This window comes from Telopea speciosissima, chromosome 8 (genome assembly GCF_018873765.1).
Source record: "Telopea speciosissima isolate NSW1024214 ecotype Mountain lineage chromosome 8, Tspe_v1, whole genome shotgun sequence".
In the NCBI taxonomy this organism is placed as follows: Eukaryota; Viridiplantae; Streptophyta; class Magnoliopsida; order Proteales; family Proteaceae; genus Telopea; species Telopea speciosissima.
In genome coordinates this window covers 33,356,743-33,428,831 of record NC_057923.1, presented here as the reverse complement: position 1 = coordinate 33,428,831, position 72,089 = coordinate 33,356,743, and the positions used below count along the sequence as shown (strand labels likewise).

Below are 72,089 nucleotides of genomic sequence, written 5' to 3'. Positions count from 1 at the left end.
TAATTGATTATTATGTGAGGGTATAAAAGGAATTTACTAATTAATTAATTGTTTATTTAATTTATTGGATATGGTGCAATTTATTATTTATCCATAAAAAATATAAAATAAATAATTAATACTATTCCCTATTAGATTCAGCTTCTTCACCAATTAGAAGCCCATTAGGTTTAAACAGGTTCGAGTCAAAGAGAAGAGAGAGAAATAGACTTTCACTGGGATTTTTTTCCAAATAGGGCTTTAGAAGCCTTGTCTATTTAAATATTAAAAAACGTGGAGGGGGGGCACCACGTTTTCAGCCTTGGGCGATTTTGGGTGCTCCCCCGATTTTGGCTCTCTCTCTCTCTCTCTCTCTGTCTTGATCTCTTCTCTCTCTCATTCTTCTTGCTCTCTAGTTTTTGAGAGTTAGGATTTTGGAAACCCAGGATTGCTCTTGAAGATTTGAAGAAGAAGATCTGGTTTTGACTTGGAGAACCTTGGCTGCACCATTGGAGGTTCAGATCTATTTACCTGGTGTGCTCGTTGGAGGAAGAACCACTGTCTATTAGAGGAGCAACACTTGAGGCTCATCAGGTTAGCAAATTTCTGTTAATTCCTCTTATTTTAATTATATGATAATCATGGTTATGAAAGAAACCTGAATCAATCTCTTTCCGTTGCGCATTCGGAGAATGGGATGGATCCCTCTTTCCATGGGATGGAAACGAGATGAATTTTCTCTCTCTTAGGAATCCCATAATTTTTGTGGGACAAGAAAGAGAAGCATTGGGTAATGATTTATTATACCATACCCTAATTGGCTTATACTAGGGTTCCCATGGGCGACCATGGGTGTTGCATCGAGAAATCTCCACTAAGAATCCTCCTAGGTTCGAACCTTCACAGAAGAGCAACATCAGAGAGCCGATTTTCACCAGTGGGGGACTCTCTGATGCCTAAGTCAGATCTCTATGAGCAACAATTGAGAATAGTGAAGATGTCTATGTAAGAGGTTATACCTAAGTATATATAATGTTAGTCATGAGCCAGGCAGTCTTTTAGAGAGTCCCGGTATAGCAGCTTCTATTCTTTGTGAGAATATTTCTGAAAGGATTTTTTTTGGGGCGCTATCTGCCCTTTCCTCTTTATTTTAATAGTTTCCATGTACGGATTTCTCGGACATAAGAAAAGTTTGTTTTGCTTCGGATTTTGGGCCACAACGTCTTATTGACGTGGCGTGCTCCCATTGGACGGTTATATTTAGGTATAACAATGGGCAACCCTAAAATTAAAATAGGGCACCCATGGGCCTCCATGGGTTAACCCTGGAGGTGTAAAACCCTAATTGGTTTATAATTGGTTGCCCTAGGGTCACCATGGGAGACCATGGGCTAACCCAGATAAATTCAAGCATTGGTTTTAGCCATGATCAACATGGAGATGATTCCATGGACTACTATTTGACTAACATTTATTAATATGCCTAAGAGCATAATAAAAGTTGTTGTCATGCATGCTCAAAAAGGGCAAGAGATCTCTCTGGTCGTGTGGCACCTACACCACATCAACACGGGCAAATGAGAGTGTGTAGGAATATCTATTTGAATAGGACTTTTTATTTCACTAGGGGCTGAACGGTAAATTCATGTAATCCTATGTCTTAATGAAGGAACCACGTGACCATTTAATTAACGTTCTTTTTCCACCTAAAATATTATAAACATGGAGACCTCGTAGCATTTGAGTTTAGGTGTTCCCATGGGTTTTGTTGCATGTGAAAACCTCCGCCACCCGGTTCGCCCACGGATGAGCCTGCAAAAACCGAGTTAGCATAAGAGAGCCGGTGTGACTCCGACCAAGGGCTCTCCGACGCTCAAGTTAAGTCTCCAAAACAACAGCGATTCCACTTAGTGAAAAAAAGTGAGTCCGTGTTTGAGCTTTATACCTATTGTAAGTACCGTGGTCCTCGGGACGAGGGTTCCGCAGCCCTTATGGTATATGGCAACATAGGGTTTTGGGAGATGCATCTGTGGTGTGTGTGTATATGGATATGGATAATATTGATAAATAGGGGATTGGGATCATGCATTAAAATATGCTAATGTAATGTGAAGTCGCCACCTAGGGTTAGGGCCTAGGACTCATTAAGTGTAGCCCTATCCGTTGTGAGCGGAATTGAACTACATGACTCCATATGCTCCGACCAAAGGTTCGGGTAAGGGGTCAGGTTACGAGTGTAGGAAAGTGTTAGGCACCCACCTCGCCCCGCCGAAGCCGGTCTCTCTGTGTTAGATGCTACATAAGGACGAATGTTCTCTCTCTTTTATTACAGGGATGGGGGATATTATGAACTACATTCAGCTGCTATGAATTGAACTAAAGCATAATAAACTACATTACATATATGACAAATGCGGACTAAAATGATGAAATATGAAAGGACTACATTGAATCAACAAAAATGCAGTACTTATAACCTGTATGGTTGTATTCCCCTGGCTCAGTGGAGATAGACGAATGGACTGACGCCGATTCTTTCTCGGCAGAGTAACGACTCTTTCAAGTGATTTGGAGAGGGGTAAACAGACAGAATAACATCTGCAATAAAGGAGTTTTGATGGTTATCCATGCACAGACGGGATAACAATGCCAAGCAAAAGCGCTCTATACTAGGAGGGACAATCGAAGGATCTGTCCGCCACAAGAAAACTTCAAGCACTCACACTCTCATGAGAGAAAGAGGGGAAATGAGGGTGAAAGGGAGGAAAAGAGGCTAGGAATCACTTGGGGAGGGTCTCTCCACCCAATCTTCCTTGGGAAATGTGGGAGGGGACCCTCCTATTTATAGGGAGGGACCCCTTCTCTCTCCTGGTCGGATAAGTCCTCCACGGCGCCGTGGGGGACTTTTCCACGGCGCCGTGGGTGACGTCAATGAGCTGATGTCACACCCCCTCATGGCGCCGTGGAAATCAGGTACAAATCCCCATGGTGCTGTGGGAAGGCGTCCACGGTGCCATGGGAGCGCAGTGCCATTTTTCCTTGTTTTTGGGCCTAAAATGGGCCATTTTGTGCTCAGCATGGTTCTTGGTCTTATAGGTCAGGTATCTTGGGTCTAAAAAGAGGGAGAGTGCATCGTCCATCGTCCATGTCCCGTTGTCATCATCGCCAATTAGGGGGTGACAAAAAATTAGCGTCTACAGTTTGCCCCTCTTTGGCCGAGGCCTGTGCCAACAGCCGAAGGGTAAGGACAAAAGACCGACTAATTTTGTCACCAAGAGCATGTACTGCTGACGCTTTGCTCAAAGGCGACAGAGTTGCTAAAAACAGGCGGTTAATCACGATGAAATCTTTTGATAATCCTCAAAACAAAAACTCGGAAGAACCAAATCTTTATCTTGTGAGCATTGCTCAAACAATTTTTGAGGGTGATAAGGCACCGCTCGACCAAAGATCTAGATAAGGCACCACTCGGCCCACAAGATCGAATATGAGGGACTCCACTGGGATAGAATTTTGAGGGTGATAAGACACCTCTCAACCGAAGATCTAAATAAGGCACCACTCGGCCCGAAGATCAAATTTGAGGGTGATAAGGCACCACTCAACCGAAAGTCAAACTTGGATGTTTATAAGGTGCTACTCGACCGAAACCATCAAGTTTGGAGGGTGATAAGGCACCACTCGACCGAAGATCTAGATAAGGCACCACTCGGCCCGAAGATCAAATTTGAGGGTGATAAGGCACCACTCAATCGAAAGTCAAACTTGGATGGTTATAAGGTGCCACTCGACCGAAACCATCAAGTTTGGAGGGTGATAAGGCACCACTCGATCGAAAGTCAAACTTGGATGGTTATAAGGTGCCACTCGATCGAAACCATCAAGTTTGGAGGGTGATAAGGCACCACTCGACCGAAGATCAAATTTGAGGGTGATAAAGCACCACTCAACCGAAAGTCAAACTTGGATGGTTATAAGGTGCCACTCGACCGAAACCATCAAGTTTAGAGGGTGATAAGGCACCACTCGACCGAAAGTCAAACTTGGATGGTTATAAGGTGCCACTCGACCGAAACCATCAAGTTTGGAGGGTGATAAGGCACCACTCGACCGAAGCATTCAGTATTGAGGGATTTCACTGGGGATTTTTTTTTTAATTTTCTTTTTCTTCTTTATTTTATTTTATTTTTTTATTTTATTTATTTACTTCTCCTTTTCTTTTTTTTTTCTTTTCTTCCCCCCCCTTTTTTTTTTTTCTTTCTTTCTTTATGTTCTTTCTTCTCTCTTTTTTTTTTCTTTTCTTCCCCCCCCCCCTTTTTTTTTTTCTTTTCTTTTTTTCTTGGTCCACGGCGCCGTGTGGGGGTCTGCACGGCCCCGTGTATGGGCAGCACAGTGCTTGCATGGCCCCGCGTGCACGGCTCCGTGCCAGACTTCACGGCTCCGCGGGCAAACCTCCACGGCGCGGTGGGCCGCTGTCCCACGGGACCGTGGAGAATTCCACGGCGCCGTGGGCACGATGGAGAGTTTATAAATAAAGGGCTCCCTCCCTCATTTCTTCACTCTCATTTCTGTTGCGAAGCTCTGCTGTTTTTGATTTTTGACTTCACTCCCTTTTTATTCACTCACATCATGTCTTTCAACCGACGAGGACGCTAATCTCACCGGGAGCCACTACTCGGTACTACCGCTCGCGATGCACGAGCTGCATGGTATCCTTCAGAGGTTACCTTAGCCGATACTGCCCGCCCTGGTTGCTGCTCTATATGGGGCCAGGTCAGTACTCTTACTCTTTCCCTTTCAATTTATGCATTTTATTTATTTAGCTTCATACCTCACCGCATAGGTTCGAGGTAACGTCCTTAGATTCTGCCCTAAGCACTTAATGGCACGCAAATCTAGGTAACACCTCTAGATACCATCCTAGGCACCTAGTGGCACGCAAATCAAAGCGAGGCCATCAGACACTACCTTAAGTGTTTTTTGGCATGCAAATCTAGGTAACACCTCTAGATATCCTCCTAGGCACCTAGTGGCACGCAAATCAAAGCAAGGCCATCAGACACCACCCTAAGTGTATTCTGGCATGCAAATCGAGGTAACGCCTCTAGATACCATCCTAGGCACCTAATGGCACGTAAATCAAAGCAATGCCGTTAAACACTACCCTAAGTGTCTTTTGGCACGCAAACCTAGGTAACACCTCTAGATACCCTCCTAGGCACCTAGTGGCATGTAAATCAAAGCGATGCCATGCAACACTACCCTAAGTATCTTTTAGCACGCAAATCGAGGTAATGCCTCTTGATACCATCCTAGGCATCTAGTGGCACGCAAATCAAAGCGATGCCATCAAACACCACCCTAAGTGTCTTTTGGCACGTAAATCTAAGTAACACCTCTAGATACCATCCTAGGCACCTAGTGGCACACAAATCAAAGCAAGGCCATCAAACACTACCCTAAGTGTCTTTTGGCATGCAAATCTAGGTAACACCTCTAGATACCCTCCTAGGCACCTAGTGGCACATAAATCAAAGCAAGGCCATCAGACACCACCTTAAGTGTCTTTTGGCATGCAAATCTAGGTAATGCCTCTAGATACCCTCCTAGGGACCTAGTGACACGCAAATCAAAGCACGGCCATCAGACACCACCCCAAGTGTCTTTTGGCATGCAAATCTAGGTGATGCCTCTAGATACCCTCCTAGGCACCTAGTGGCACGTAAATCAAAGCGATGCCATTAAACACCACCCTAAGTATCTTTTGGCACGTAAATCTAAGTAACGCCTATAGATACCATCCTAGGCACCTAGTGGCACACAAATCAAAGCAAAGCCATCAAACACCACCCTAAGTGTCTTTTGGCATGCAAATCTAGGTAACGCCTTTAGATATCCTCCTAGGCACTTAGTGGCATGCAAATCAAAGCACGGCCATCAGACACCAACCTAAGTATCTTTTGGCATGCAAATCTAGGTGACGCCTCTAGATACCCTCCTAGGCACCTAGTGGCACGCAAATCAAAGTGATGTCATCAAACACTACCCTAAGTGTCTTTTGACATGTAAACCTAGGTAACACCTCTAGATACCCTCCTAGGCACCTAGTGGCACGTAAATCAAAGCGATGCCATCAAATACTACCCTAAGTATCTTTTGGCATGAAAATCGAGGTAACGTCTCTAGATACCATCCTAGGCATCTAGTGGCATGCAAATCAAAGCGATGCCATCAAACACCACCCTAAGTGTCTTTTGGCATGCAAATCTAGGTAACACCTCTAGATACCATCCTAGGCATCTAGTGGCACACAAATCAAAGCAAGGCCATCAAACACTACCCTAAGTGTCTTTTGGCATGCAAATCTAGGTAATATCTCTAGATACCCTCCTAGGCACCTAGTGGCACGTAAATCAAAGCAAGGCCATCAGACACCACCCTTAGTGTCTTTTGGCATGCAAATTTAGGTAATACCTCTAGATACCCTCCTAGGTACCTAGTGGCACGTAAATCAAAGCAAAGCCATCAGACACCACCCTCAGTGTCTTTTGGCATGCAAATCTAGGTAACGTCTTTAGATATCCTCCTAGACACCTAGTGGCACGTAAATCAAAGCGATGCCATCAAACACTACCCTAAGTGTCTTTTAGCATGCAAACCTAGGTAACACCTCTAGATACCACCCTAGGCACCTAGTGGCACACAAATCAAAGTAAGGCCATCAGACACTACCCTAAGTATCTTTTGGCATGCAAGTCGAGGTAATGCCTCTAGATACCATCCTAGGCACCTAGTGGCTCGCAAATCAAAGTAAGGCCATCATACACTATCCTAAGTGTCTTTTGGCATGCAAACCGAGGTAATGCCCCCTTTTTACAGTCTCTCCTTCTCTCTTTTTTTTTTTTTTTACTATTTATTTAATGGTTGTCCCAATTATTTTGGCTAACCATTTGCCTTGTTTTTCTTTGCAAGGTAGCCCCCTTCCTTCGCCCAAGAAGTATTGTGGGCTGGAGGCTATTTCAGAGTGGTGCCGCACACTCTGTCGGGCTATACAGTCGCAGGTGGTTTGGACTGGATTGGGACACATCGCCTCATCCCTAGCCCGCGAGTTGGACAGCCCGGCTGCGAGGGCTCTGATAGAGAGGTGGTGGCCGAGCACCCATACGTTTCACCTTCCCTTTGGTGAGGCGACGGTGACCCCCCTAGATTTCTACATGATCACGGGATTACCCTTTGGTGGGGTACGCGTGACACTGACTCTGGAGGAGAGGGTTATAGCCTCGACGGAGCCATCAGAGCGCCTGGAGTATTATAGGCAGTAGTTGGGGATTGCCGTTGCAGGGAGAGAGATCCCTGCGTCGGTCCTAAGGGGTACCTGGGATGAGAGGGTCGTTACAGACCAGTCGTCGTCCGTCCTTTAGGACCAGTAGGCTCGATGCTTCCTCCTCTTCTTGCTGTCGGAGGTGATCTTCAGCGATATGACGGGTACGATGACAGTCGATGCTGCATATGTTAGCTTCTTTGAGCACTTTGACGTGGCCGCAGGCTACGATTGGGGGGGTTCGACGTACCCCTACTTCCTAGATATGCTAGACTATCTGGTTGTGGGGTCGCCGAACCTGATCGGATGCTGCTACGTCCTATGGGTTAGTTCTCTCAACTTTGCCTTTCTCTCTTTCCCTTTTTTATTTTTATCTCATTCTTATTTATTTGAGCTCATTTATGATTATCTATTACAGACGTGGAGTTATGAGATCCTTTGGTTCCAGGTCCCCACTTTCAGACCTGGGGATGACCCCGGAACCACCTTTCCTCGGACTATGCGATGGCGTAAGTCCCATTTGCTCAGGAGTGGTCGCCATAAGGACCTTGGGTCCATTCGCTGCCTCCTGCACGAGCTGCAGCCTACCGAGGTAAATCTAAAGTGGTTGTTTATCTTATTTTATCTTTTCTTCTCTTTCTCCTTTTTTTTCTTGCGTTGATCCTGACTCTTACTTGACAGGCTTCTCTCCGCCCTTATTTGGGGGAGATGATTTTAGAGCTGGACTTATTTGACAGGGCCTCAGCTCTCTCCACTCACAAGGTCCTCTTTGAGGGCCCATGGGGGTTTGCCTTTTACTTGGGAGAGCGAGTGTCCCTGCAATGGTCTGAGGCTCGCTTGGTGCCCTACCCTCCTCTTGCTCGGGTCCATCAGCCAGCCTTGATGGATCGGGATGAGATCGAGCACTGGGGGGTTGGTGAACCTACGACTGGGCTGGTGCTAGCCGAGATGAACTATACTGACTTCCTTCTCCGAGAGACAATCTGCGTCCCCCTCACCCGCGAGGGACCTCAGGTAAGATTTTCTCCATCTTCCCCTCTTCTCCTCAGATTGTTAAGCTAACTTTTATCCTGATGTGTTTCTTTTCTTGACAGTTTTCAGGTCGCCCCATGATTCCAGGGGTCTATGGTGGTGGGAGCTCTTCTCGCGCCTCCCGAGTAGGGGAGGTGGAGTCAGGTGTTGGGCCTTCTAGAGAGGTTCCAGCCCTACGGATTCCTGGTCCAGATGACCACATTCCAGGGTATCATTCGTGGTTTATTCGCCACCACGAGCCTGGGATGGTTGAGGTCATCTTACCACCTCCTCGGGCTGCAGACACGGACCTAGGCCTCCCTCTTCCTTATGATGGGGTAAGCACATCCAACTTTCCTAACTTCATCCGTTATTTTTCAAATTCTTGACATCTTGGATGATTATCATGTTTAGGTGGATGCGAGCCGATACGCTAACATGAGGCGCATGATGGCGAGCATGGATGAGACGATCATCTCCCGTGTGGACGCGGGCCTTAGGATGGTAATGCTTCGTCTCTTTCCCCCCCCTCTCTTCATTTTTTTTATTTCATTTTATTATTATTATTATTTTTTATTCATGCTTATCTTTTGATTTTCCTCTCTCTCTCTTTCTTTTTTTGTTTTAGAGGGTTGAGCTTGACCATTGTCGGAGAGAGATTGAGAGACTCAAGCTTGCAAATGAGCAGCTGCAGCTCAACCTTACGCGGGCTGAGGTCTAGAGGGATGCCCTGATAGCATCCCAAAGCGGAGAGGGGGAAGGCTTAGATGTTGACGATTACTCCCCTGAGTCATGACCGCTCCTCTTTTTTTTTTTATTTGGAAGTATTGTTACAACTATGTACATTTACTCTCCTTCCCCTCTTCTTTTTTTTTGTTTTTACATTTTGGTATGGATACTGGTGCAATTTTTATGTACACTTTTCTCCTTCCTTTGTTTTTTTGTACACATAAATGAATTGTTTATGAATTCATTGGATATTTCTTTCTTTAAAATGCACATGAGACTCCATCCCTTTCCTTAGAAGCACAAATTCCATTGGTAAATGGTTTCATTACATGAGAATGGATAGAGCAATTGAGAAAGGACAAACAAACAAGTAAAGATAAGAATATCAAATTGATATCACTTATTTGTAACATTTTTTGGATAACAGAATCACCACTTCTTGTGTCACATCTCTGGAGTTCTAAAATTCTCCATCTTAGGTTGTTCCTGCCTCGGAGATACTAAGGAAGGGATATAAAAACTGGTGTGAGTTAAACCCATGAATCTCACATAATTGTACCTTATTGTTTCTGGTTTTTTTATCTTGGCCTTCATCCAAGGGCAGTTCCATTGGATTTCTTGGACATCTTTTTCTTCCAAATATTTCTTCCAGTCTTGCACCTTGTGGAATTTTGACTTCTCCCTTTTTATTTGATAATGCATAGGCCGGAGGTGAGGACACAGAATTGGTGTTACCAATTTTAGTTTTTCCATCAACCACATTTGGAACACTGTCGGAGATCCATGAAGGAAGTCTGTTCCGTATTTCTGAGACTGACTCATGGTATCAAACCCTTTGAATGTTTCTGCTAAAATGGTAGGAGCGATGTCGCATCCTTTTTCAATTTGCCTAACCACTTCTGCAATTATTGGAGACATGCCTTTTCCCAGAGATGCTAACAAGTACCTCCCAATCATACAGAATAAGTACGGCCACTTTCTGCTTCGGATCTGTCTTTCTTCTTCAAATCCATTGTTGTTGAAGATCTTCACAACTTTCAACGCATCCACCTTGTCATAATTGAGAACTTGCTTTAACTCCTTATTCATGGCAAAGAAATCTCCCAAATTTTTGAAAAGCCGTTCTTTCTTCATAGTTGGGAGGAACAACTTTCCTCGAGGGGGTGACATCATACAAGCCCGGAATTCTTCAATGGTCAGAGCAGGCCAGACTTTTTCGAAGTGAAACGCATGCAATTGGGGGTTCCAGCACTTCGACACTTCCCTTAGTAAGTCATGATGGAACTTGAAGCAACCGATTCTTCCCAATACTATCAGATGGTGATCCTCTAGAAGTGTAGGCTCGTCCACATTCATCCGGAGAGTTCACTGACGTAACTGTTCATCGAGTCCTTCTTTCTTTGGTCCCCTCATACTACCTGCATCAAGGATTGGGTTAGCATTTTACGACATAGAATAAATAAATCCTTTGTTAATAACCAGCTCTAGATGACTTTACTCCTAAGCTAGGTCAAGGAATAGAAGGCCAAATGGCGAGATTTACTCAAATGTGCAAGGGATGTCGGCTGGCGGAATTTATGGGAGGAAACCAATACAATGCCCTCTCTTTTTTTATTTTTTTTTAATTTTGAGGCCGTACCTGAATACATCGAGTTGCCTACATGTCCCTTTGGAGGAATCAGGTCGAACGTAGTTCAAATTGCTTCGCATATCTCAGACAAAATACTTCTTTAGCTGGTCCATATTGACCAGACCTCGAAGATCTTCTCCAACAAGATCAGAGAGTTGGACCTCCTGTCCTGGAAATATGATCTTAACTTTGTAGGGTCCACTCCAATTGGGTCGGAAGTTTCCTCTTGGGTCGTGGATTGGAGCTCGCTGCTCTCTAAGGACCAAATCTCCTTCTAAAATGCTTCGAGTGCGGACACCCTTATTGAATGCCCTAGCCATTCTTTGCTGATATTTCTTGAGATTGTCCATGACCTTCATCCTTTTCTCATCCAAGAGATTGAGCTCTTCATATCTGGGCCTCACCCATTTCCCTTCTGGCAATTGACTATCGAGTAAGACTCGAAGAGAAGGGACCTGAATTTCTACCGATAATATGGCTTCCGTCCCATATACCAGAGAATACGGGGTAGCTCCGGTAGAGGTTTGGATGGATGTCCGATATGCCCATAAGGCTAGTGGAAGTTTCTCTGCCCAGTCATTGTGTGTGTCTGTCATCTTTTGCAATATGACCTTCATATTTTTGTTGGCTGCTTCTACTGCTCCATTAGTCTGTGGCCAGTAAGTAGTAGACTTATGCCTCTTAATGCTAAATTGGTTACAGAGTTCTTCCACTTTTCCCCTAAAATGCAGGCCTTGATCTAAAATCAACTGTTGCGGCACGCCGAGTCTGCAGATGAGATTCTCTTTTATGAACTTTGCCACCTTGGCAGAAGTTAGAACTGCATAAGATTGAGCCTCCACCCATTTAATGAAATAGTCGATCACGACTAACACGAATTGATGTCCATTTGAAGTCTTTGGAGTTATTTTACCAACTACATCAATTCCCCAAATAGAAAATGGCCAAGGGACATTTAATGAGTGCAACTCTGTCGGAGGAATATGAAAGATGTTGGCAAATATCTGGCATTTACGACATCGCCTTACGAAGGCAGCACACTCAGCTTCCATAGTGACCCAATAGTATCCCATCCTGAGAATTTTCTTGGCCAGCATCGTTGCATTCATGTGTGGTCCACATATTCCTTGATGGATTTCTTCCATAATTATTTGAGCCTGATCCTCATCTACACATAATAGTTGGATACCGTCATAAGACCTCTTATACAACAAGTTTCCTTGGAGGATGAATTGAGTAGCATATTTTCGCAAATGCCTCTTCTCTCTTTCTGAAAACTCTTCAGGGTACCTCCTTTCCTTGATGTAGTCGACCACTGGAGCATACCAAGGCCTTCCATCCTCAGTGAGTGTATTGACTAGTTCTCCATATGCTGGGCGGGTCCTTCTTTCTATTAGGAAGGGTTGGATCTTGTCCCGGGTATCACATTCTACCATGGACGCCAAAGTGGCTAAAGCATCGGCAAACCGATTGCTATCCCTGGGTGGATACTCAAAAGAAACTTCCTTGAAGCATTGCTTCAGTTGTTCCAGATAAACTTGGTAGGGCTTCAGCTTCTCATCCTTAATCTTCCACTTTCCTTGTGTTTGACAGATCACAACGGAGGAATCTCCGTAAACTTTAATTTTGTCAACTCCTACAGACAGAGCCATTTCTAACCCAATAGTACAAGCTTCATACTATGCTATGTTATTGGTACAACTAAATTCCAATCTAAAGGCCATAGGCAAGTAAAAATCCTCTGGAGTTATCAATAATACCCCTGTGCCAAATCCTTTTTGATTGGCGGCTCCATCAAAGTACAATTGCCACCCTCTAGTTGGTTCGGCTTCTATGGAGTGCAAATCTTCATCTAGGAAGAGGTCCTTTGTTGCTCGGGAATCATCCTCTGAGGGAAATGCTGCTAGATGGTCAGAGATTGCCCACCCTTTCATAGACTTTTGACTGACATAAGTTATGTCGAATTCTGATAATAACAACAACCACCTAGCCATTCTCCCTGTCAATGCTGGTTTCTCGAAGAGGTACTTAATTGGATTCATTCGAGAGATCAACCTGATGGGATGTGATACCATGTAGTGCCTCAGGCGCTTAGTTACCCAAACTAGAGATGTACATGTCTTCTCTACTGGAGCATATCGAGTTTCATACTCGAGGAATTTTCTGCTTATATAGTAGATTTTGTGCTCTTCTCCATCCGCCTTACCAACTTGGGCCATCATTGATCCGACCGTTGTTTCTCCTACTGACAAATATAGGAGCAAAGGTTCACCGAACACTGGAGGGACAAGTATAGGAGGAGAAAGTAGATTCTCTTTGATTTTCATAAAGGCATCTTGACATTTCTCATTCCATTCTTTCGGTTCTTTCTTCCTTAGGAGTTTAAAGATAGGTTCACAAGTGGATGTCAACCGGGATAAGAATCTACTGATGTACTGGATGCGGCCCCGAAAACCCTCATACCTCTTTTTCTGTTTGGGGTGGTGGCATTTTCGTGATGGCTTTTATCTTGTCGGGGTCCACTTCTATCCCTCTTTCGCTGACAAGAAACCCTAGTAATTTTCCTGCTTTGGGCCCAAACACACACTTCTGAGGGTTCAGCCTTAGCTTGTATTCTTTGATTCTTTCAAAAAAATTTCTGAGAGCTGCAAAATGGTCTTGTCGGTCAACAGATTTGACTATCATATCATCGACATATACCTCTACTTCTTTGTGTATCATGTTGTGTAGGATAGTCGTGGCCGCTCTTTGATATGTTGCCCCAGCATTTTTCAACCCAAAAGGCATTACTTTGTAACAAAATGTGCCCCAGGGTGTGGTGAAGGCAGTTTTCTCCCTGTCCTTCAGGCACATACTAATTTGGTTATATCCTGAGAAACCATACATAAAGGACAGTAGAGCATGGTCTGCAGTGTTATCTACCAAAATGTCAATGTGGGGTAACGGAAAATCATCCTTCGGGCTGACCCTGTTTAGGTCACGGAAATCCACACACATTTTGACCTTCCCATCTTTCTTAGGGACTGGGACAAAATTGGATAACCATTGAGGGTACTGGGTTACTTGGAGAAATCCTGCATTCCATTGTTTGATGACTTCTTCCCTGATCTTCTCACTCCATTTCGGCCGCATCCTTCTTAACTTTTGTTTAACTGGGCGAGCCTTCGGATATGTTGGTAGTTCATGTTGCACAATCTTTGGATCGATGCCGGGCATATCCTTCTAGGACCAGGTGAAGACTTCCTCAAATTCCTTGAGGAGAGAGATCATTTGGGATGTTTCGTCATTATTGAGAGAAGCACCAATTTTGATTATTCGAGGGCATTGATCGGTCCCTATATTTACAGGGTGGGTGTCCTCTCGGACGGGTTGAGCTCTTCTTTGCTCCAATTGTTCTAACAGATTATGATGTTCTAGGACATTATCATCATCAGAAGAATAGGAAGAAGAAGAAGAAACATACTCAGAATCAGCAATTTCATTCATGATAAGGGGAAGAGTACAGACAGACCCAATGGACTAGACATTTCCACAGGACTCAGATACAGACTCAGAGGCAGACTTAGATAGGACTATGCTAGAGCTGGTTACAACTTCAGACTCATTAATATGAGAATCTTTCATCATTCTTGCCCAATTCGCTATGAATCCTTGGCGAGGTTGTATGAGAAGATGTGGTGCCTGTCCTTCTTCCTCTTCTTCAATGATCACCGCCACTTCGAACAGCTCGTCGATCCCTTGATCCCCTGTGACTTCCTTCTTGCCGGCTTGATCCAATTCCATGGTTATCCAGTCCACTTCGTTCTTAAAGAATATTTCAAGTCTTGGTAGACGTTCGCCCTGCTCTTGATTGAACCATGATTCTTGATTTCCACAGTAAGGGAAGTCTTCTCCCTCTTTCACAAAGTACCCGTTCAGAGTCTTAAAGTATGGCGTGCCATTCCCTGCATTGTCCCTCTGTCCTGTGGCCTTCTTCCTTGGGTTCTTCAGGTTAAACCCTAATCCACAGCGGTTGGCATTGGCTGGTATCTCTGGGAATGCCGGTACCCCCTGTTGGTTCTTTCCCAATCCTAATCCAGGGAAATATTTCATCTTTTTCATGATCTTTACAGAGGCCTCGCTCCACATCGTCAGGAATTTCCCTAGACTCTGATCTTCTTCACTTGTAGAGGTAGTACAAATGTGGCCGATTTCAAACCCACCCAGCTGCACTTCCTGCGAGGATGAACCACCTACTTCAATGTTGGCCAAAGTGTGTACCATTTCTGGGTCCCTAAAGATGGTAATTACTTTCTGGTCATATATGAACTTTAGCTTTTGATGAAGACTTGATGCTAGGGCTCCCGTTGAATGTAGTCATGGTCTTCCAAGCAACATATTGAAGGATACTTGAATGTCGATGACTTGGAAGTCTATGGTAAAGCAGGCTGGTCCAATCTTAATACTGGTGGTAAGAATCCCAATTACCTCCCTTCTGGAATTGTCGTATGCCCTGATGGTTTGACTGGACGACTTCATCTTGTCTAGAGACAAACCCATGCATCTAGCTGCTTTGAGGGGCATTACATTGAGGGCGGACCCATTGTCTATCAGAACCTGGGGGACCTGATTCTTGTTACATTCCATCGTAATGTAAACTGCCCGATTGTGATTCTTTCCTCCTGGAGGTAAATCCTCTTCTGAGAAAAAGAGTAACTGAATGGCATAAGTGGCCCCCACTATGTGAGATAATTCCTCAGGCCCCATTTCTATGGGCACTTGAACCTTGGTAAGAGCTTTCAAAATAGCTTCTCGGTGGGTTAGTGATGCCATTAATAATCCCCAGATTGAGATATTAGCTTGGGCTTTCTTCAATTGGTCTAGTACTCGGTTTTCTGGCTTAACAACCGCCGTTGATTGGCTAGACCGATGTTTTTCCATTGTCAACTCTTTATTCTTGAAGTTTCGGCCACTCTTGGTTTCCGCCACATCTAACTCTCTTTCTTTGATGACCAACCGGATTGGGCAAAAGTCTCCATCTTCTTCGTCACTATCAGTGATGATAAGAGGACCCTTGGGACAAATTCGGGTTTTACCTCCTTCATCAGACAAGGCCATAATAGACTTCTGGGCCTGATTTAGGATTCCTGGCAGGGTTTCTTGCTTTTTAGCAACCTGCTGGACTATATGGGATTCTTCTGGTATCAATTGGCCAATGGGATGAAAGGCTTTCGAAGCCGCTTGGTACATCTTTCTTGCTTTCGCCAATGACTTATAGAAGTTACGATCCTTCTTTTCTTCTTGAGAAACTGAAGTTTCGGACCTCTCTTCCAGGCTTGAAATAATTGGATGGATATTCCCTGTTGGGTCATTTACTGCCCCTCCCTCATTGACATGATACATATAGAAATCATCATGTGCTCTTGCCCACGCACGGTATTCTCTGTTACCCCGATATGGAGATGGGGGAAGAGTCCCACTTAGGTTTTGTGCCAAGGCCAAAGTTAGTTTTACAGAGTTTTCCAAATGACGAATTACTTGAGGGAGCGCCCACTGTTCTCTAACAGGTTCCAACTGTTGAAGCTCCTCCTGGTACTTATCATCCAAGACCACCGTTCTCATGAGAATTTCCTGGATTTTATCCATGTCTCGGTGGATCTTGTTCACCTGAAACGATAAGTCCCACGGTGCAGGTCCGCAAATGTTCTCATACTTCTCCAGACGCGTCCTTGGTTGCCAAGGTTCCTCATCCTCCGTTTCTTCTTCCCCTTCGGGCACTTCATCATTGGATTCCTCTGATGCAGATTCTTGCTCAGTTTCATCTTCTTCAGATGATTGTTCTTCTTCTAACGGCTCTTCCCCTTCCTCATCGATGTCCATAGGAAAGATACCTCTGGTGGGGTCAATCTGAAATTCCCCGAGGCTGATATCATTGATCCATGCATCCCATGTTTCACTTCTTCGGGGTGGATCCGGATAGGAGAATGAATCCAAATACAAGACCAGGTTTTCTGGAGGAGTTTTGAACAGATCACAGGCCAAAGAATTGACTAACCAAGTCATGTTTTTCAGCTCATGGAGGGTTCGAGCGAGTACATCGCTCTCATTTGACATCACTAAGCTCTCGCAACGTGCTACGAAGTTACTACACACCAGATCTGGAAAGAGAGAAGTAGCCTTGTACAAGATCTCTTGAGTATTGGTGGAAACATCGAGTATATCTGTGACCTGGTAGAAGGCGCTCATGCTCTAACGCTCAAAATCTTCTCTGGACGCCGTCCAATTGCCTCTGGGAACCTCTGGAGATGATATCTCCTCATCATCTCTGCTTTCATCCTCATCTGATGATATGGGTTGAATAAGGCTGGTAGGATCATTATTATCATTGCTTTCGATGTTATTTACCCAATCCATCGCTTCTACTCCTTTGTCCTCCATCGTTTGACTTTGCCCGGCATACTCTATCCATCCCTCGTGGATTTCTCGATCGTCTTCCTCATCTGAGCTGTTGTCAGTATCCCCCCCTATATGGTTAAGAGAGACTTCTTCGGTCAAAGCTTGTCCAATAGCCAGTGCTGAGACTGCTTTAAGGAGCTGAGGTGTGACTCTGGTGATTTCATTCCCTTCTTCTTCTTCAGGAACCAGGTGATATATTTTGGATGATGAGAAACCATACTTGCACAATGGTGTCATTGTCTCGAGATCCTCTAATCCATACTCCAAGAAATCTAACTTTCGAAGCCGGTTGATGGATGCTATACCTCTGCCTTGATCACGTGGTTGCCCGCCTGTTTGGATATTCTCGTCACAGTTGGTTCGGGCGCAGTAAACGCAAACCTGCATCCTTTCTGCCCATGCTTACCATGGCTGCTCATCTCTTCCTAAATACCACGGGATGGGCTGGATCAATGTAGTAGGATCTTGGAATGGTGTCTCTTCCTGCAACATGTTTACTGACCCTGTAGATGACTCTGGGGAATAGGTCCCCTTCACCAGTGGTTGTGAGATTTTCCATGCAGGTATCTGGTATTCTACCCATGTGGCACCTTCTGACTTTGGATGATAGAAAGGGGAATCGGGCTGATCCACTTCCTGAGACACCTTTTGTCGAATCTGTGGTTCTTTTTCCTCCTTAAGTTTCTTGGTCAACATTGCTATATAGATGTGTGCCTTCATTAGCTTCCTCTTCCCGACTGGATGAATCAAAGTGGTAGGATCTGCTTGCTCGGCATCCTCTTGAAGCATGTTTGCTTCATGGTCAGGCAGAGGATTTGTGGTGACATTTGGCGGCTGCTTCTTCTGAAGTTCAATTTTGCCCTCGTCAATCAAGTCCTGGATCGCATGCTTAAGAGCTAGGCATCTATCCGTATGATGGCCTTGTTGGTCGTGGTAATGACAGTACAGATTGGGCTTATACCAGGTAGGTGGATTGTTCAAATCCACAGGCCTAGGAGGAACTGAATTGATCATTCCCTGCTTCTTGAGCTTGGTGAATAACAACGAGGGTGTCATTCCTTCAAAGTTGAAATTCCTCCTGGATGCTTCAGATTCAGTTTGGATCACAAGAGGGGTGGATCCTGCGGCTACCACCTAGACTTCTGCTGCCTGGCTGCTTGTCCCTACAGTATTTCCTCCTTTGGCTCTTGGGCTTTTCCTTGCCGAATAGCTTCCTGATGCTTCACGGGTCATACCCTGATTCTGCCTTTCTTTAAAGATCTTGTCTTCAATCTTTTTCCCAATCGTCATAAGAGCATCAAATGTTTTGATGTGCTGGTAGTATATCTTCTCATGGTACTCCCCCGTACAGATTTTCTAACAATATCTCGACCTGCTCCTCCTCAGTAGGGCGGTTCCACATCTTTGCGGCCTTCTCTCTGAACCTCATGATGTAATTTGAAAATTCTTTACTTGGTTCTTGCCTCAAGGTTTCCAATTCTCTTCGAGTAATATCCATCTCGGTGTTGTACGAATATTGCTTAGTGAAAGCTTTAACCACAGAGGCCCATGATTGGGTTTGAGTGTGATCAAGTTGGGTTAACCACCTCAAAGCAGATCCAGCCAAAGAATACAAGAATGCCTGTCCCATTTGATTTTCAGAAAGTCCCCATGATCTGGCAATAGTGGCAAAAATCTTGAGATGAGCCCTAGGATCTCCCGATCCGTCGAACTTATCCAATTTCCACTTGAAATCTTTAGGGATTTTCTCTTCGAGAAAGAACACCAGGTCTTCTTCATCTTTTTCTTTGACTTTTCCCTTGACAACCACTTCCAACTCGGGTACTTTTTCTCTCATTTTCTTCTCCCTTTCAGTCTCAGGAGGGTCCATAGGGTGGCTATCTTCCCCTTCTTCTACTGGTATGATGATTGGAGTCTTGAGGGTTGCGGGGTTAGTTTTTCGGACTTCTTGCTCTGCTGGTCCAGCTATGGATCCACCCTTAGATAGTTCATTGGCCGACTGAACTAGTTGTGTCATGAGTTACCGCATTTCGGCCATGTCTACTTGCAACCTATCCACTCGATCTTCGACGTGACTTTCAGACAAGTGATCCTCCGGAGGATTCATGTTACTCACAAGTGATATCTCAGAAGATGAACTAGAAGAATGAGAAGGAAACAGGGATCTTGAGGAGAATGGTGGGCTGGCTCGAGTCAACCTTCCCCCGCGTCGGACCGAGATGGATAAAGACGGAATCATGCTTCTACGAAAGAGAGAAGAATACCTAGTTTAGACCCTAAGAAGGCTGAAAAAGAATTTTATTTTATTTTTTTTGTCATTTTTTCCTTTTGAGTTTTTATGATTTTTTGGTATTTTATAATATTTATTTCATATTATTTTATTATTTTATTCGACTCAAGTAATCGGAGTGGTCATTCAAGTTTCAGTAGACTCCTTCTGAGACCAGACTTCGAATGCCGTCATTGCCCAAGCATTTTCGAACACAAAAAAAAAACAAACAAAAGAAAGATCCTAGTTACCGGGTTATTGACGATTATGTTTGGAGTCAAAATGAGATGCCCTCTTTTTTTTTTTTTTTTTTCGAGGGACATGTAAGGTTCCATTATATGGAAGTGGACTTCTATTTTTCTTTAAGGGACCATCGTGGGACTATGGAATTCCTTATCTTTGGTGGCATCTCATATCAAAACCAGGTTAATCGTCAAATGACCCTAAACTCGGTCTTTCTTACAGCTATCAAAGGTTAGTTTATGTCATACCCTAATCATATGTGGTCTATTTTCCTACATGATGCATGTAATGGGTAGGCTTCCATAGGATAGAACAAGGCCACCCTTGACAGAACCGATATACCTATCGCTCGTGATCGCGAAATGTAGGCACGTGGTTCTTTTGATATACCTGGAGAATAGGTCACACAAACTCAGAGTAATCGAGCTAGTGCCTTTTTTGAGTGGCAAAGCACTCCATAGCACACTAGTGAATACCCTCGCTGGTAATTCTAAACTCGTATAGTAAATATCAAGGGATGTAGCTTCGCCGCGAATTACCCATGACTACTCATGGGGTCCAACGACTAACTATGGGGGTAAGAGGGGTTCCCATGCAATGTATGTGTGCAAGAAAGTGGTACAGGAAGCGGCTATCATCCGATCTCAGAGTACTTAGTATGACGTGCCTCACCTCCCCGGGGGTAAAGGCACGACAGGGAGTACCCTCGCCGTTTGATTTCACTTCGAGCACTATGCATGATGCGGTTAGTATACACAGGGGTTAGCCAGACAAACATATTATGGTATTTATTTATTTATTTATTTTTTGTATTTTGTTTTGTATATTTTTTTTATTATATATATATATATATATATATATATATATTTTATTATTATTATTATTTTTTATTATTTTTTTTTTTATAAAAGTTTAGAGATAACATTCTGTCATTTATTGATAGCATCTATTTAGAGAGTTTGACCTCGAGTGGACATTTGTCCACCAAGTCCCCAGTGAAGTCGCCACTGTAAGTACCGTGGTCCTCGGGACGAGGGTTCCACAGCCCTTATGGTATATGGCGACATAGGGTTTTGGGAGATGCAACTGTGGTGTGTGTGTATATGGATATGGATAATATTGATAAATAGAGGATTGGGGTCATGCATTAAAATATGCTAATGTAATGTGAAGTCGCCACCCAGGGTTAGGGCCTAGGACCCATTAAGTGTAGCCCTATCCATTGTGAGCGGAATCGGGCTACGTGACTCCATATGGTCCGACCAAAGGTTCGGGTAAGGGGTTAGGTTACGAGTGTGGGAAGGTGTTAGGCACCCACCTAGCCCGGCCAAAGCCGGTCTCTCTGTGTTAGATGCTACATAAGGACAAATGTTCTCTCTCTTTTATTACGGGGATGGGGGATATTATGAACTACATTCAAATGCTATGAATTGAACTAAAGCATAATAAACTACATTACATATATGACAAATGCGGACTAAAATGATGAAATATGAAAGGACTACATTGAATCAACAAAAATGCAGTAATTATACTTGTATGGTTGTATTCCCCTGACTCAGGGGAGATAGACGAATGGACTGACGCCGATTCTTTCTTGGCAGAGTAACGACTCTTTCAAGTGATTTTGAGAGGGATAAACAGATAAAATAACGTCTGTAATAAAGGAGTTTTGATGGTTATCCATGCACAGACGGGATAACAATGCCAAGGAGCAAAAATGCTCTATACTCAGAGGGACAATCGAAGGATCTGTTCGCCACAAGAAAACTTCAAGCACTCACACTCTCATGAGAGAAGGAGGAGAAATGAGGGTGAAAAGGGAGGAAAAGAGGTTAGGAATCACTTGGGGAGGGTCTCTCCACCCAATCTTCCTTGGGAAATGTGGGAGGGGACCCTCCTATTTATAGGGAGGGACCCCTTCTCTCTCCTGGCCGAATAAGTCCTCCACGGTGCCGTGGGGGACTTTTCCACGGTGCCGTGGCTGACGTCAGTGAGCTGATGTCACAGCCCCTCATGGTACCATGGAAATCCGGTACAAATCCCCACGGTGCAGTGGGAAGGCGCCTACAGTGCGGTGGGAAGGCATCCACGGCACCGTGGGAAGAGTCCACGGCGTCGTGGGAGCGCAGTGCTATTTTTCTTTGTTTTTGGGCCTAAAATGGGCCATTTTGTGCTTAGCATGGTTCTTGGACTTATGGGCCAGGTATCTTGGGTCTAAAAAGAGAAAGAGTGTGTCGTCCATCGTCCATGTCCCGTTATCATCATCGCCAATTAGGGGGTGACAAAAAATCAACGTCTACACCTGTGTATTTATAAGATGAGAATAGGGCAACCAGGGAGAGTCCATAGATGTTAAGAGTTCCGTTTTTGGTAGAAGTTAGCCTCACGAGTCGTATTCGGACGTTATTTGGATGTGGACTCTTTACTTGGTAAGAGTCCTTATCCGAACGTGATTCGGTCCCGCTTTTGGAGGGTGACCCGATCCGGTTGAGCAGGCGTATCCCACGAATGTCAGGATGTCTGACATGGCTTCGTGATCCAATTAACCAGAGTTCGGCTTGGGGCTCGTACTCAGTGGTCCGCTCCTGCATGGTTGGTCTTAGCAAATGGGGACGTTGACCTCGTAGCTCGACCACGCGGGGTTCCGATCCGCTGCTGACCCGAGAGGGCTAGGCCACGACGTCGGTCTCGGAGGACTTGACTGTGCTTGTCAACCCTGGGGGACTCGGCTAGGTTGTCAGCCTCGGTGACCTAAACTATGGCGCCAAGCTCACGGTACTCGGTCAGGTTGTCATCCTCGATCATTAAGGACTCGAGGGTCCAATGACCACCTTTTCCTAGGGCCCAATGGTTCGGTTCGGCCTCAGTCACGCCACATGGCAGCCGCTGGTTGGTCATCGATTTATGGCTCATCACTTGCCCCCCACTCATCAAGGCTCGGCTCGGCCTTGGTGAGTAAGCTTCGACGACGAATGAGTTTTGTTTGCGTTGGCTGAGGTCGAAGTCTTCTGATGTGACATTAAATGTTGTCAGTGCCACATCTAGCGATGCTTCATTTTCCGTGTGACACATTGCTTGGCATCATCATTGCTCTTGGATCGCATTGATCTAGGCCGTTGGATCTACGTGGTTTTTTCTAGGCTGTTGGATCCTGACATTTCTGCTACCCCTCAGTTATTATAAATAGGGGGCACTATTTGTCATTTGTTCTTGCTTGAGTTTTTAGAGCACTCAGCTAGCTTTGAGTTCTCGATCTCAGCTTTTTGGCTTGTCCTGTGCTCGGCGTCATCAAGCTTCCTTGCTTTCTGCTCTCTTCGGCGTTGGCGCTCGCCCGTGCCTATTTTTCCTACGTCTGCCCCTGACAACTTCATCCTCAACCTCGACTCCAATAAGTTCCCTATTTCTCTTAATCATGTCGATCGGTAATGGGTCCAATGAGGAGGTTCTCGTTGAGTTGCATAATGTCGTGAGCTCGAGCTGAGAGTTCTCAGAGCTGTCCCCTATTGTGGACCTTTGGGCTCGAATCTGGACGAGCCTGGGACAGTGGATCCTCGTCCCTCTGGTGATGCCCAGCTTCTACTATCTCACTAGCCTACCCACTTGGCTCAGCCTGCCCCTGAGGACCACGAGGGGGATGCTGGCTAGTCCTCTGACAAGGGTAAGTCTTCGGAAGATGGAGAGGGGTCACCGGGATCGTCTACTAAGGTCCCCGACCCCATTGAAGGCAGTTTCGGAGCTGTGGAGAGTATAGTCTCTGAGTTTAAGAGCTTCGGGCCAGCTATGGGATTCCAGATACTATCTGGCTCCGAGCTCCAAGGCCTTGGGAAATGGCATACTTCATCTATCACGATGAGATGGCCCTTTACGAGATAGCCTTCAGGTACGGCTTCTGTTTCCCGGTCCTTCGTCTGGTGGATGAGATCTTAGATTCCTGGCATTTGTCGCCAGGCTAGCTGACTCCGAACATGTGGTTGATCATGCTCGGCGACCACCTGTTCTTTAGTCGACTGGGCGGAGTGGCGATTGTGGCCCTCTTCTCCCAGCTCTACTACTTGAAATAGTTCCAGGACCGGGGGTGGTATTACTTCTTCCACCGAACCTAGAGGAACTCGGCGGTGAATGCTTTCAAGCTCTTGGAGCAACTCCTGACCTTCAACAAGCATTGGAAGCCTTGGTTCTTCTTCACCTCTATCCCCGACACTCCATTTAGGGCCGAGTAGAAGGAAATAAAGCTGGAGTATGTCAACCGAGCGCCGACCCTGAACGAGTATGACCAAGAATCGTACGACATGATTCTTAAGGGTTGGCCATTCAACATCTTGCAGCTTCTGGATGAGAAGTTCCTCCGACTCTGGAGGCTGACCCCTGGTAAGTAGTCGAGGGCGAGCTCTCATCTCGGTGATTATCGTTCTTACTCATATGTCTGACCACCCTCTTTTTTTTTTTGCAGTGGCTGGTGATCTTCCTCAACTCGATGCGGCTCGGATGAAGGCCGAGCTTATGAAGGAGAAGAAGAAGAAGGCGATGAAGAAGGCCAAACGCAAGGCCGCGGTTGACAAGTCGAAGGGCAAGGGTTTGGTTGGCCTGGGCTAAAAGGACGTGGTGATCAGCATCAAGGCCGAACTACCCAAGGCCCCGGTGTCCCACCCTACAAAGAAGAGGGATCGGGAGGAGTCCACCTCTTCGCTGGAGAAGTGACCCAAAGGGGGAAGATCTCGGTCAACCTTAAGGGACACAATCCCCCTGGGGTCCCCCTCGACATCACCGGGGGCCCTAGTCTAGGGAGGGCCTCGGCCGCCAACCTTCCCTTCCACCACTCTTGGCAGCTGTTCCTGGGAGACACAGCCGTACGGTTTGAGTCCCACGCTCGGGAGTGGTTGGACGCGGCTCAGTTGCCTCTCGACTGGACCTTCCTCACTGACCTGAGCAACGCCGAGCTCTCAGCTTGTTGTTCCAAGACCTGGCCATTGTAAGTGGCTCATCCCTCAGACTCGGGTCTCTTTTGTTCTTTCTTTCTTTTGTGTCCTCCGATTTACCAGTCGTTCTTCTCTTTTCTTAAGGTTTCTCCAAGGCCACCAAGGCTACTCTTCATTTTGCTCAACTGTTTGCAGACAACGCTTCACTGGAGGAGCTGCCTGAGAAGGCTGGAGAGGCTGCCAAGTAGGCCATCCGAGAGCGCTGGGAGGAGGAGGGGAAGAGGAAGAGAGCCAAGTCTGACCTGGAGGCGGCGAGGGCCGAGCTGAAGGCCCTGAAGGAGAGGTTGACCAAGAGGTCAGAGACCTAAAGGCCAAGCTGGGTAGTCTGAAGGAGAAGGTTGAGGCCGATCTGCAGAAATCCAGGAAGGAGGCCATGGACGGCTATCTTTGATCGGAGGACTTTCGGGAGGTGCTCCATCAGCTGAGCAAGCCCACCTATGCCTTGGGGTTCAGTGACAGCCAGACTGAGGTGCTGAACGAGCTGCGGGAGTCATACCCTAATTTAGATCTCTCATAGTTCGATGAGGACGCCGCCACCGTGGTCGAGACTGCCGAGGCCGAGGATGGGGTCGAGGTAGAGCAAACCTTTGATCCTTTCAGACTCACCCCTGTGATCCCCGACCTCCCTACCGAGGACCCCCAAGGACGCGTCGACTTCTTGAAGATTGCCACCCTTGTATTATTATTTTTTTTTGTGAATGTATGGGCGACCCACCGAGGTCTCTTCTCTTTTTTTTTTGTACATTTCTGCCAATTCTTCGACTTTTAATTAATGAAAATCTTTCTTTTTTCTAAGTGTTTGTTGTCAGTTTTTATTTCTCGGTGTGTAGTATAGGGGACCCCATCTCGAACATTACTAGGCTGACCCTTCAAACTTGGTGATTTTCTGCTTTAGAGGTTGTGTTCGAACGTTCAGGTATACAAATGCTCCGAACCCAAGGCCAGTCGTTGAGGGCGACCCGAGGCCAATCCCGAGGCCGATCTCTTTACCTTAAGATTTTTCATGATTTCTTCCTTGGTCCTTGAGTTCTCGGGGTCAGCCAATCTAAGATGATTGGTCTTGTGACTTAGTTTTGCCGACCTATGAGGGTCAGTCTTCGAGGTCGACCAATCTATGAGGATTGGTCTTATGACCTTAGCTTTGGCGACCTATGAGGGTTAGTCTTTGGGGTCGACCAATCTATGATGATTGGTCTTATGACCTTACTTTGCCGGCTTATGAGGGTCGATCTTCAGGGTCGGCTAATCTATGAGGATTGGTCTTGTGACTTAGTTTTGCCAACCTAAGAGGGTCAGTCTTCGGGGTCGGCCAATCTATGAGGATTGGTCTTATGACCTTAGCCTTGCCGACCTATGGGGGTCGATCTTCGGGGCCGGCCAATCTATGAGGATTGGTCTTATGACCTTAGCTTTGCCGACCTATGAGGGTTTATCTTCGGCATCAGCCAATCTATGAGGATTGATCTTATGACCTTAGCTTTGCCGACCTATGAGGGTCGGTCTTCGATGTTGGCCAATCTACGAGGATTGGTCTTATAACTCTGAGAAATAACAATTTGGAGTAAACTAGGAGCTTGGATGAGATCTTCTCTTCATTGATGTCAAAATCTTTGGAAATGAGAACAACAAATTTTGCTAACATGAGCTCGAACCAAACTCTAACACTTTTCTATTGATAAAACTTCTTTAGGTTCTCAGAATTCCAAGGTTGGGGTATTCTTCTTGCCCCCTGGAGTCTTCAATCGATACGTTCCCGATCAGACCTGTTTGGAGACTATGTACGGTTCTTCCCAATTTGGGGTGAGCTTCCCTTGCTATTGTGGCTGAGATGCACTAGCCTTCCTAAGGACCAAATCCCCTTGACGAAATAGGTGTTCCATCACTTTTGAGTTATAATACTTTGCCGTTCTCTGTTGGTACACCATGTTTCTTAGTAACGCATTTTCCCTTACTTTGTCAAGGAAGTCTAGGTTTGCCCTCAGGCCATTTTTGTATGTCTTCTCATTGAAGTTGAGTGTTCTGTAGGATGAGACCTTCACCTCTATCGGAGTGAGTGCTTCGGTCCAATACGCCAATCTAAATGGGCTCTCCTCGATGGGGGTTCTCACGATCGTTCTATACGTCCATATTACACTTGGTAACTCTTCTACCCATCTCCCCTTGGCCTCATCCAGCTTTCTTTTTACTCCTGCTATCAGTGTTTTGTTAGACACCTTGACTTGACCATTGGCTTTTGGATGAGCCACTGCCACTAGGAGAAAGTCTATACAGAAGTGTTTACAAAATTCCTGAAAGTTTGGGTTATCGAACTACTTGCCGTTGTCGATGATTAGTACTGTGGGAAGACTAAACCAGTAGATGACCTTATCTCAGAAAAATTTCTCTATACTTTTCTCGGTGATGGTTGTTAATGGCTCGGCCTCAATCCACTTAGTGAAATAGTCAATGGCAATGACCAGATTCTTTCTGTTCCCTGAGGTCGGAACAAAATCTCCAAGTATGTCCATCCCCCACATGGCAGCGAAGGGGATCGGACTCAGCATAGGGGCTAGATGCATCGCGAGCCTATGTGGTACTGGGGCAAATAATTGGCATTTCTCATAAGTCTTCACATATTTCATGGCTTCTTCTTGCATTCTCGGCCAATATAACCCTTGCCGAAGCACCTTGTATACCAGTGCTCGGCCCCCCATATGACTCCCACATATTCCTTCATGTACTTCGACTAAAGCATACTCGACACCTTTTGGTCTGAGACATCTAAGTAGTGGAGCTGAGACGGCCCTCTTATACAAAATCCCATTGACTATGGTGTACTTTGCGGCTCGAATTTTGGCTTTCCTTGCTTTCTCTCAACCCATCGAGAGTTGGTCATTCTCTAAATAATTGGCGATTGGGTCCATCCAACTTGGACCGTCCTCTTCGATGTGGTTGACTTTCTTGTAGTTTAGTGATGGCTCATCTACGATTTCTATATAGACCAAACTGCTTAGATTTGGCACTTCGGCCTCGGCCAGCCATGACAGGGAGTCGGCCAAGGAATTTTCTTCTCGGGGTACTCAGGTCATCTCAAAATGTTCAAACTCGGTAATTAGTCCTCAGGCTTGTCCCAGGTAAGCTATCATTCTTTTGTCTTTTGCCTCATACTCGTCGTTAACCTAGTTGACCACGAGTTACGAGTTGCTGCTTGCTTTCAGTCGTTCGATGCCTATGGCATTGGTAACCCGGAGCCCGGCTAGCAAAGCCTCATACTCGACCTCGTTATTAGAGGCCAAGAATCTGAACCTCAATGCATATTGGATGTGGAATCCCTTCAGGCTGACCAACATTAGCCCCACACTGCTTTCGGCCGCATTACTTGACCCATCAACATTTATGATCCAGGCCTATTCCGTCTCATCTTCAATGATCAGCTTCCCGTCTTCTCGGGCCTCTGGGTTGGCTATGGTACATTTGGCGAGGAAGTCGGCTAGGGCTTGTCCTTTTACGGCCGTGTGGGGTCAATAATCAATATTGTACTCGCTTAACTCCACCGTTCAGGTGATCAGTCGACCCAACACGTCGGGCTTGTGCAATATCTTCTTAAGGGGTTGGTCGATTAAAACCACGACCGAGTGGGCTTGGAAGTATAGCCTCAACTTCCTCGCTGCCGTTACAAGCGCAAATGTGACCTTCTCAAACTTGGAGTATCGTGTTTCTGCATCGATTAGCACATGGCTGACGTAGTATATTGGCTTTTGGACCTTGTCCTGTTCTCTCAATAGTACGCCCCTGACGGCCACAGGCGTTGAGGCTAAGTAGAGTTGGAGTTATTCTTTCGGCTCGGGTCAAGAGAGGAGAGGTGGATTCTCCAGATACCATTTTAGCTCCTCCAAAGCTTCTTGGCACTTGCTCATCCACACAAATCCTTTGAGTTCTGGAGGTTCTTCAATGTCTTGAAGAAAGGCAGGCACTTATCACTCGACCTCAACATAAATCTCGCCAATGCCGCCAATCTTCCATTCTGCCTCTATACTTCCCAGACCATCTTGGGAGGGGTCATCTCTTGGATGGCTCTGATCTTTGTCAAGTTAGCCTCTATGCATAGAACAGAGACCATAAATCTGAGGAACTTTCCCGAGGTCACCCCGAAGGCACACTTGGCGGGGTTTAGCTTCATCTGATTCTTCCTCAACACTCCGAATGCTTCTTCTAGGTCGGCTAAATGATGTTCAACCTTCAGGATTTTGACGAGCATGTCATCTAGATATACCTCCATGTTTTGGCCGATCTGATCTCGGAACATATGGTTGACCATCCTCTGGTACGTAGCTCCTGCGTTCTTCAACCCAAAGGGCATCACTTTGTAACAAAAGTTCTCTTGATCGGTTCGGAAGGCCGTGTATGCCTCATCTTCTTCGTGCATGAGGATTTGATTGTAGCTGGAGTATGCGTCCATGAAGCTGAGCATCTCATGACCAGCGGTGGCATCAATCAACAAGTTAATTCAAGGTAGGGGGTACTCATCTTTTGGACACGCCTTGTTGAGCTTGGTGTAATCGATGCACATCCTCCACTTTCCGTTCGGTTTAGGAACAATGATGACATTGGCCACCCACATTGGGAACTTCTCTTCCCTGATGAAGCCAAATTGCTGGAGCTTTTTCACCTCTTCTTTGATCGCGGTCTGCCAGTCATGTGCGTAGTTCCTCCTCTTCTACTGAATCGGTTTTTGGGTCGAATCGATGTGGAGTTGTTGCTCTGCTACATCTCTCAGCGAGACATCCATGATCCTTTTTAAGAAATCTCTGAGCTTCTCTTTTTGCTCTGTGCTCAGCCGCGAGCCTAGTTGGACTGTCTTGGTACAGTCGGCCTCGTCAAGAGGGAACGAAATAAGGTCTTCCACTGGTTTCCCCCATCGCTTAGTCAACTCATTCCATTGGTCTTCCAGTAGATCTTCTACATACATAGCCATCCCTCGGGGTTGCCTTTGTTCTGTTTGACGAACGATGAGTAGCATTCTCTGACCTTCTTTTGATCACCTCGTATTTTGCCAATTCCATTCTCCGTTGAGAACTTCATCTTGAGGTGAATTGGCGAGATGATGGCTCAGAGGGCGGTGAGGGTCGGCCGACCGAGTATGGTGTTAAAGGCCACCATCGACCTCACTACCATGAACTTGACCTTGACGGTTGCTTAATGCGGTTCTTCCCCGATTGTTACCATCAACTCGATTGAGCCCTTAACCATTATCGATGCTCCAGAGAACCCATGTATGGGGGTCCCTTTAGGTTTGAGGACGTCATCGCCGAAGTTGAATTGCCAATATGCATCAAGGGACATCAAATCTACTGACGCCCTCGTGACTATCAATACCCTGTGAATGGGTCTTTTAGCGATCTCTACCTGCACCACCAAAGCATCATCATGAGATAAGCTTATACCTTCAAGGTCGGCGTCGGTGAAGGAGATCACCATCTCCATCCTTGCTATCTTGTTCAGCATCTCTACCACCGCTACAAACCACGTGTTGACTTTTCTTGTTGACTCCTGTCTGGGACCTCTGAGGATGGTATATATCGGTGCCCCTTTGGCCCTACTCTGCTCTGAACCATCATCTTTCTTCTTGGGTGGGGGCCCGATCCTCGCCGTGCTCGGCCCTTGGGTCATCTCTCCTTGACTCATCTCTTCTTCGATCACGATTTTCATTTCGCCTACCTCCCCGCTCGTCTCGACTCCCTTTCACATACTGCTTCAAATGTCCAGCTTTTATCAACTCTATAATTTCTCTCTTCAATTGAAAGCAGTCTTCGATGTTGTGGCCAATATCCTTGTAAAATTGACAATACTTGTTCGGATATCGAGAAGTCCTCGCTTGTATCGATCGAGGTCAGTGCATGTATCCCTCATCCTGGACCTGCATCAAGATTTCCTTACGAGACGTGTTCAAGGGGGTGTACTTGTAGGTCGATGCTATGGTCCATGGGATCATTTTGGTAAACTAATGACATGTGTTTTTCGAGTTCCCTGTTTTAGGGAACTCCAGGGTTGTCCTTAGGGAACCCTAGGGTTGCGGTAGGGCACCCTAATCTGGCTTGGGCATCCTATTTTCAATTTTAGAGTTTTCCATGGTCGCCCATGGTGCCCTACTAGAACCCTATTAGGGTTCGGTATGACAAACCAATGCCCAGTCCATCTCTTTGACATCCCATAGAAATATTAGGATCCATGTCATAGAGAAAAATCATCCCTATTCCATCTCATGGATAGAGGGATCCATCCCACACTCGAATGCGCAGCGGAAAAAATTCGATTTGGGTCACTTTCACATCCCATAAATTATCAATACAATTAAATCAACAGGAATTAACATAGAATTACTAACCTGATGAGCCTCAAGTGTTGCTCCTACAATAGACAATGGTTCTTCCTCTGATGAGCACTCCAAGCAAACAGATTGATAAGACCTCTTCAATTGTAGCCAATATCTTATTACGAATAATTCCGACAACTTCAGGAGAAAAAGAGGCATTTACTTATTACAGAGATGGTGTGATTTGATTTTATTTTTTTTTAGTTATTTACCGCTTTCAGTTTTACGAGAAAGACATATGATTCAGGATAGAAAGAAAAAAGATTATTAAAATAAACTTACGCTTGTTGAAGGTGAAGTTTCGAAATAGAACAATTCCTTCTGTCGTGTATCCCCGATTGATGCAGCCTCAGATGCTTCAATTGTTGATTCTAGTATTGAGCGAAAGGTTATACCTATAGGTTCTGTATTACAGGTCAATCCTATTTCAATAGTACCAATAGGCGGCGTGGGGGAAGAAGCACTACATCTAGGAATCAACAACACGAAAACTTTGTTAGAAATTACTCCTTTCCTTATCGGGCAACCAAGGTTCTTCAAGCATAAATCTAGGTTTCCAAAACCCTAACTCTCAAACAAAATAGAGAGCAAGAAGAAGGAGAAGAAGAGATCACAAGAGAGAGAGAGGGGAACCAAAAATCGTCCACGAGGGGGGGGCAGCCCAAACCATGGAGCACTGCCCCCCTCCTACATTTTTGGTTGTTTTATAATGATAGGGTTTCCAAAACCCTAGATGGGAAAAAGTCCCAGTGAGAGTCTGATTCTCTCTCCTTGTTGGTTGTCCTGTTTAAACTCAAAGTGCTTCTAATTGGTGAAGAAGCAGAATCTAATAGGGAATGAAATAATTAATTAATTCTTTAATTTATGGATAATTACAATTAGCACCATTTCCATTAATTAAATAAAGAACCACTTATTTTAGTAAATTCTAACCCTACATGATAATAAATTATCATGTACAACCCCCCCCACTAAACAACACCATCATTATAGAATCTAGGGCATGTACACTTGTACTACCAAACCCCATTCCATAGTACATGTCCATATAAGAGTGTCTGTGTAACTGATCAGGTCCCGCAAAACTCGATAAAACACTTTAATCAAATAACTATATATAATCTATCCTTTTATATTAAATATGTTTTACAAAAATCATTTCCAAAACGGCACTAAATCTAGACTCCGATCCGACCATTCACAAACAATCTCTATCTTGGTGTTCCTCAATCGGGCAGTGGTGACCATGTTGAGTAACTCCTTCACTCATAAAGTGTTCGCACATTCCCAGAACACCAGCTTTGACTCACTTAATTCTCAGTCATTGATGAACCAAAGAATACGATCACACTTTGCAGTGACAGGGTTCCCTCAGGTACAGGGTCTCAATGACACATGTCTATCCCTTCCTACATTTGGCAGTAATACATTAGGGAATCGACAAAATAGATTCTTTGCCAATACACACATCGATCATGTGAGTACTCGCATTCGTACCCTGACATCACATGTCTAGGCATACCCAATGTGATGACCATATGATAAGGGTGCCCAGCCCAAACCCTAGTCGTGACTACCAGATTAAGTAATACTTATGGACACATAATGCTCATAAAGTTTATATCATTTGTGATAATATTAAACTAAAATACATAAAAGGTTCAATACAAAGTAAAATCGGAATGAATCGGGTTTGATGGACAAATAAATCCAAGAGAACCCCTCTTGCTGTTGCATGTAGATTTCTTCTTGAAGAAATCCATTCAGAAATGCAGTTTGCGCATCCATTTGTCAGATCTCACAATCAAAGTACGTGGCGATAGCCAATAAAATTCTGATGGGCTTCATCATTGCCACTGGTGAAAAGGTTTCCTCATAGTCTATACCCTCTTTCTGGGTATAGCCCTTTGCCACCAGTCTCGCTTTGAATCTTTCGACCTTTCCATCCACGCCTTTCTTCCTCTTAAAGATCCATTTACATCCAATCGGCTTAATGCCAAGTGGTGGATCTACCAGAGTCCAGACCTTGTTGGAATGCATCGAATCAATTTCAGTGCATATTGCCTCCAGCCACCAAGTGGCATCAACATCCTTAAGAGCCTCAGAGTATGTTATCGGATCATCATTCAATTCAACCGACACCATGCGGAACTCTTCCACTGTTTGCTCTGCGTCGATAAGAAAAATGAGCCTGGTGGGTGGTCTAACAGTCCTCCTACTACATCGAGGTTCTTGAGGTGTTGGTATTTCAGCGGGTATGTCAATTTGTTTTATTTTTGGAAGTGAAGGTCTTGAGTTATCCAAGAACTCTTTAATGACTACTGGTTCAGATCACTTGGTCAACATTTCTTCCTCTAGAAATGTGACGTGTTTATTTACAATGACCTTCTGGTCAACCGGGTCATAGAAGTAGTAACCTATCGTGCCTTTGGGGAAGTCTAAGAAAAAGCATCTTGATGTCCTGGATTCCAACTTGTCTGTCTGTTGCTTTCCACATGTTCTATGCAACCCCATACCCTAAGGTGTTGAATGCTAGGTTTAAGCCCTTTCCACAATTCAAAGGGTGTCTTAGCTACAGATTTGGATGGAACACTATTTAAGATATAAATAGCCGATTCTAAAGCGTACCCCCAGAAAGAGAGAGGTAGCTCACCATAAGTGAGCATCGTCCGAATCATATCCAATTGTGTCGTTCGGATACACCATTTTGTTGTGGTGTTCCTGGATTAGTTAGTTGACTAACTATCCCTTGCGATATGAGATTTTCTTTAAATTCATTCGATAGATACTCCCCTCCACGATCTGATCGTAAGGACTTAACGCATTTATCGGGCTATCTTTTGACCTCGGCTTGGAACTCTTTGAATTTATCAAAGGCCTCCAATTTTCTACGCATCAAGTATATGTAACCATATCTAGAGTAATCATCAGTGAAAGTTATGAAATACTCAAATCCATACCTTGCTTGTATATTTATGGGCCCACACACGTCCGTATGTATTAACTCTAACAGATCTATGGCTCTAGTACCTTTATTGCTAAAGGGTTTCTTGGTCATTTTATCCTAAATGTATGATTCACAGGTAGGGAATGGTTTCACCCTTAGACACTCTAAGTGTCCATCTCTTACCAATCTACTGATTCGGTCCAAATTAATGTGACCTAATTTTAGATGCCATAGATATGTTGAGTTCACTGGAGCTGCTTTTTGTTTCAAATCAACATTCGAAACAATATTCATTCTAATAGGGCAATCAAGAAAATACAATCCACTTTTTATGTATCCAGATGCCACAAAAGAATTATTAAAACGAATAGTCAATTTAGAATTAAAGGAAAAACTATACCCGTCCAAAACGAGTTTTGAAATTGAAATAATCTTCCTCTTAAAAGAGGGTACATAGTAACAATCCTTTAAAACTAAATTAACAGAACTAAAATTCAAAATAAAAGTTCTCACAGCCATTGCCATGGTTTCAACTCTAGTGCCCATCCGAAGACGCACCTCATTTCTTTCTAGATTCCTTATCTCCTTGAACCCCTGCAAATCATTGCAAATGTGAACAGTGGAACCATTATCTACCAACCAAGAATTGGTCGATTCAAAGGACAAATTAGATTCATAAAGAATGTAAACATCACATTTACCTTCTTTAGCAGCCTCAGTATCATCTGGCTTTTTATTTTTCATAGTAGCTAGGAATGCACGACAGTTCCATTTCTAGTGACCCTCCTTGCAAAAGAAGCACTTGCCTTTAGCTTTCTTATTGCCAGACTTCCCACCTTTGGGTTTCAGGGCCTTAACCTTATTTACCTTTTTGTTCTTCTTCCCATTTGAAGAAGGCTTCACATCAGTAACCTGGACCTCAGCCTTATCCTTTTTCAAGGTGGACTCCGCTTCAACCAGTGCATTAGCAAGCTCGATGAGCTTCAGTTCCTTATTTGACATCTTGTAGGACATCTTAAAGGATGCATAGGCGGAGGTGAGTAATGATAAGATCAGATCAGTTTTATACCGTAGCTCAAACCTTGTCCCCATGGATTCCAATTTCTCGAATAGATTACTCATTTTCATGACATGGTCCATCACTGGAGTCCCCTGGGACATCTTGTAGTTATGGATTTGACTCACTACATCAGAGTATGCATGTGTTAGCTGCCTGTTGAACAATTCAACAAGCTTATCCATTTTACTACTTGAGGTACGTATATCCTTGACTGAGTCCAATACTGACTTTTCCAATGATCCTAGGATATAAAGTGATGCCTTGGAGTCCCTCTTAAGGAAATCCTGCATCTCCTCATATGCCTCAAAATCATTCGGGTCGGGTTGAGGAGGAACTTACTCATCAAGAACTGTGTAAAGTCCTTCTACAATCAGGAGCAATTTAATGCTCCGGTACCAATCGACATAATTTGTACCATTTAATTTGTATTCACTAATGAGTGTTAACAGGTTGGAATTAACGATAACCATTGAATAAGAATCTACACAAGTACAAGTAAAACCACACGCATATTAATAACCATTGATAAAAATTGAGCATACACATCAATTGTCTTTTATGATTTAGGTCTCCCTCATGACCCAAAAAATGAATTGGATACCTACAACCCTTGCATGCATAACTTACCCTGTTGGGAGTCACTATACACACCGTGGTAGTGTGGACTAAACAGTCCACCTCATGGGTTTTCAATATTTTCGGCCACCTGGGTATCATGTCCAAATCCTGTCGACTGACATACACCCAAGTCATGCATTTACCTATTGCATTAGTTAGAATCATGAAAGATGGTCCACTGTCACAGTGCCCTCTTACTAGCCATATCCGAACGTATCTAGATAGAGGTAAATATAGATAACCATGTGATAACGAGCCTGGCAATGTCCTGTTGGCGTATGCGGGGTCATATTACACAATCTCTACATTTACCTTCAATAGGAGGCCATGGACATGTCTACTAACTTAGACTAGTCCATATCATACATGTATTATGATTAAAGAGGGATTAAACAACTCTCACATACATATCATGGATGGAATCAAATAACATAATTAATCAACATTAATTAAAAGTGCTTATGGGATGGCGGCATTTTTATCAGAAGCAATTAAAGAACCCTCCCAATGAAAATAAAACTAATAACTTTCTTTTAATTATGGGTGCATCAATCATGCCATGGATACCATGCCTCGATCATCTCCTCCGCCCAATCACGTCTTCGAAGTAGGTGACTTGCATCTCCATAAGCTTTGAGTGCCACATGTGGAACATCATCAACATGCCCTGGGAGTCCTAACTCCTCTAAAATTATAATAGAAACCTAGAAAATATATTCTATACACTTTCATTTCCATAATAAAGAAACCCCACATGGAGAAACCAACCCACCATTTTGGGCTACCCATGGGGTGGAGTATATTTGTTTACAAAAAAGAAAGGGGGAGAGATAGAAAGAGAGAGAGAAGCATCACATCCACCCATAATCCCAATGCATCACATACATCAAATTATCATCCATTTTATTAGAAAGCTAATCCCATAATCACATCATAATATAACATCATGTATGGGCATCATTAAAGTAAGCAAGCATAACAATTGATTTCTTCAATTATTGAATTACCACATCACATGTGATAACATGTATCCAAGCCCATTGGCAACTAAAATCTCATTTTAATTTCAAGTGAGTGGAGAGAAAAATCTCTTCATCTATCTTCTTCCTCCAAAACAAAACAAATAAAAAATTCTATTTTGTAAAACCTTTTTTTTATATTAAAATTAGGAGGGAAAACATTGTAGAAAAAATCTGCTAAAAAACACACGGGCACAAGGGCACAAGCCGTGGGCAGCACCCACGGGTTACTCGCAGTTCACACTGGGCAGCCTGTGCATGCGAGCATGGTGCTGCCTGTGGCTTGCTGCAGGAGCTGCCGCACGTGCCAGGCGCATAGGCTGCGCGCGTAGCTTGTGCGCTGCCTACTGTCTGTGCGCCTAGCTGGCCGCGAGCAGGTGGCATGGGCAGGAGCATTGGGTGCGGGGATGGTTGGCAGCGTGCGCTCCATCCCCACATCCATCATTAAAAAAAATTTAAAATAAATAAAATTTTCCTTCCCTTTTTCATGGATACAATTTTTCAATAATTGGAATAATAAAATCAATCAAATCCATGGTCAGTATAACCAACCACATGGGCAAGTTGCTAGATTCTAATAACCTTGTAACTACCCATGTGCATATGGGAAGGTTGTTACAACAACCATATAACCACCCATGTGCATCATCAACAAACTCAATAAAGAATCTGACAACTTGCATCCCATACATGATAATTACATTAAAACATTAATTATATGATATCCATGGGTGAGAAAGACGTCTCTGGTACCACACTGTAGGTCGATGTTACGGTCCATGGGATCATGGTGGTTCACCTTGGTAAACTAATGACATGTGTTTTCCGAGTTCCCTGTTTTAGGGAACTCCAGGGTTGTCCCTCGGGTTGCCCTAGAACACCCTACTCTAGCTTGGGCATCCTATTTTCAATTTTAGGGTTTTTCATGGTCGCCCATGGTGCCCTACTGGGACCCTATTAGGGTTTAGTATGACAAACCAATGCCTAGTCTGTCTCTTTGACATCCCATAAAGTTATTAGGATCCATATCATAGAGAAAAATCATCCCTATTCCATCTCATGGATAGAAGGATCCATTTCACACCCGAATGCACAGCAGAAAACAATCGATTCGAGTCACTTTCACATCCCATGAATAATCAATACAATTAAATCAATAGGAATTAACATAGAATTGCTAACCTAATGAGCCTTAAGTGTTGCTCCTCCAATAGACAATGGTTCTTCCTCCGATGAGTACTCCAAGCAAACAGATCTGAACCTCCAATGGTGCAGCCAAGGTTCTTCAAGCCAATCCTAGATGCTCTTCAGTTCTTCAAGCATAAATCTAGGTTTCCAAAACCCTAACTCTCAAACAAAGTAGAGAGTAAGAAGAAGGAGAAGAAGAGATCACAAGAAAGAGAGGGGAACCAAAAATCGTCCAAGAGGGGTGGGGCAGCCAAAAACGTGGAGCACTGTCCCCCTCCTATGTTTTTGGTTGTTTTATAATGCTAGCGTTTCCAAAACCTTAGATGGGAAAAAGTCCCAGTGAGAGTCTGACTCTCTCTCCTTGTTGGCTATCTTGTTTAAACTCAAAGTGCTTCTAATTGGAGAAGAAGCTGAATCTAATAGGGAATGATATAATTAATTAATTATTTTAATTTATGGATAATTACAATTAGTACCATATCCATTAATTAAATAAAGAACCAATTATTTTAGCAAATTCCAAATAACTCCCTAAATGATAATAAATTATCATGTACAACCCCCCCCACTAAACAACACCATCATTATGGAATCTAGGACATATACACTTGTACTGCCAAACCCCCTTCCATAGTACATGTCCATATAAGAGTGTCTATGTAACAGATCGGGTCCCGTAAAACTCGATAAAACACTTTAATCAAATAACTATATATAATCTATCATTTTATGTAAAATAGGTTTTGCAAAAACCATTTCCAAAACGGCACTGGTTCTAGATTTTGATCTGACCATTCATAGACAATCTCTATCTTGGTGTTCTCCAATCGGGCAGTGGTGACCATGTTGAGTAACTCCTTCACTCACAAAGTGTTCACGCATTCCCAGAACATCGGCTTTGACTCACTTGAGTCTCAGTCATTGATGAACCAAAGAATGCGATCACACTTTGTAGTGACAGGGTTCCCTCAGGTACAGAGTCTCAGTGACACATGTCTATCCCTTCCTACATTTGGCAGTAGGACATGAGGGAATCGACAAAATAGATTCTTCGCCAATACACACATCGATCATGTGAGTACTTGCATTCGTACTCTAGCATCACATGTCTAGGCATACCCAATGTGATGACCATGTGGGAAGGGTGCCCAGCCCAAACCCTAGTCGTGACTACCATTTTAAGTAATACTTATGGACACATAATGCTCAAAAAGTTTATATTACATGTGATAATATTAAACCAAATTGTATAAAGGTTCAATACAAAGTAAAATCGGATTGAACCGAACCAAATCGGGTTTGATGGACACATAAATCCAATAGTACTCTGGACTTCAGGCTTGGTCAGTCCTCTCGGATCGGCGGTCGATCTTATTCCACTTTTCCTCCTTGCGGTCATCTACCGTTGGCCTCTTCTTCTCGCTCTTACTTTCGGTTGCTTTCCAGGCTTTGAGCACTTCAGCCATTTAGCGAATTCGTTGCACCTCTCCAGGAGTTCGGCCATATTTTTGGTCAATTTTTGAGCCAAATCCTTGATGAGGTCCATGTCTGAGAGACCATTGCTCATCATCGTGTCGGCCATGGCTTCATCCAGGTCCTTGATGTCCAACGATTCTTTGTTAAAATGGGAGACAATGGCTTGGATGGACTCGTCAGGCTTCTACTTCACACTCAAGAGATTGACCATTGTCTTCTTGTACTTCATACTACTCTAGAAGCATGTGACAAACGCCTTACCGAGTTCGGAGAAATTCGTAATAGAGTTCGGCCTCAGCCATGAAAACCAAGAAGTGGTCGCGCCCTTGAGGGATGCCGGGAATGCGCGACAGGAGACTATTTTTTATCCTCCGTACATGGTCATCATGGAGTTGAAATAATTGACGTGGTCGATAGGGTCTATGGTCCTGTCGTACCTGTTGAAGGAGGGAGGTTTGAATCTTAGCAGTAGTGACGCGTTCATGATTTCGGGGGGATACGGGTGCTGCCCCAACATCGATTACGCATCCCCCATTGTGTGCCTTTTCATCCCTTCGAGCTTTTCATCGAGCTCTCGCAGCCACCACTCCACTTCGATTTCCTGGGGTCGACCGTCGCGCTTGGCCGTCTATGGTCGGTTAGATCCTCAGCCTTGGTCATTGCGTTCGGCCAGATTAGAGATACGGGTGCTACCCCAACATTGTTTACGCATCCCCCATTGCATACCTTTTCATCCCTTCAAGCTTTTCATCGAGCTCTCGCAGCCACCTCTCCACTTTGATTTCCTGTGGTCGGCCGTCGCGCTCGGCCGTCTATGGTCAGTTGGATCCTCGGCCTTGGTCGTTGCGTTTGTCCAGATTGCCGTTTTGTTCTGCATGGTCATTACGCTCGACTCGGTCATTTTCCCGGCTGACAACTCTTCAACGACTTCGTTGTTGGTCCCTTTGGTCTGAGTGGCCATGATGTGACTCTTTCGGTCATGCGTGATCCCTTTGGGGGTCTTTCGAATGGTCTCGGCACCCTCGGTGTACAGTGTTCTCACCCAATTGACCTGAGAAAATTGACCTCCTTGATATCGAGGCTACCAAGTTAAGGTCCTCGAGCGCCTTGGATCCGGCTTGGCCGTTGTCATCCCTTGGGTTCGACCACGGAGGGGGAGTTCGACACAGTGGTCAAGAGGATGTCGTGCCACTCGGCTCACCTAGGGCTCGATTATCTGCGACCCACGGGGGGCCGATGGTCGTGCGTGGCAATGGCAGCACCGGTGGCTGACCCAAGTTCCCCCTAGGCTAGTTGAGCCACGAGGGTGCGCAATGTCTCGTTGGTGTGAAACATTTGTAGTTAAAGGTCCATGAATCAACGATTATTGGCAAGAGCCTCTGGGTCAAGATCTTTCGATATGGGAGGCAGCGGCGGCAAGTTAATGCCACCTACCATCAATTCGCCCTGCGGCCATCCCGGTGTCATATTCACCAGGCTAGGTCCGTCAGTGCCGTCCCCGGGCGGGGTCAGTTCGGCCACCGCCTCCGCGCCACGTCAATTTCCTCCTCCCCGTGGAGGTCTTCTCGCCTCTCCCTAGTGCGAGGTTTCAAGTGGAGGCGAATTTCTCGCTCCCCTGTCGGGTTGTGCTTCCTCTCCCCTAGAGACGGTGTCATGCTAACCCGATCTCGTATGCACCATTGTTCTCGCTCTTCCAATTGGTAGGAACGACTATGCTTTACAGATGTCGTTCCCATAGACAGCGCCAAATCTGTTACGTGTGAAAACCTCCGCCACCCGCTTCGCCCACAGATGAGCCTGTAAAAATTGAGTTAGCGTAAGAGAGCCGATGTGGCTCTGGCCAAGGGCTCTCCGACGCTCAAGTCAGGTCTCCAAAACAACAGCGATTCAACTTAGTGAAAAAAAGTGAGTCCGTGTTTGAGCTTTATACCTGTGTATTTATAGGATGAGAATAGGGCAACCAAGGAGAGTCCATGGATGGTAAGAGTTTCGTTTTTGGTAGGAGTCTGCCTCGCGGAGTCGTATTCAGACGTTATTCGGATGTGGAGTCTTTACTTGGTAAGAGTCCTTATTTGAACGTGATTCGGTCCTGCTTTTGAAGGGTGACCCAATCCGGTTGAGTAGGCGTATCCCGCGAATGTTGGGATGTTTGACGTGGGTTCGTGATCTGATTAACCAGAGCTCGGCTCAGGGCTCGCACTCGGTGGTCGACTCCTGCGTGGTTGGTCTTAGCAAATGGGGACGTTGACCTCGTCGCCCGACCACATGGGGTTTCGATCCTCCATCGACTCGAGAGGGCTCAGCCACAATGTCGGTCCCTGAGGACTTGACTGTGCTTGCTGACCTTGGGGGACTTGGCCAGGTTATCGGCCTCGACGACCTCAACTATGGCACCAAGCTTGCGGTACTCGGCCTCGTCCTCGATCATTGAGGACTCACGGGTCCTGTGACCACCTTTTCCTAGGGCCCAACGGTTCGGTTTGGCCTCGGTCACGCCACGTGCCAGCTGCTGGTTGGTCATTGATTTGTGGCTCATCAGGTTTCTTGATCACTCGAAGATATAATCCCAATAGTTTGAATGAGTCTCGCCCCCAAAACTTAACAAAAGGTTTACTCTTGAGCCCCCTCTGATTGTGTCTTACCCATTCTCAACTTTCCTGTTTTAATTTGTGCAGGACACCATATTCCTGGACTAAGTATGGTATGCTGGACAAGTGTGTGTCCATCAAACCTGGTTCGGTCCGGTTCAACCCGGTTCACCTTTGTATTGAACTTTTATACATTTTAGTTTGATATTATCACATGCGATATAAACTTTTTGAGCATTATGTGTCCGTAAGTTGTACTTAAAATGGTAGTCACAACTAGGGTTTAGGCTGGGCACCCTTATCATATGGTCGTCGCATTGGGTATGCCTAGACATGTGATGTCAGGGTACAAATGTGAGTGCCCACATGTTTGATGTGTGCATTGGCGAAGAATCTACTTTGTCGATTCCCTCATGTATTACTGCCAGATGTAGGAAGGGATAGATATGTGTCCCCAACACCCTTGCCTGAGGGAACCTTGTCGCTGCAAAGTGTGAACGCATTCTTTGGTTCATCAATGACTGAGACTCAAGCGAGTCAAAGCCGGTGATCTAGGAATGCGTGAAGACTTTGTGAGTGAAGGAGTTACTCAACATGGTCACCACTGCCCGATTGGGGAACACCAAGATTGAGACTGTCTGTGTATGGTCGGATCGAAATCTGGATCCAGTGTCGTTTTGGAAATGGTTTTGCAAAAATCTATTTTACATAAAATGATAGATTATATATGATTATTTTGAACAAAGTGTTTTATCGAGTTTTGCGGGACCCGATCAGATGTACAGACGCTCTTATATAGACATGTACTATGGATTGGGGTTTAGTAGTACATGTGTACATGCCCTAGATTCCATAATGATGGTGTTGATTAGTGAGGGGGGTTGCATATGATAATTTGTTATCATATAGGGAGTTATTTAGAATTTGCTATTTTAATTGATTCTTTATTTAATTAATGGATATGATGTTAATTGTAATTATCCATAAATATTAAATAAAGTAACTAATTAGTACTTTCCCTATTAGATTCTGCTTCTTCCCCTTTTTTGAAGCACTTTGAGTTTAAACAGAACTGCCAAACAAAGAGAGAGAGAGACAGACTCTCACTGAGATTAAAGTAATCCATGCAAGATTTTAATTAAAACCCTGGTATTATAAAAGGACCACAAAATGCAGGAGGGGGGAGTGCTCCACGTTTTAGCCTGGCCCCCTCTCTCCTGCGTTGTGGTCACACTCTCTCCCTCTTGTGATCTCTCTCCTTCTTCTTCTATTTTCTCTCTACTTCAATTGAGAGTTAGGGTTTGAGAAACCCTAGATCTGTGCTGAAGAATTTGAGAGCATCTAGGATTGGCTTGAAGAACCTTGGTAGCGCCATTTGGAGGTTCAGATCTGTTTGCTTGGAGCGCTCACTGGAGGAAGAACCATTATCTATTGGAGGAGCAATACTTGAGACTCACCAGGTTAGCAATTTTTGATTGATTCTTTCAGTTATTAATTATTAATATTTATGGAATGCGAAAGAAACTCAAATCAATTTATTTCCGTTGCGCATTCGAGTATGGGATGGATCCCTCTTGCCATGTGATGGATTAGAGATGATTTTCTCCGTCCCTAATGCGTTTCATAATTGCGTGGGACACATGAGGGAGGGAGAAATCCTAACAGGGATGCACCAGGGTTCCCATGGGCAACCATGGAAAATCCTAAAATTTAAATGGGGCACCCATGGGACACCATGAGATAACCCAGGGCATGCAACACCCTAATTGGTTTATAATTGGTTTCCCTAGGGAGCCATGGTTTTATCCCTGGACCGTAGTTTGACCTACATGGCAGACTGATCCTATATCTTTTTGCTAGGAGGCAAATTTGTGTTTTTTGCTGCAGGTTATATATATGCTACCAATTGTATGGAACCCGACTTATTTAGCATCCGGACAGGTCTTGACCATGCCACGAGTATGTGGTAGAAGATTCAAGAAGTATGGTGCTCAAACCATCAAGTCACCAATGTTCTTCCATCTCCAACCAAAATCCCATGGCCCTGGGACCTCATCAAAGACTTATTCTATATTTCTGATAAAGCGACTGATATATGTTTTTACTCTAAAGAAGACTCCTATTGTATAGCACTAGCTAGGAACCTTGCTAGGTATGGACAGCTTAAGAATTCTATATATGTTTCAAACTTTTAATATATAATCTATCTCTTTACCATAAAAATAAAAATAAAAGGTTTACTCTTGGATACAATCAAAAGTCAACAAAAGATTTAAGAAAAAGATTTAACTCTTGAATACGACCAGAAGGTATGGATAATTTATTTGCCGTGACAATGAAATATTCACCGATCTGGGCCCAAAAGCAATTCAAGTAGTTGATATCAGGATTTTGAATCCTTCTCCGTAACTATTTTATTTTATTTTTTTGGATATAGAGGTGTCAGATACGACCTCATAATTGTGGAATGTTAGGTCCTTATCACCTGAGTTCCACAACTATTTCATTGGGAAATTAGTTGAATAGTAGGCAGCTTGAAAATCCTTCAATCCACATGATCAATGCTAATTTTCAATTTTCCAAATTTCTGTTTTAGACCACCCCCTTACCACCAACTTGGTCCATTGGACTAACAAATGTCTTTATGGGGCAGAGGTTGGGAACGCTGCCAGCTCCAGGCATGCTGCTGGACAGATTCATGATGGATCTAGATGGGAGGGGCAAGGAGTCTTTTCTAGGGATATTGGGAGAGAGATTGCATGCCAGCCCCCCCCCCCCCCCCAGCACGCATCCAATGGCAGTTGGGAGCATCTAAGCACACACCCCGAGTTCCTCCAGCCAATGGATGTGCACTAGAGAGGCTGGTGTGCTGGAGAAGATTTTTTCCCCAGTTGGGCAACCTGTGCCCAGCGTAATCCCTTTCTTTACAAAGAGTTTTGATAACCTTATGAAAACTACGTTTACTACCCTATCTGAAACCCTATAAAATATTTACCAAAAAAAAATAAACCCATAATAAATAAGGGGAAAATTACCTTGATCTATTAGATAAGAAACTAAATTACAAAACAAATTGGATTGATTTTGTTTTACACCTATTTTTCTTGTAAACCTACTTATTTTGTATCTAAAATAAGTGTGATAACAAATAAGATTTTCATTGACATGTACTTGGACTCTCCCATCACATAAGTGAAGCTAGCATTTTGGTCCTACAATGCACTAATCATCTCACCAATGAGAGGATGAAAATTTAAACTTCTACTAGGTAATGGAATAGTTTTCCTTATTATCTTATTCTTTGTCCTATAAAACATAACTGGATGGTAGATAGGAATGGTGATCCCATTAACTGTTACTTGCTTAGTGGTTTCACTAATAATATTCACAAATTTTGCTGTTAAAAAAAAATTATTCATTTTTTTTAATCAGATAATTGATAAAAATTGGCAATATATATTCGTCAAAGCAATGACTTTGCTTCTCATGTTTATATTAAAAGTTAGAGAACATTAGACTTATGTTTTAAAGAATTGGATTGGAATCGACGGAATCAATTGATTCAAATCCGAATCAAGGTTGGCCAATTCTAAGTAATGCGGATTAAATCTCCCAAGAATTCTTTCATGCTCATTTTCACCATTTCTTTCTTCTTTTAGTTGATAAAGTAGCAAAAAATCAATGAAACTAGCTTGATCTCCAAAACTTTTGAATCAAAACTCCAAAAATTCAAAGATATATGGTACTTTTTGTTTATTCTTTGTGATTCCAATTTTTTTTGGATCTCGACTAATTCGATTCAAAATCGATGGAGGCCAACCCCATATCAATTCCAGGTTTTAAATCACAATTATACTACATGAGAAAAATAAAATTTTGAACTACATTTAATGGCGATTGGCAAGATAGAACACTATAATAGTTATCTAATAAATAAAGGATAATCTTGTTGTTACCACACATGGTGACCCGTGACACGTGCATTGTAACTAGCTCTTTTTGTACCTCATGGAAGACTGATATTATAAATCTGACCATTAGATATATTGGAAATGGTCTGGAGTAGCCCCGTGTCAAAATTCAACCTCAAATTCAGTCATTTTCCCTTACATGTAGTGATGACCCTCTCATGTATATTCATGCACCCTCTTTGTAATTCAAAGTTTTCAATGTTTAGTTCTACAATGTGGAAAATTTCAATTGATGACAAGTGAACAAGGGACCATAGAGTCTTTTTGTCCATAATATTTCAGCTCCATTTGAATTGTCACATGGCGAAAATGATATATGATAACCAAAATCTAAAAATCGAGTTTTCTTCCAACCACGGATCCCATTCACCATGAGGTGGGGGAAAGTATCAGGATTCAAGAGGACATTTTGAGAATATACTAAAACCCTATAAGGGTTTGTGCACCCTAGGATGGTTGGTGAATCGTTCATTACGGACGGAGGGAAACTTAATCCAAAATGAAATGTCACCCCACATGGTGATAACAAGTTTATTTATTTATTTTTTCAAGAGGGAAGGTGGGGGGATTGGAGGTGATGACAATTTAAATCCAATAAATAACTGATAGTTGACTAGACTTTTGGAGAAGTCTTTTGATCAAGAATGCCAATTGCAATTTCGAAATAGTAGCGTCTAGAGAAAGGAAATGATATTTATTTAATTATAGAAAAAGATGGGGTAGAGAGGTAACCCAGTATGACCTTTGACCTTATCTGAGCTTCTTGGTTGCTTCTCTTACATATACAGTATTGGTGGGCGATCTCTGCAACCTACAAAGTTGGACTGTCTACTGCTGCGTTGAAGATAGAAATGGGTCCCCTCCCAAAGGTTAGATTTTGAATTATTATTCAAATGAATATGACACCTTCCTCCCCCTTGTCAAAGAAAGCAAGGTCCTCGCACTTCACAATAATTGACAAAAAGCTAGGAAGATTAGAAATGGAGACTTTAACAATAAGGAGAAAAAAAAAAACAGAACACTTCTCCTGCACCTGTCTACTTACAATGGAAGTTTATAAGGCTAAAATCATCACAGTTGCAGCTGTAATCTTCCTAATTATCGTGATTGTAATTGCCCGAATCTTATTAAAACTCTCCAAAGGTTTCTTCCTTGTTGCTGGAGCTGATTTTGCAGCAATCTTTGCAGTCTTCACATGGCTTTATCTTCAATACCGTAATGATCGTCAGAGGAGATTGATTGAATGTAATTCAATTGATTCAGATGGAAAAGAACTTCGTATGGAATACAGTTTCCTTAGAAAGGTAGCCGGTGTTCCAACGAAGATTCGGTACAAAGAACTCGAAGCCGCAACGGATAACTTCCAATCGTTGATCGGGCAAGGTGCATCTGCTTCTGTTTACAAAGGAAAACTTGATGATGGTACTCTTGTTGCTGTAAAAAGGATTACAGCAGAGCAACATGGGGAGAAGGAATTCCAAGCTGAGGTCGCGGCGATTGCTAGCGTACAACATATCAATCTTGTGAGACTTCTTGGTTACTGTTGTGTTGTTGGAGGACCAAGATTCCTTGTCTATGAATTCATTCACAATGGGTCTTTAGATGCTTGGATTTTCCCACATGGAGGAAAACACAGTGGTTTTCGTGGATGTTTGGGATGGGAATTGAGGTATGGTGTTGCAATTAATGTTGCTAAGGCACTTGCATACCTTCATAACGATTGCAGATCAAAGATATTACACCTTGATGTCAAACCAGAAAATATACTTCTGGATGAGAATTTCAGAGCAATTGTCACAGATTTCGGATTATCAAAATTGATTGGGAAAGATGAAAGCAGAGTTATTACAACGGTTCGAGGTACTAGGGGTTATTTGGCTCCTGAATGGCTCTTACAACGTGGTGTTTCTGAGAAATGTGATATCTTTAGTTATGGTATGGTGGTGTTAGAGATCATAGGGGGAAGAAGAAATGTGAGGTTGATGGAAGATGATGAAGAAAGGTATTGGTCATATTTTCCTAGGATTGTGTCAGAGAAGGAAAGACAAGGGAAGCTTATGGAGATTGTTGATGAGAGATTAACGGAAAATGGAGGAATTGATGAGAAGGAAGTTAAGCTCTTGGTTCATGTGGCTCTGTGGTGCATTCAAGAAGACCCAAAGCTTAGGCCTAACATGGCCTCTGTAGTTGAGATGCTTGAAGGTCGTGTGGTTGTGGACCAACCTCCTGAAACTGAAATGATCATTGTTGATCTTTTGTCCATAAAACAACATGATAGAAAAAAGAATGCCCCACTAACAACAACCCCTTCTGCATCAAACGCCACGCTTAGTGTGTCGATTCTATCCGGTCGGTAGCGGTAGCAATCTCACAGGCTTGGATCCACTTGACCTGTTAATTTGATTCACTTGAGAAGGTAATTTCAATTTCTTCTGTTACAGGGTATAGGGGGTCATAGTTTTTATTTTCCCTACCCTATACAACCCACATTTTTGTGTTTGTAGAAATTATATATATCTCTACTTCAATTCCCAGGGTTCCTTATATGTAGATTGATTGATTTACTTCTGCTACAAAGTATGTATTTTTCATCCAAGAAAAATTGGATACAAAGACTAATAGAAGGGAAATCAGCTATGTATATTCTCTGGTTGCAATCATGAACATGTGATTAAACAGTAAATATCCAAATGTTTGTTCAAGAATGTGACACAAACTAGGTGAGAGAATCAGAATAGTATTGGTTTAAAAGGATGATTCCAGACAAAATCTCACCAATAATGAGAAAAAGAATAATTTTGGTTTCTGTTCCTTGGGATGACAGGGATAGCTAGACACAGTCAATTTCGAAATGATATCAGCCAGCTAGATTCCTCTAGATAATAAACCTTTTGATCCAAATTATGTCCTGGCCTTCAGTATTGAAAATTTAAAAAGAATGAAAAAGGGGAAAGAAACAAAAACTTTTCATTCAGCTTTCACGGTAATATTCACTGTGGCTCCCATTTTTCTGCAAATATTTTTCTTTGGTTTTTCAGAAAGACCCATCATTCTCTTTCTCTGTTTTCTCTGTTTTCTCTGTAATCTTCTGAGAGAACTCTCTGTTCAAGAACAGCATTCTTGCTAAGAAAAGCAGAAGAATAAAAGAGATTTGGATTCCATCAGAATCAAATAGACATGGAAAGGAAAGACATTTCTCATAACAAAAAATGTAAATAAATAAATAAAAGGAAGGAAAACAACTTCCTTACCCTGCTTGTCAAAATAAAATGGTTGTTGTAACTTCAATTTTCAATAATGGAAATACTTGGGTCATGTGGCATGTTGATTACATTGTTTTTCAGGACTTTAGGCAAAGACTTTGCAACTTGGCTTTTGGGAAGACCCAAGGACTGCATTCTTTTTCTGAAAAAGAAAAAAGCAAAACAAATGTAGGGTAGTTAGGATCACAATATGGATTCCTGATAGGATTTTCAAGATATAAATCATTGAATGAAATGGATCATCAGTTAGACAATCATTTCAGATTACTTTTTAGATATGTGATAATGGATACAAGATTAAACGAAGTGGGTTCAGCAATCTCCAGAACCAGTTTGGAAAGCTGCAACACATGCAAGCACAGACATGGAGACCCCACTCAGTTTTTACACCCTGGAGATACTCTCTCTCTCTCTCTCTTTCTCTAAACAGAAGTTGAAATGAGTACATCACGGATGGTCAATGTTCAGTGTTAATGAGGCTTATAAGCATGGGATTCTATTGTGAACATGAATTCTTTTTTAATGAAGTCATTTTAGGATTTTCAAGAAATGAACTTGTTGAACGTTTCTTCTGGTCTATCATTATTTCGGTGATATCTGTTTTTTTTTTTTTTTTTTTTTCATTTAAATAATGAACGTGTGGGTTCAAATGATATGAAGGACAAAGATTTCATGCCCTCCCCATATGCATAAAAAAAAGTTAGGAAAGAATCATCACTTTTTGGCCAACTTGGTAGCAGCAGTACATGAAAGTTGTTCTCGACCACCTAATTGGGCATACCACCCGCCTCAGCAGAAAAACAAACTGAAACTGAGGGTCACCATGACATCCACAATGCATAGCGCAAACCATAGTTGTCACGCTGATTAGGCGACCCAAGGTGTTGGAGAGGGTAAAAAATTCAAGGTGGCGTCGAGGCATCCAAACGGACCAAAGTGCGTGGACGCCTAGGTGGTGCCTTGACAACTATGGTGCAAACAGCTCTTATGAAACACATGGATGCTGAAACTGTAATTAAGTTCATTCAGCATCATTCCCAGCTGATGCGTGCAAGTGATTTTTCATATTTCACCCAACCCTAAGTTCAATGGTCATTTTATTTTATTTTTTTTGAATGAATGAAAAAATACAAACACAATAGCCAAGCAGGCTAGTAAAGAGATAGATCTCAATCAAAACAAACAAAACAATCATCAAAAGGAAGGAAACTAAGGTCCCGTTTGGTAACACTCCTGGAGAGTGCTTTTGGTGTTCTTTTGCTCTACAAGAGTGCATATAGAATAGAATTGCATTTGGCACACATGGTCCAATCTTGTGTTCTCCAAGATTGGACCGGTTCAAAAAACATGAAAAGATCAGGAATTGAAAAACACCAAATTGAAGCTTCTTCGATTCTTCGCCATGACTTAAAGATCAAAAGGGTAGAAAAATGAAAAGCTACTCTCAATCAGAACCTCTGAACCCTGGAGGTGACTGTCTGCCTTGCTGTTAGGGTTCTTAAACGAGAGAAGAGCTTCAGACCCATTGCCTTACCGTTAGGGGGTCTTAAACGAAAGAAGAGGTGATATTCCCTGTGTGAACAGACCCTGAGATTTCAGGGAGTTACAATCGGAAAAGAAGAAACTAGGGTTTCTTCCATGGAAAAGAAAAACCCCGAGAATGAATACCCTAAAAGAAACAGCCCTTCCCCTCGTTATTTCTTTATTTCTCTCTAAAAACCCCTACCTGAAATTTCCAACAAAAACTCTCTTGAAACTGGAAAATCCAAAACCCCAAGAAAGATGAGTTAAGGTTTTGCATCTCAGCTCAGCTTTATCTTCTGGGTCTGATTGATCATCGTTGAATTGATCATTGTTGAAGAGAGAGAGAGAGATGTTTGGATAAAAAGAAGAAAATGGAGGGGAAATCCAAAGGAAAGAGAAGGGGATTTTCAGTTTTTGTTTGCATGTGAAGGGTGGAACAAATTGTCAGCCAGTGGGGTTATAGAGTTTGGGATTATTTGGGGGGTTTGACCTCGTTGGGAGAGAGCTCCCCTTACTCCTTGATTATCTTATAATTTAAATTCTGTGGTGCTTCGCTAGGAATTGACCGTAGCCAACCAAACCTCCACCACCACCTCCACCTCTTCAGATTTCAATTCAACTCCCCAAGTGTCCATCACCTAAGGGTGGGAAGGAGCAATTGTGTTTTAGAATACTTGAAAATGATCCGAGTGTGATTTAGAACCGAAGAAGGCATAATTAACATTTATAAGAGGAAAGTGGACACAATAGGGGGGAGGGGGGGAGAAGACCAAGGAAAAGTGGGATAGAGACTAGAGAGAGAGAGAATGGATACAGCCAAACATACAAACTACATCTTTGGTCAGGCTTCTTTAGCTGATTGAGCTTATGCCAAGGCTTGGGCTCATCTCAAGCAAACCAAGCTTACAAACAAGCCAAGCTAGCATTGCTCATTGACAGTCATTGCTACAATCCAAATTAGCAATTTATCATGCAGTTGTGGCCCTTTGCCCCATTTATTCCTTTTAGATGTTAAAAAGTTTTCATGAACTATATAAAAGATTTAAGTTGTTTGATTGCCCATGAGATAGCGAATATTGATATTTATTTGTTAATGCATGAGAAAAATTATAAGTTGTTCAATCTCAATTGAAGGCTAGAACTCAATGATTGATGAAGTTTATAGCATGTTAGAAATATAGGATTTGTTGTTAGATTTAAAATATATTTTATTTTATTTTAAGTTTCAAAAGAATTTGATTGCTTTGTTATAGTGTGGGACCCATGTGATCAAGGAATAATGGTTGAATTCCAAAGGTTGTAACATCCTATGGGTACCCTAAAGTCTATTCATGGTCACTATCATGAGTGGGAAGGTGGGTCAAGAATATTGAATGAGATTAATTTCTCAATTCATGGTCATAGGCATGTCTTTCTCTTTATGGGATTTTAAGGCCTTTTATAGTCCTTAGTGAGGAATGAATGGATGTTAAGGCCTTTTATGGTCTTTAGTGAGGAATGAATGGATTTAAGGCCTTTCATGATCCATAGTGGGAAAATGACCATGAATTATGATTTAATTTCAATTCATGTCCATAAATCTCATTCTTCAATTAAATTGGTCACTAATGGGTGGTTATTCTTGGGAATTTCAAGGGTGTGCAAGGATTGATTTTGAGCCTATATAAACCCAACCAAATGCATTACAAAATACATCTTGATACACATCCATGCCCATACTTTGCAGTCACAAAAAGTCTTATTTCTCTTTCCCTCTTTTCTTCTAAGTGTGTTAGAGGTTTACTATGCTGAAGCTCTTGGCTCCTTTAAGGGACTAGAAGAACTGCTTCATCTTCTAGTTGGAGGTTGTTTTATCTTGGGTAGTGGTGCAGAACAATCCTTGGCAGTAGGAGGCATCAATTACATTAAAGGCAGCACCACAAGTGTGACTCAACTTCAAGCTTGTTCAAGTTGTTGCGGATGTGACTCTACATCAAACTCAAGTTTTGCTCTTCCCATTTCAGCCAAAGGTCAAGCCTAGTTTCTACTACTTCTATTATATTACAATTTGTGTTGTTTCAAATTGCTTGTAAGAAATTGTAATACAATTATCCAACAAGTTTAAGGTAATTGATTGTTATAAGATCTCATGGCTGATCTTGGAGTTATAAGCAACAAGGGTGATGCTTCGAACAACAATGTCGTTGATGGAGCTGTCAACGAAGAAAATCCTTCAAACAACAGTATTGAAGGAGCAATCAACAACCAAGAAGGCGAAGTTCCTGTTAGCCGCAATGGTAAGAAGATTCTTCTTTTTCCTACTATTGACTCAATTCCCCCCAATGTTATCCCGTCAGTGACAGAGCTTATCCCGGATTTAGATAAGATGAGGATTGTCTTTGAATTTTATAAGATTGAACAGTTTGGAGGTCAAAACTTCAAATGATGGAGGCAAATGATGTTGTTTGCTTTAGCCCAAATTGGAGTGGTGTTTGCCTTGACTAAACCCATACCGAAAAAAAGCAATGATCCTGAAAAGGAGGGCAAAAGGGTGGCTTGGATTCAAGCAGATTACCAGTGTAAGAATCGGATCTTGAACGCATTATCTAATGATTTATACCATGTGTATAGTTTATTGAAATATGCGTGTTCGATTTGGAATGCCTTGGTAAAAAAGTACTCTCTTGAGGATGCTGGTTCAAGGAAGTACTTGGTGACTAACTTTCTAAACTTTGCTATGAAAGATAGTGACACCATCTCAAACCAAATTGATCAATTTCAAATTTTGGTTGGAAAGTTAGCAAAGGAAAAGATGGTTCTACCAGAAGAATTTGTGACCGGTGCCTTGATTGAAAAACTTCCATCTTCTTGGGATGCCTTCAAGGCATCTATGAAACACAAGAAGACGGAATTGACTTTAGACCAGTTGATTGTAATGATCAAAATTGAGGAAAAGAACTGGCACAAGGACAAGGGTGAAAAAGACCTTGGGAAAAGACGCCTAAAAGCGAACTTGGTAGAAACCAACAAACAAAGCAAGAAAAGGAAGAATCGTCAAGACAATGATGGGCCTTCTTTCAAGAAGAAGAAACTTACTTGTTTTGTGTGTGGTAAGCTAGGACACTTCAAGAAAGATTGTCGATTCAGGAAGAAAAATTCTAAAAAGGTGAACTTAGTTGAAGACAACGTCTTTATAGCTATGGTCACGAAAGCAAATTTGGTTGAAAAATCAAAGGATTGGGTATTGGATACCGGTGCCACAAGATATATTTGTGGTGATCTGAAGATGTTCTCCTATTCCAGAAGTATAGAGGTTGAAAAGGCATTTATGAGAAATTCCCAAAGTGTCCCTGTTATGGGAAAAGAAAAAGTGACTTTGAAGCTCACTTCAGGGAAGACTATGGTTCTCACCAATGTTCTCCATGTGTCAGAGATTAGGCGCAATTTAGTTTCAGTTCCTTTGCTTAATAAAGTAGGAATGAAATTAGCTTTCGAAAGTAATAAAGCGGTTATCACTAAAAATAATGTTTTTATGGGGAAGGGATACCTTAATGAGGGGTTGTTTGTACTAAGTATTGAAAATATTGTAATTGAAAAAACTAGTACTTCTTCCGCTTACATGATTGTCTCTTCTAACTTTTTTTATTTGTGGCATGGTAGGTTGGGTCATAGTAGTGTGAAATATATCACTAAACTATGCAAGTTAGGCATGATTACCGATAGGGTGAAACCCCCTGTGAACAAGTGTATAATTTGTGTAGAGACAAAGTTAACCAAAAAGCCTCACAAGACTGTGGATAGGAAGAGTGATCTCTTGGAACTAATCCATAGTGCCTTAAGTGACTACAAGTCATATGAGCCTAGGAGAGAAAACAACTATGTCATAACTTTCATAGATAACCACTCTAGATATACCATGGTGTATTTACTCAAATCAAAGGATGAGGTCGGAAAGGCGTTTATATCTTACAAAATGGAAGTTGAAAATCAACTTGACAAAAAGGTTAAAAGACTTAGAACCAATAGAGGGACTGAGTATTTTAACCTTGATAAGTTTTGTGAGGAAAACAGAATTATCCATGAAACAACTGCCCCATACCAATCGGAGGAATCAAATGGGGTTGCCGAAAGAAAAAACAGGTCTCTTAACGAGATGATGAGCTCTATGTTATTGAGTTCAGGTGTACCACTTGATATGTGGGGGGAAGTCATGCTATCGGCATGTTATCTATCAAATAGAATCCCACATAACAAGACTGGTATGGTTCCATTTGAGAAATGGTTTGGTAGGAAACCAAGTCTAAAACATCTACAGGTTTGGGGTTGTTTGGCTAAGGTGTTGTTACTGGATTCTAAGAAAAAAAAATTGGGACAAAAAACATGTGATTGTGTATTTTTTGGTTATATTACAAATAGTACGGTATACCGATTCACAGTGATTAAAGCCATGGATGATGTTATTGAACCAAATAGCATCATAGAATCAAGAGATGTTGAGTTTTTTGAAAATGTATTTCCCTTTAAGTCCAACTTAACTACAAGTAAGGATAGTCAATTGACTAATGGGGAAATGGAGTCAAATGAAAGAATTACCAATCAAGAATTGAGTAATGATGATGAAAGTCGGCCTAGGATGAGCAAGCAACTTAAAAGACCCAAATATACAGATGATGAGTGGCTTGTCTATTTAGTAGACAAGGACCCTCTTACATACAAAGAGGTTATTACATCACTGGATGCCGTCTTTTGAAAAGAGGCAATCAAGAGTGAACTAGATTCAATCTTGACGAATAACACTTGGGAATTGGTGGATTTACCATTCGGATCTAAAACTTTGGAAACCAAGTAGATATTTCGAAAGAAATTAAAAAGTGATGGGTCACTTGATCGTTTCAAGGCCAGACTTGTTGTCAAAGGTTTTAGGCAAAAGCCTAATATTGATTACTTTGACACATTTGCCCCGGTGTCTAGAATTGCCATGATAAGGGTTATGTTGGCAATGGCGTCAATACATAACCTGGTCATCCATCAAATGGATGTCAAAACGGTATTTCTTAATGGGGACTTAGAGGAAAAAATTTACATAAAGCAGCCAGAAGCTTGTGTAGTAATTGGCCAAGAGCGAAAGGTTTGCAAACTTTAGAAATCCTTATATGGATTGAAGCAGGCATCGAAGCAATGGCATGAAAAATTGAATAAGGTTCTAATTTCAAATGATTTCGTTATAAACGACGCTGAAAGATGCTTATATAGCAGGTTCTATGGTGGTAGGAGCGTATTCATACTATTATATGTAGATGATATGCTTATAATGGGAACAAACTTGAAAATGGTGAATCAAGCTAAGAAACTTTTGATGTCTAATTTTGACACAAAAGACTTAGGAGAGGCTGATGTGATCCTTGGGATCAAAATCACTAAGCAAGAAAATCATATTTCATTATCCTAAGCCCGTTATGTAGAAAACATACTTAAAAAGTATGGGTACCATGAAGTTTCAGTGGTTAAAATACCTTTTGATATGGGGTGTTATTTGAAAAGGAACCTATGTGAACCAGTGAATCAAAAAAGATATGCTCAAATTATTGGTTCGGTCACATATCTAATGAATTGTACGCATCCAGATATTGCCCTTGCGGTAGAAAAGTTGAGTCAACATACTCACAATCCAAGTAAGGAACATTGGAGCGCGGTTGATAGGTTACTAAGGTACCTAAAAGGCACTATAAACTATAGCTTACACTATAGTGGTAAACCAACGATTTTGGAAAGGTATTGTGATGTAAATTGGATCTCAGATACAAGTGAGTCCGTAGCTACTAGTGGGTATGTATTTACACTAGCAGGCGGTGCAATCTCATGAAAATCCACAAAGCAATCTTGTGGAATGGGCTCTACCATAGAAGCTGAGTTCATAGCCTTGGAAAAGGCAGGAACGGAAGCCGAATGGTTTAGAAACTTAATGGCGGATATTCTATTGTGGTAAAAACCGATTCCATCGGTGTCACTACATTGTGACAACTAAACGGCTATACATCTAGCCAAGAACCGGATATACAATGGTAAAAGGAGGCACATACGCCTCAGACACAATCTTGTGAGACAGTACATAGATGAAGGAATAATAGCTATCGATTATGTGAAGTCAGAAAGTAACAAAATTGACATGTTCACAAAGCCTATGTCTGTCAAGAACTTATGTAGTGCATCTACAGGAATGAGGTTAATGCCTAATCCATAGGTCATGTGATGGATACCCTACCTATGTGAAGAGGCTAAATGCCTGAATTAGGTTCAAGGGATATAAACGAAGTCACCGGTTGACCGGTTTTGTACTACTACTTGTATAAATATTCATTCCAAGCTGTAGATGGTGAAAGTAGTACTACCACAGAGAAAGAGGTTGAGCGATGAAGCTCTTAATTAGTCTAATCCCAGAAAATATGGGGGTGTGTCAGTTGTGGTGCACACCAGGGACTAACCTAAGTGAATATAGGGGGTGTGGCCGCCACCGATGAAAACTTATGGGCGAGTTCTCTAAAACATTCACGAGTTCAAGATAAGGGACATGACCGGTTCAAAAGTCCAAAGTGATTATATGAAAGGTTGCTCAAGAGTTGACCTATGGGATATGGTTGGTGGAACGGTCAGCTACACCAATGAGAAAAGATTCAAGGAGTTTGACTCCACCTCTACTCTGTAGCGCGGTCCATTAGACCTAGTGTAGGTTCAAGTCCAGAAGACACCTACAACGATGTGTCCTATAGTGTCTAATTCAGTCACAGCATGTGTCTCTCGTGTCGTATTGAAACTTGTGGGGGATTGTTAGATTTAAAATATATTTTATTTTAAGTTTCAAAAGAATTTAATTGCTTTGTTATGGTGTGGGATCCATGTGATCAAGGAATAATGGTTGAATTCCAAAGATTGTAACATCCTATGGGTATCCTAAATTCTATTCATGGTCACTATCATGAGTGGGAAGGTGGGTCAAGAATATTGAATGAGATTAATTTCTCAATTCATGGTCATAGGCATGTCTTTCTTTTTATGGGATTTTAAGGCCTTTTATAGTCCTTAGTGGGGAATGAATGGATGTTAAGGCCTTTTATGGTCTTTAGTGGAGAATGAATGGATATAAGGCCTTTCATGATCCATAGTGGGAGAATGGCCATGAATTAGGATTTAATTTCAATTCATGTCCGTAAATCTCATTCTCCAATTAAATTGGTCAATAATGGGTGGTTATTCTTGGGAATTCCAAGGGTGTGTAAGGATTGGTTTTGGGCCTATATAAACCCAACCAAATGCATTGCAAAATACATCTTGATACACATCCATGCCCATACTTTGCAGTCACAAAAAGTCTTATTTCTCTTTCCCTCTTTTTTTCTAAGTGTGTTAGAGGTTTGCTGTGCTGAAGCTCTTAGCTCCTTCAAGGGACTAGAAAAACTGCTTCATCTTCTAGTTGGATGTTGTTTTATCTTGGGATAGTGGTGCAGAATAATCCTTGGCAGTAGGAGGCATCAATTACCTTAAAGGCAGCACCACAAGTATGACTCAACCTCAAGCTTGTTCAAGTTGTTGCGGATGTGACTCTACATCAAACTCAAGTTTTGCTTTTCCCATTTCAGCCAAAGGTCAAGCCTAGTTTCTACTGCTTCTATTGTATTACAATTTGTGTTGTTTCAAATTGTTTGTAAGGAATTGCAATACAATTATCCAACATTTGTATTGCTGGTTGTTGTTTGTAAATCAATTAAGGAACTAATTAAATATATTTTATTCAATATTAGCAAAATGACATCTTCATCAAGAGTCTTGCTGAATGAGACAGCAAAATGGTCTCAAAGAGAACAAGATGAGTTCTTAAGGATAATGAACATAATGACATTTATGTAATTTTTTGTATAAAAGAAGTGATTTTGTAAAATGTCTGCCAAACACTATTCTGTTCTTTTTCTATTGGTGGAACAGAAATGTAACAGTTTTACCAAACACTATTTCTCTTCCATGAGATTATTCTCACAGCACAGAATCAAAAAAGAGCACTTCTGTGAAAAAAACATTCTCCCAGAACGGAAGTGTTACCAAACGGGACCTAATAATAAAGGCCAAGAACGATTCTATAACATCAAGTTTTCAAGTCTACTAATTGTACTACCTAATGCTATAACTTCGTCTGGCTCTAAAAACACAATAGCCTTCTGGAACATCAACTTCATCAAAAATAGTCACATCAATCTTGATGAAGCATGTTGCCGCCGGAATCCTACTCGATGATGTGGAGATCTACAAAAGGTAGAAGAGCACTGAAGAGACCCGGAGCAGGCTCCGAGGGGGGACTCTCCGATGCCAAAGTTAGTCCGGTAGAATAGTAAGTAGAGGAAGTACGAAAGAGTCAAAGTCAGTAATGGTGAGATGGCTTACCTGGGTCCCTTCGCCTACTATTTATAGTAGGGGAGTCCTCCAAGGCGATTGTACTTCAGTAGTTCACTGTCACTGGGAGTCTTCCGAGGTTGCGTCGGAGTGGGATTGTTCTTCCCCCTTTGTGAGCAATCTCCAACAGATAGTGGTTATCCGTTGGTTGTGCAGCTCGGCTGGATAGGGGTCAGGGTCCCCCTATCTTGTACGGCAAGATGGTGATGTCATCGTCGTTATCTACTCTGTTATCGATAGCACCAATATCCACATGTACTCACGTCATTGGTCGGGTCCGTTTGCCCCTATCAAGGCACATAGAAGAGGTCACACTAACTTCATGATGCAAAGTTTCTAGGATCAGAGTTGTCACCTTCAAGAGACATGTTGGCAAAATAATACCTCTTTTCCTCTGAACTCTTAGCCCCAAATCAGAGCGGTCTCTACAGATAGAAGAGACTTCTTTTTCTTTTTTGTCTCTTAATTTCAATCTCTTTATTTAAAGGAGGATCTTCCACTAAATCTACTAGATATGATTTGTGAAAGAGCATATGTGGTGAATCTAAATCAAATTGGATAATGTTATATTGATTCTCATCGTATCCTCCAGTTGGGTAACTCTCTAGATTCGATCCATCTTTCATCATGTCTAGATGTCTCCTTACCATAGCCTCATCTCATTCCTGAAATTTCTCCAAGATAATCTCTCCATCAACATGAACACCAATAATACTCACTTCCTTAACATTCAAACTTATCCCAAATTCAGCCTTCAAATTTGTACCATTTCCAAAAGGGTAAATTACAGATCACCGCTTGGTTTTCAATCGAAACCCTGATCACCCCCTGGTTTTTGAAAAAACTCAAATCACCCCTTGGTTTAGACCCCAAAATGATAAATTAGTCCATAACGTTAGTTTTATACTGTTAAGTGATGATGTCATGTAGTTAAATAAATTTAAATCCCTAAACTACCCTTGACCAATGTTGAAGATGAAGGAAGGGTAGTATTATAAATTTAATTCTAATGTTTTAGGACAAGGGTAAAATAGTCCTTTCACACCAATAACTAACAGAAGACTAACACCGTTACTGAGGGGGACATTTGAGTTTTTTCAAAAACCAGGGGGTGATCTGAGTTTCGATTGAAAACTAGGGGGTGATCTGTAATTTACCTTTTCCAAAATAGTAGTGGGTTTTGATACATCTTGATTCAACTCCTCCAACCCAGCATGTCTTCCAACCTTCTTTTCCATTGCTTCTTATTTATAATAGGATACTTTCCTAAAATTCCTTCTTCTCAAATCCACCACTCTCTTCCACCTCATTCGATCCCAAGAAATCAGCATTTAACTCTTCAGTAATCTCATCTAGAATCACAAATTGATTCCCATTCTCAATCATTTTTTCTTTACGGCTCCGTTTGGTTGTAAGGGGAATTAAAGGGAAGAGAAGTGAAATTTTTATATTTAATAAAGGAACTTTTTTAATCATGACCCCATGTGACACCATGTGACAATAAATCTAACTCCAAATCATTCCATATTTGGTTATTAAATTTCACTTTACTTTGCATCCATTTCCCTTTGGTTTAACATGTAAAATAAATATTGCATGTGTTGCGGGTGAAAACCTCTGATGCTCGGTTCGCCCACGGATGAGCCTGTAAAAACCAAGTGATGAGCACAAGAGAGCCGGTGTGGCTCCGGCCAAGGACTCTCCGACGCTCAAGTTAGGTCTCCAATGCAACAGCGTAACTGCGTAGTGAAAGCAAGATCATGAATGGTGCTCCATACCTGGGTATTTATAGAGTGAGGATGAGATGAGGCGGTTGGGAGAGTCCTAGTATGGTAGGAGTCCTTCTTTTGGAAGGCTCTCTCGCGTAGAGCAGAGTGGAGAGCTATTTTCGGGGTCGGGCTCTTATTAAGGTAAGAGTCCATGTAAATTGTGATTTCGTATTGCGTTGGGGTTGTGGCTCGATCCTTATCCCGTGATTCTCGGGATGTGCTGACGTGGCCCCGCGATCCCCGGTGGGGCGCTATGGTAGCCTCTGTGGAGGAGGGCTCGGCCTGATAGGTCGGTCTTGGCAGTCACCTTGGCCTGGAAGGTCGGCCTGAGAGGTCGGCCTGGTAGGTCGGTCTCGGCAGTCAGCTCGGCCTAGGATGTCCTGTGTATGCTCGATCAGGAGTTTATGGCTGACTTGTGTGAGCTCGGCTCAGAGCTCGGCCTCAGCCCCAACTGACTTGTGTGAGCTCAACCTCGGCCTCTGCTTTAGTGCTCGACCTCAACCTCGGCTTCAGTGCTTGGCCTCGGCCTCGGTCTCAGTGCTCGGCCTCAGCCTCAGCTTCAGTGCTCGGCCTCGGCTTTAGTGCTCGATCTCGGCCTCGGCTTCAATGCTCGGCCTCGACTTCAGTGCTCGACCTCGGCCTCGGTCTCAATGCTCGGCCTCGGCTTCAGTGCTCGGCCTCGGCTTCAGTGCTTAGCCTCGGCTTCTATGCTCGGCCTCGGCCTCGGCTTCAGTGTTCGGCCTCGACCTCGGTCTCAATGCTCGGCCTCGGCTTCAGTGCTCGACCTCGGCCTCGGTCTCAGTGCTCGGCTTCGGCCTCGGATTCAGTTCCAGTACGTTTACGTGGTAGCTTTTGGTTGGTTGGGGGATTTTATGACACATCACAGGCCCCCCCACTCATCAAGGCTCGGCTAGTCCTTAATGAGTGTCATCTTTCGGTCCGCTTAACGGTTCTGTTCCGAGGCTATGTCCGAGCTCTTTTCCTTTGGCGATTTGACGTTGTACTATCTATCAGTTGGGGTGTCTGTGCCACAGTACTCGGCGTAATGATGATGCTCGGGATTTTGAACTGTCTTTTGATTTGGATCGTTGAATCACGTTGAACTCTTCCTCTTCTTCTTTTTTTTTTTTTTTTTGGTATGTACCGGGCCGAGCTGCCTCTTTATGTACTGTGCCAAGCAGTCGGCTCTTTAATCAATGAAAATTTTGTTTCTCAAAATTTGTCTAACTGTTTTAGCTCGGCAATTTTAGCCTTCTTTTCCTTGTGTATGTTGTTCCATTTGATGTTGTGGCCGAGTAGCCTCCATAGTTGAGCGTAATGCCTTAGCTTAGTTTTAGACTTTGTTCAGCTTGGCCATGGGGAGAGTTTGCTCTTGTTGGTTCAGACGTCGGCCAGTCTTTGTGGGCTGATCTTATGACTTGATTGCCGATCTATGAGGGTCGGTCTTTGAGGTCGGCCAGGTCTATGAGGACCGGTCTTACGACTTGGTTGCCGACCTATGAGGGTCGATCTTAGAGGTCGGCCAAGTCTATGAGGACTGGTCTTACGACTTGGTTGCCGACCTATGAGGGTCGGTCTTTGAGGTTGGCCAGGTCTATGAGGACCGATCTTACGACTTGGTTGCCGGCCTATGAGGGTCGATCTTTGAGGTCGGCCAGGTCTATGAGGACTGGTCTTACGACTTGGTTGCCGATGACTTGGTTGCCTTCCACCCTATGAGGGTCGGTCTTTGAGGTCGGCCAGGTCTATGAGGACCGGTCTTACGACTTGGTTGCCGATGACTTGGTTGTCGTCCGTCCTTTGAGTGTCGGTCTTTGAGGTCGGCCAGGTCTATGAGGATCAGTCTTACGACTTGGTCCACCCGACGTGTTGCAAGTGCGCTAAGCAAGTGGAGAAAAGACTTTATTTCATTGAATCAAGAATGTCGAGGCCGAAGCCGAATACATAAATGCTTATCATGAGCTGTGCCGAGCAGAATACTTGACAAAATTACTGAAAAAATTTCTTCAAATTTTCTGAGTTCCAAGGCCCCGGTACCGTCTTGGTTGGGTCTTCGTCACTAAGGGAGAACGGGATGAGGTCTTCCACGGGCCTTCCGCGCCTTTTGGTGAGCTCATCCTGCTAGTCTTCAGGGAGGTGCTCAACGCACATAGCCATTCCTCAGACATTTCCTTTGTTTTGCTTCACAAAGGTGGCGTAGCACTCTTGAGCTCTCTTTTTATCACATCGGATCTCTGCGATGCCGTTCTCTGTGGGGAATTTCATCTTCAAGTGTATAGGCGAGATGATAGCTTGGAGGGCGGTGACCGATGGGCGACCAAGTATGGCATTGAAGGCCACCACCGACCGTACCACCATGAACTTGACTTGGATCGTCGCTTGGTATGGAGCTTGCCCGAACGTGACCAGGAGGTCTATCGACCCCTTGATTATGGCGACGACCCTCGAGAATCCATGGAGTGAGGTGGCTTCTGGTTTGAGCGCCTCATCCCCGAAGCCGAACTGTCGATACACGTCCAGCGACATAAGATCCATGGATGCTCCTGTATCGATCAATACCCATTGAACGGGTCTCCTCGCTATTTCTACCTGTACCACCAAAGTATCATCGTGAGGTAAACTTATACCTTCGAGGTCGGCCTCAGAGAAGGAGATCGTCGCCTTCGGCCTTTTGCTTGGCATCTCTGTGACTCCGAAGAATCGTGCATTCGCCTTGGCTTTTCGGGTGGATTCATGCCCGGGCCCTCCGAGGATGGTATATATGGGAGCTCCTTTCTCATTGCTCGGCCCGGATCCGTCATCCTTCTTTTCGGCTCAGACCTTATCCTCGTCACGCTCGGTCCTCCGCTCTCAGACCTCAGCTCGGGCTTCCTTTGATCGTGGTCTTCGGGTCATCGACTTCCATGTTCTTCTTGGCTCCCCTTGATGTATCGCTTCAAGTGCCCAGCTCTGATCAGCTCTTCGATTTCTCGTTTCAGCTAGTAGCACTCCTCAGTGTCGTGGCCTTCATCCTTGTGGAATAGGCAGTACTTGTTGGAGTTTAGGGATGACCCGGCTTGCATCGATCGAGGTCGGCGTATGTACCCGTCGTCTTGAATTTTCATCAAAATTTCCTTCCATGACCTGTTTAACGGAGTGTACTCGGGACTCTGAGCTCGGTCTGAGCTCTCGGCTCTGCGATCAGTCTTGGTCCGCTTTTCATCCCTTCGATCATCGGTCGCTGACCTTTTATTCTCTCCCTTGTTTTCATTCCCCTTGCGTGCTTAGAGAACGTCTTCCATGTTCGCAAACTCGTTACACCTGTCGAGGAGCTCGGCCATACTTTTGGTCGGCTTTCAAGCCAAGTCCTTGATCAGGTCTTCATGTGTAAGTCCATTGCTTATTGCGGTGTGAGCTGTGGCCTCATCCAGGTCTCTAACATCCAGGGATTCTTTATTGAACCGGGAGACGTATGACCGGATCAACTCGTTCGACCTCTGTTTCACGCTGAGGAGGTTCACCGTCGTCTTCTTATGCTTCATGCTACTTTGGAAATGCGTGACGAAGGCTCGGCAAAGTTGGGTAAAGCTTGTAATAGAGTTCGGTGGTAGCCATTAGAACCAAGAAGTTGCCGCACCCTTTAGGGACAAGGGGAAAGCTCGACAAGAAACAATCTCAGTCCCACCGTACATGGTCATCATTGCGTTGAAGTAGTTGATGTGGTCGGTCGGGTCGGTAGTCCCATCATACCAGTCAAAGGGAGGTGGTTTGAACCCTACTGGAAGCGGTGCTGTCATGATCTCAGGCAGATAGGGGTGACGCCCGACCAGTGAGTAGGCATTCGGAGTTACTTGTTTCTTAAGCCCTTCAACTTGCTCGGTCAGCTCCCTTAGCTTTTTCTCCATTTCAAACTCTGGAGCTCGGCCATTTTGTTCCTCAGCTCGGATGGGGTCTTGCGCTTTTTCCTGCTGAAGTCGGTCGTTATGGTCGGCCAGCTCATCTTGATGAGGTCGGCCAACCTGATCCTCTCGCTCGTGTTGACGAGGCCGGCCATTATGGTCTGCTAGGCCAACATCACTTCTCCTAGTGCGCCCGTCATCTCTGTGGTCAGACTCATGTGGGCTCCTTTGTCCATCTCTCCAGCGAAGTGGGCTTCATCGCCGAGGGCTATGGCGAGAATCCTCTTCACGTTGGTCTTGGTGTCTCCTCGGTCCTTCACCGTCACCAAGTCGTCCAGAAAAGATCAATCTTCGCGTAGCTGACCCTACTGGCTCGATGGCCTCTACGGCCCTCGGGCTTCGACGATGTCCTCGCTCATCTCGCCGATTACTCCCACTTAGTCGTGGAGGTGGAGTTCTTCAGCCTCGGGGATGGGATGACGCGGCTCGGCTAAGCTCGGCCCTCTGTCGATCACCGTGCTGTCGTGGATCTTCTATTTCATGAGCGGGTACCCACGGGGGCGCGACCGGTAGCTGACCCATTAGCCCGCCCTGAGCCATCTGGGTCATGAAGGTGCACAACATCTCGTTAGTTTGAAGCATCTGCAATTGCAAATCCAAGACCTGTTGATTATTCGCCGGCCCTTCAGGATCCAAACTCTTTGGCAAAAGTGGTGGCGGCGGTAAGTTCAGCCCATTCGGCTTGGCCTGAGTTTGGTCTACCGCCGCCGCGTCCAGTACACTTTCCCCATTGCCCCCGTTCACTGGTGGAGTGGGATTGACAGCGGTACCCGCATTACGCGAAGCACCTCCCCCTCGTGGGGGTCTTCCTGCTGCCCCTTGGCGTGACGTCTCCCGAGGTGGCGATTGTCTTGCCTGCCTATTAGGTTGCAACTCATCTCCTCGAGAGGTTGAGCCATGTTGACCTGATCTCGTGTGCACCATTGTTGCTACTCTTGAGGTTGGTAGAAACGACAACGACTTGCTGATGTCGTTCCCACAGACGGCGTCAAATCTGTTGCGGGTGAAAACCTCCGATGCTCGGTTCGCCCACGGATGAGCCTGCAAAAACTAAGCGATGAGCACAAGAGAGCCGATGTGGCTCCGGCCAAGGACTCTCCAACGCTCAAGTTAGGTCTCCAATGCAACAGCGTAACTGCGTAGTGAAAGCAAGATCATGAATGGTGCTCCATACCTGGGTATTTATAGAGTGAGGATGAGATGAGGCGGTTGGGAGAGTCCTAGTATGGTAGGAGTCCTTCTTTTGGAAGGCTCTCTAGCGTAGAGCGGAGTGGAGAGCTATTTTCGGGGTCGGGCTCTTATTAAGGTAAGAGTCCATGTAAATTGTGATTTCGTATTACGCTGGGGTCGTGGCTCGATCCTTATCCCGTGATTCTCGGGATGTGCTGACGTGGCCCCGCGATCCCCGGTGGGGTGCTATGGTAGCCTCTATGGAGGAGGGCTCGGCCTCGGAGGTCGGCCTAGGAGGTCGGCCTGGTAGGTCGGTCTTGGCAGTCACCTCGGCCTAGAAGGTCGGCCTGAGAGGTCGGCCTGGGAGGTCGGCCTGAGAGGTCGGCCTGTTAGGTCGGTCTCAGCAGTCAGCTCGGCCTAGGATGTCCTGTGTATGCTCGGTCAGGAGTTTATGGCTGACTTGTGTGAGCTCGGCCTCGGCCTCGGCTTTGGCCTCAGCCCCGGCTGACTTGTGTGAGCTCGGCCTCGGCCCTGGCTGACTTGTGCTCGCTCGGCCTCGGCCTCGGCCTCGGCTTCAGTGCTCGGTCTCGGCCTCGGCTTCAATGCTCGGCCTCGGCTTCAGTGCTCGGCCTCGGCCTTGGTCTCAATGCTTGGCCTCGGCTTCAGTGCTCGGCCTCGGCCTCGGTTTCAGTGCTCGGCCTCGGCCTCAGTCTCAATGCTCGGTTTCGGCCTCGGATTCAGTTCCAGTACGTTTACGTGGTAGCTTTTGGTTGGTTGGGGGATTTTATGATACATCAGCATGTAAAATGTATCTTTACTAGATATGGTAAGAAATTTAAGTAGTTTATAGTTTATACAATCACATGGGGTAATAATTACAAAAGTTTCTTTTTTAGGTTTGAAAATTTTCCCTTCCCTTCCCTTCCCTTCTCTTCCCTTTAATTCCCCTTGCAACCAAACGAAGTTAGTTATTAGTAGAACAACCTTCCTTAGAGCTTCCTGTTTTTGAAATCAAATTCAAATTTTGATTTTGAATTAACTCCACTTCGTCATTACTTCTAGCAACAACATTGGCCACCCCCAGAGGATGTGTTCCACTTCACCCACAATAGTTGGTATGTGCACTGTGGTTATGGAAAAGGAAGCCTATAACGATTCAGTATAGGCTGAAAATAAAAAACAAACAATCACACAGTGCACATAAGGATTTACGTGGTTTGACAAGATTGCTAACAACCACGATGAGATGAGATATGTTTCACTGTCAATGAAGAATAGGGTAACAGTCACTCGTCCTCATACGTCTCTCAAATTACATTGCATAGAAAGAACCCTCCTCCCTACAAATTTATAACGAAATCCTATACATAAATTTTCCGCAATACCCATATAACCCATATGGCCTCTTAACGGCTCTTTTGAATTAACAACACAACACAGCCTTATCCCAACTCAATGGGATCAACTACATGGATCCTTTCAAAAAAAAGTAGGGAAAATTGGGGTCCTCACAAAGGAAAAGGAAAGTAGGAGGAATGAAGAATAAAGATGAATTGAAGAAATTAGATTAGAAAATTCAGGAATGGAAAATGAAAAAAGAAAGTAAGAGGGAAAAGGATAGCCCAGTAAATCAGAAAAATCTCAGCTACATGGTATCGATAACGTGGATCCTTACCCTCCAATAGGCTCTATCTGAGATCATACTTTGCACAAGACCCAAACTATGCATGTCATTTTTCACAACCTCACCTATGGTCATTTTATCATGTCCCTAGCTCTTTTAGTTCCTTCGATCAGAATCAGATCACTCCTCCTTAATGGAGCATCCCCAAACCTCCGTTGCATATGACCAAACCACCTCAGACCATATTCTCAAAGCTTGTCGCTGATCGGGACAAGACCCCTTCGTTTCTTTTTATATATATATATACATAGGTTTTTTTCATATACCACCCCTGAGGTTTGACGTAATTATGAAAATATCTCTTAGTTTTGAAAAATTCTACGTGCCCCCTTGAGGCTCTTAACAGGTAACACATAACCCCATTCCGTTAGTCTAAGACTCACAACGTTAAAAGCATGGGATGAACTACCAAAAATGCCCTTTTAAGAAAAAAAAAAACCTGCAACTCATCTTCCCCAAACGATTTGGGGAAGATGAGTTACAGATTTTGAAGGGAACGCTGGTCGTGCCATGGAGAACAAAGAGATCAAATAGAGAGAGAGAGAGGAGGAGGAGAGGACGAAGTTTCTTGTTTAGGGTTTGGAGCTAAGACTTGTTCCTTCTTTTGATTACCAGAGCATTTGTACTCTGGATAAGGTGAAATCAGCGCTGGAAAGAGCAGAGAGAGAATTGGGTAAGAAACGTTCATCTTCGTATGCATCTGCTTCGTCTTCTTCAATCAAAGAAGCAACAATGAAACAGAGGAAGGAGAAGAGAAGTCATCTTCTTCATCTGGGTTTGAATCTGGTTCTGATTTGTTACTCGCTGCTGGTTGTCCTGGTTGCTTGTTTTACGTTTTGATATCGAAGAATAATCCCAAATGCCATCGTTGTGATTCCATTGTTCCAATCCATTTGCATAAGAAACCAAAAATTGATCTCAACACTTCAATTTGAGAAGAAGGGTTGAAGAACAGAATTGGTTTTTGGGTATTTTTTGTTGTTTAATTTTTGTAAATTATAGATAGAAAATCATTACTGGATAGGTTGGTTAATGAAGGACAAATTCTGAGTTGCAGCTTTTTTTCAAACCCAGCTCATTTTTATCAAACTGAAAATTTCAATTTTTGTTTAAACCCTGTGTGGGTTGTAGAAGATCAGAGTAATCCATGACTGGACTACTTGATTGATGAACGATCACTTCCCTCTCTCTGCAAATTCTCAATTCTGTAAAAAGGTAAAAAACATGTCCTGGCATCTATGAATAACAAGACACCAGATGACAAGCAACGTCATAGTCTATAAAGAGGAAAAGACTTTAAATGGCAAGAGACAAAAATTGCTCATCATCTCAAATACCCATTCAAGAAGATGCACCACTTCGCAAAGCATGAGCCTTCTTGGGTGTTATGGGGGCCAGCTGAGTCTCAGAGTTCTTCACTGGCTCCTCTTTCTCAGATAAGGTCAGCTCAATGTGACATGGAGATGACATATAAGGGTTGATCCTCCTATAAGGGTTGATCCTCCCATGAGCATGGTATGTGAGTCTCCTCTGCTTCTGCGCTTGGTTCACCTGGACATGGGATATGTAAAGAGAATCCACATCCAAACCTTTCACATCTGCGTTGCTCTCAGCATTCTTAAGCAAATCTAGAATGAACTTCACTAATTTCACAGGCCAGCGTCCTTGCCCATTTGAATGACAGTTCTTGGCCTGAGCTGTTCGACCAACACCGCGACAAAATCTTCAGAATGGAATGGCTTGTTTATGGGTCAGACCACATTCAAACCTTTCTTTATCGGAATTTTTCTAGCGGCTGTTGGGATCTTCAGGTTCATAGAAACACAGAACCCTCATCTTCCCCAATTTTCCCAAAACCTGAAATCCTAAACCCATTTCCTATTATTCGATAAAATCATGAACCTTCTTCAACAACTTCTGCACTAGCACAAGCTGTCAAGACAGCAAGGAAGGTCTGTCCTTCAAGAATGCAATCAGTGGGTGGTGGTGGTGGTGGCTGCGGCAATGGTGGCCTGGTGGGTGGTGATGGTGAAGAAGAAGAAGAAAAGGGCATTAGTGTCATTTTACCCTTTCAAGAGTATATTGGTCATAATAGACTTTAAAAATTTCTATTTCTTAGAAGGGCATTTTTGTCAATTCATCCCTTATTTTTAACACTGTTAAACCTAAACCAACGAAATGAGGGAACCCCTTGTTCACCCCTTGTTTTATACGCAGAATTTTTCAACAATGAAGAATTTTTTCATAATTACGTCAAACCTTAAAATAACCCCATATTTTTTTAATTTATAATTGCAGAAGATCTGTAGATTGACAATGGCATTCAATATCGAGTCTTCCACCAGACAAGCATCATATAGTTCAAGTTTGTCGTCGTCGCGCACCGACTTACACCCAATGTGTGAAGAGCTACAAAGATATGATCTTTGCCTGCACAATGATAAGATATATTATTAAGAAAATTGGAAATGCTCGACAAACTATATTTAATCAGATTTCTGTTCCAATCTCTAGATATGGAACCATTGTTGAACGATTATTTTAATTAACCTTTAAAGCCTTTAATCACTTGTACCAAGGTAGTAGTGGCAACAGCATTTGTTGTTTTAGTAATAAACAAACTAGAAAAGTAAAAACATCTCATTTTCATCATTATTCCTATTGTAAGATCTCTAATCATCTCTCAAAAACTAAGGAAATTTTCTACTTTGACTATGATGATTCTCTCTTTATTGTGCGTGGGGTGGAGGAAGAGTTGACAAACTAAAAATTATACCGTAAAATTACACTTTTCTTAGGTATTATATATCATTCATAGTTTATTTTTCATGGGTACTAAATTTTTTTTTTTTTTTTTTTTTTTCAATTTATTCTTCTATAACAAAAGGAGATAACAAATCCAGCATCTTTGAGAGATACTCTTTTAAATTGTCACTTGGAACCCTAGATGATTATATCAAAAATCTTAGTAGATTGAACAATATTGAGTATCTATCATTTAAATTCTTAATATTGAGAGTCGGTGACAACTGACAAAAGGCATGCAGTGGTCTGCAATCACATATCTTTTTTGTATGGTGTGAGACATACCACCATCCTAAAAGTTGTAGAAAAAGTGAACTTGCAAAAGCTATCCACCTTTTCTTTTTAAGCTAATTCTGGTCCTGAATCTGTTGGCAGAATTACACAAATGACCTTGCATGTTGAACTTTGCAAAAGCCATCCTCCTTTTCTTTTTAAAAATTTTCGTTAAAACAAAAAATCTACTTAGAAAGAAAAATACAAACATCATTTGTAACTGTAACTATAGAGAACTATAGATGTAAGTATCCATTCTAGCCCTAACTGCCCACTTATAGGCAATAGAAATAATAATATTTACAGAATCAAAAGTTTTTATAAAACATGAAGCATCCAAAAGTAGGTTAAAAACCTCCCACTGCCATCCTCGTTTAGTTCTTTTAGTAAGCCAACTCAACACATGCTCACAATCCATCCAGATAGTCAGAGCTGTCCATCCTTGCTATTTGACTCGCTGCATCCCTTGAAGCAATCTCCGAATCTCCAACTCCTATGGTGACCCTACAAGAGCATTATCCGTATAGAGTCGATAGATCATAATAAATTGAAATTTACACCAAAAAAAAAAAAAAAAAAAAAAAAATTTGAAAAAAAGGAGTCTGTCCAACAGAACCCGTAGGAGGGTCATAGCTACCATCACAAATAAGGTGATCAACTCCTCCTGATAATTCATGATACTCAACAAGAAATAAATAAGACTAGGAATTGGATCCATAAACGAAGGGTCAGGATTAACAAAAAGCTTCAATTCCTAACAGCACTTGCATATTAGGGGAATACTCCCTGTGCAACTGAGGGTAGGAGACCGCGTGTCGATGATAGCTTTCTTTGTCATGGACGCGATGGCCAACTACAATGCTCTCTTTAGCCGGGATTGGATCCACGCAAACAGCTACGTCCTTTCGTTGCTGCATCAGGTTTTGGTATTCTAGACGGATGGAGGAGAAATAGAGTGGGTAGTAGCGGACAATAGACCTTTTTTGGTCACTGCTAATCATGCAGAAGCCTAGTTTTACGAAGGGAATATTGGTCCAATCAAGTTTGTTGGGGAGGGCGAGTATGGAAAACCTACTGCTATGAGTGCTACCACAACAGTCCTGGAAGATGAAGGACAACTTTGTCGTGCTTTGGGAAATTTGTTCAGGCCATTTTGCATTGAAAGGCTGAGTAGGGAGTCCAAAGGTGTAGATGGCTGATCAAAACCAAAGGTCTAAGGCCTTAGAGAACGCATAGAAACGACTCTTATTGTTCGGTTTGGAACAGCGGATGATCGAAAGTTCGGTCTGCACGGTCGAACCTATCTATGAGGCTCTATAGCTGAAAGACCTCATGCCAGCTCCAGTTAAGATGGAGGACACCTTGGCTGAGGTGCAAGATCCTTTAGTAGAAATAAACCTAGGAACTGAAGAAAGTAGAAGGCTCACCTT

The 72,089-nt window shown here is 43.3% G+C and overlaps 2 protein-coding genes across 2 annotated transcripts in view; one reads left to right on the top strand and one right to left on the bottom strand.

Annotated features, from left to right (window-relative positions):
• The first annotated feature begins 46,857 nt into the window (after positions 1 to 46,857).
• Positions 46,858 to 48,172, top strand: LOC122672246 (probable receptor-like protein kinase At5g20050). Its single transcript, XM_043869741.1, has one exon. The coding sequence runs from the start codon at positions 46,862 to 46,864 to the stop codon at positions 48,170 to 48,172; it is 1,311 nt and encodes a 436-aa protein (XP_043725676.1). The 5' UTR covers positions 46,858 to 46,861.
• Positions 48,173 to 68,802: 20,630 nt separating this feature from the next.
• The window catches only part of LOC122672245 (60S ribosomal protein L17-like), a 3,319-nt gene continuing 32 nt past the window's right edge, over positions 68,803 to 72,089 (bottom strand). Inside the window, exons 1-4 of the mRNA XM_043869740.1 lie at positions 72,087 to 72,089; positions 71,071 to 71,163; positions 69,841 to 70,011; positions 68,803 to 69,304 (exon numbers count right to left, since the gene is read on the bottom strand). The exon at positions 72,087 to 72,089 is cut by the window's right edge and continues 32 nt beyond it. Of these exons, the coding sequence (XP_043725675.1) occupies positions 68,923 to 69,304; positions 69,841 to 70,011; positions 71,071 to 71,163; positions 72,087 to 72,089 (649 nt within the window). The 3' untranslated portion in view covers positions 68,803 to 68,922. The remainder of the gene's footprint in view (positions 69,305 to 69,840; positions 70,012 to 71,070; positions 71,164 to 72,086) is intronic.

Excerpts from the sequence above, each read along its gene's own strand:
- LOC122672246 (XM_043869741.1), top strand. The coding sequence starts at position 46,862 with ATGGAAGTTTATAAGGCTAAAATCATCACAGTTGCAGCTGTAATCTTC.